General features: G+C 51.0%; 3 protein-coding genes across 4 annotated transcripts; all 3 read right to left on the bottom strand.

The window, feature by feature from the left end:
* Positions 1–9,801: 9,801 nt before the first annotated feature.
* Positions 9,802–29,029, bottom strand: CD300LB (CD300 molecule like family member b). Its single transcript, XM_069544113.1, has 5 exons — positions 29,001–29,029; positions 27,802–27,893; positions 12,722–13,051; positions 11,157–11,241; positions 9,802–10,511 (listed from the first exon to the last, which is right to left on the bottom strand). The coding sequence occupies exons 1-5, from the start codon at positions 29,027–29,029 to the stop codon at positions 10,346–10,348; spliced, it is 702 nt and encodes a 233-aa protein (XP_069400214.1). The 3' UTR covers positions 9,802–10,345.
* On the bottom strand, positions 27,569–31,173 carry LOC138415421 (CMRF35-like molecule 6). Its single transcript, XM_069544011.1, has 5 exons — positions 30,991–31,173; positions 30,195–30,518; positions 29,155–29,278; positions 29,001–29,070; positions 27,569–27,893 (listed from the first exon to the last, which is right to left on the bottom strand). Exons 2-4 carry the CDS (start codon positions 30,475–30,477, stop codon positions 29,046–29,048), a joined length of 432 nt encoding a protein of 143 aa, XP_069400112.1. The 5' UTR covers positions 30,478–30,518; positions 30,991–31,173; the 3' UTR covers positions 27,569–27,893; positions 29,001–29,045.
* A 2,249-nt stretch (positions 31,174–33,422) lies between these two features.
* LOC138415420 (CMRF35-like molecule 6) lies at positions 33,423–45,146 on the bottom strand. 2 transcript variants are annotated; one of them, XM_069544009.1, is made up of 10 exons: positions 44,680–45,146; positions 43,873–44,202; positions 43,004–43,127; positions 40,779–41,698; positions 39,819–39,919; positions 39,262–39,456; positions 38,205–38,713; positions 37,256–37,585; positions 36,232–36,355; positions 33,423–34,750 (listed from the first exon to the last, which is right to left on the bottom strand). In XM_069544009.1, exons 1-4 carry the CDS (start codon positions 44,738–44,740, stop codon positions 41,521–41,523), a joined length of 693 nt encoding a protein of 230 aa, XP_069400110.1. In that variant the 5' UTR covers positions 44,741–45,146; the 3' UTR covers positions 33,423–34,750; positions 36,232–36,355; positions 37,256–37,585; positions 38,205–38,713; positions 39,262–39,456; positions 39,819–39,919; positions 40,779–41,520. The 2 variants fall into 2 exon arrangements, with proteins under 2 accessions (XP_069400110.1, XP_069400111.1); XM_069544010.1 differs by lacking the exons at positions 43,873–44,202; positions 44,680–45,146 and adding an exon at positions 43,659–43,787 and having other exon boundaries at positions 39,819–41,698.
* Positions 45,147–57,816: the final 12,670 nt, after the last annotated feature.

Genomic DNA, 57,816 nt, shown 5'->3' with positions numbered 1-57,816 from the left:
GGGGTGGGTGTGAGAGAGAGACAGACAGACAGAGAGAGAGACACACACACACAGAGGTTCAAGATGGGAGAGATCAAAATTCCATCCATCCATCCTTGGCAGGCCATGTTTTTATACACGTGTATAAAATATATCTGTGATTGTAGCTGTTGAAAAAAATCCCATAAGTGAAACTTTCTTTCTTTCTTTTTTTTTTTAAGTCTTTATTGAATGTGCTACAATATTGCCTCTGTTTTATACTTTGGTTTTTTGGCCGTGAGGTATGTGAGATCCCAGCTCCCCGACCAGGGATCCAACCTGCACACCCGGCATTGGAAGACAAAGACTTAATTATTGGACCAGCACAGAAGTCCCTGGGAACTGTTTATTTCGACAGATATTGACAGGTTGCCCTTCAAAAGGCCTTGCCCTCTGACTTTCCCATTAAGAATACCCAGCAGAGCCCATTTCCCTTCACTCTTGCCCATCTTGGATATTTTCAAATCTCTAGTTTAATTTTCGTGTGATTGCAGATGGTTCTATCAATTTGCATTCCCTTACTTAGGAGTGACGTCAAACCCATTTTCCCGTGTAGTGACCTTGTCATTTTCTTTTCCTGTGGTCTTCGCACCCTGCTCTGGAGTGGCAGATCCATGCATGCAGGGAGCACAGCCCAAGTTCACGTGCCCGAGGAAACAGTCCACAGTCTCCGTCGGGAGCTCTGGATGGAACCTGGCCAGGAAAGAGCGCCGATCACAGGACTTCCTGCCTTCCTGGGGCTCCGGCTTAGGCACCAACGTCCGCCCTCACCCTTGTCACTGAAGCATCTTTCTTCCTGGGTACAGACCTCCAAGGGGTCGAGCTCAGAAGGAGCTACTCTCTACCCATAGGTGTTTGAGGTACTAAGTCCTCCAACTCCAAATTTTTGCCTGGCAGAGGCAGCACAGCCTGGTCGGTGATTAGAGAGGCCCAGACCAGGTGTCAGGAAACGGGCCTCCTCTCCTGGCTCGGCATCATATGGGAAGTTGGGGCTGGCCGGGGTGGGATAGATCATGCATCATCCATTTCACAGATGTTAAAACTGAGGCCCAAGGAGGTGAAGGGATGCACCCAAGCCTGCACTGTTTGGATTCTGGGCCAGGCTCTAAAGAGACCTGAGTCTATTCTTTTTTTTTTTTTTCTTTAATTGAAATACGGTTGATTTACAATGTTGTGTTCATTTCTGGTGGACAGCAAACTGAATTCCTTCACATATGTAGTGGGGTGGAGACTGGCCTTGCCCAGCAGCCAGAGTTATTGAGACAAATGGGGCGGTGGATATTGTAAAATGGGGTTTGCACTGTTTGCACACGCAGTGTGGGTGTGTGCGTGTGGGTGTGTGACAATACGCTATCACTGACCTGTGACACCCCTTCCCACCCCTGATCCACGGGGTGGATGCTCTCTGACCTCCCTCCATGAACTTTTCTCCTTGCTGCTGAATTTTAGGCTCGGCACAGCAATTTAGGCCCATCTAGTCAAAGGTCCATCTAGTCAAGGCTATGGTTTTTCCAGTGGTCATGTATGGATGTGAGAGTTGGGACTATAAAGAAATCTGAGTGCCAAAGAATTGATGCTTTTGAACTGTAGTGTTGAAGACTCTTGAGAGCCCCTTGACTGCAAGGAGATCCAACCAGTCCATCCTAAAGGAAATCAGTCCTGAATATTCATTGGACGAACTGATGCTGAAGCTGAAACTCCAATACTTTGGCCATCTGATGCGAAGAACAGACTCACTGGAAAATACCCTGATGCTGGGAAAGATTGAAGGCAGGAGGAGAAGGGGATGACAGAGGATGAGATGGTTGGATGGCATCACCGACGCGATGGACATGAGTTTGAGTAAGCTCCGGGAGTTGGTAATGGACAGGGAGGCCTGGTGTGCTGCAGTCCATGGGGTTGCAAAGAGTTGGACATGAGTGAGCGACTAAACTGACAGCAATTTAAGTGGGGAGTATGGGAGTGATGCTGAGATGAGATCAAGGAGAATGCATCTGAGCAGCTTGAGGATCCAGACCCAGCAGACAGAAGGACGCACCGGTCCCCTTGGGATAGCTCTGCCTCATGAAGTGGGCCACGGGGACCCTGGGGTTTCGTCTGGCTGGACCAATCTCCCCATGTGCGTCTGAAGAGGATGGATGTAGAAGACGGTGCAGAGGCCTCCTCGTGTTACATCCCTTGGGTGAATTTACCCAGGCCTGATCCTCATCCTTGGACTGTGAAGAAAGCTGAGCGCCGAAGAATTGATGCTTTTGAACTGTGGTGCTGGAGAAGACTCTTGAGAGTCCCTTGGACTGCAAGGAGTTCCAACCAGTCCATTCTGAAGGAGATCAGCCCTGGGATTTCTTTGGAGGGAATGATGCTGAAGCTGAAACTCCAATACTTTGGCCATATCATGCGAAGAGTTGACTCATTGGAAAAGACTCTGATGCTGGGAGGGATTGAGGGCAGGAGAAGGGGACGACAGAGGATGAGATGGCTGGATGGTATCACTGACTTGATGGACGGGAGTCTGAGTGAACTCCGGGAGTTGATGATGGACAGGGAGCCCTGGCATGCTTCGATTCATGGGGTCGCAAACAATCAGACATGACTGAGTGACTGAACTGAACTGAACTGAACCAATCCTCATCCTTGCAAATCTAGAACCCAGACTCCAGCCAGGCAAGCAGAGATGCTCAGACTCCACCACGGCTCAGCTCAAAGGATTCATTTGAGGGACAGTCCCTTCCGGAACCTGAATGTCTTGACCCCACGCCTCCAGGCAGGCTTCAGGGCCCCTCTCCAGTTATCTGGGGGGTCACCTAAATCATGAAATAGGCAGAAGGTAGTTCATAAGTCTGGGTTAGAGCTGGCGTCACTCCCCTGGGGCATCTCCTTCTGCGGCCAGGCTGGCCTCAAGTGGCCCTCATCGTCTCTATCTTTGTGTTCCAAATATTCTGCAGTTGGCATCATGTTCTTTGTTCAAATAGAGTTTCTCAACCTTGGCTCTGTTTATTTCCTTGGAGTGATTCACTTTTTATCTGTCTTCCAGGGTTAGCCTTTCTTAGCTAGATTTTTATTATTTTTCTTTTGCTTTTTTCCTACTTTTATTATCATGAATTCTTTCTTCTCCTTTACCTTCTTCTTCGTATTCGCCCATCTCTTCCCCCCGACCCTTTCTTTTCTTCCTTTTTTTTTTTTTTGGCCACACCATGCAGCATGTGGGATCTTAGTTCCATGACCAGGGATCGAATCCCCGCTCCTTGCATGGGAGGTGTGGATTCTTAACCACTGGACCTGTCGTGACAACCAAAAGCATCTCGGACATTGACAGATGTCCCCTGATTGTCTCCGGTTGAAAACTTCTGGTTTAAAGGCTTTGCTTGACTTGTTAAAGTTTGAAGTTGAGACTTACCTGGCAGTCCAATGGTTAAGACTTCGTGCGTCCACTGCAGGGGGCCTGGGTTCGATCCCTGGTCAGGGAACTAAGAGTCCCACAAGCCGTGAGGTTTGTTCAGAGATCATGACATTGGTCTTTTGAGCCTGGCAAACATTCCATGTGTCTTTCTAAACTCCCCCTCCCTACCGCCCAACACTGAGTTTTATTTTAAATGAACTCCTCCTCACAGGGGCAGGCCCCCACTCTCGTACTGACACCCCCCATGTTGTCATTTCCTCATTCCTGTATTTATTAACTATTTACTAGATACCAGGTGGTGTTCACACTGGGGATGGAGAAATAGACGAGATAAGCATGGTTCCTGCTTCATGGCTTCCCTCTTCCTCATTCTGCTCATCAGCACGGAGAAGAAGCACATGCGGGTGCCTGCCGTGCAGAGAGAGGGCTCAAGCTTTCTCGACGTTTAAGATGAAAAGCTGTCAGGAGACACTGTGTCTATATCTTCACTGCACAGGAGACATTAGGAGGAGAGGGGCAGGGAAACCAGAGGCAGAAGGTCACGCAGCGCAAGGACCACAGTCCACACATCCTGATCCCGTGCAACGCTCTCTGTTTTTAAAAATATTTATCCGTCTTTGACTGTGTCAAGACTTGCTTGCCACACGCGGGATCTTTGTTTCAGCGCTGGGGCTTCTCTCTAGCTGTGACTCGTGGACTCAGCAGTTGCGGCGAGTGGGCTTAGTTGCTCCGAGGCGTGTGGGATCTTAGATTCCTGACCAGGGATCAAACGCGGCTCCCCTGCATTGGCAGGCAGATTCTTAACCACTGGAGTGCCAGGGAAATCGCTACCGTGCTTTTTGGCACTCATTATTCAGGATTGGATGTGTTTGTCCCGATAAGATCAACCCCTAGGCTTTCTCAGGGCACCTTAGGAACCCAGGCTTAGCAAGTGATGTGCAAATCCAAGGTGCTTTTTTTTTAAAGTCTAAAATCTTTATTTTGTAATCTGAAAGGGCCAAAAAGAGTTACCCAGGAGAGGAGAGACTAGAAAATCCTTACAGGATCCATCCTGATTTGTCCTCAGAAATTCTTGGCGTCTTAGTATGATGTTTGATCATCTTAACTCTCTCACCCAACCCTGTCCCTAGTCTCGTGGCCCATCTTCCCGCCATCCTGAGAAGCCCACCCTTATCCATTTCCCCAAGCAGGGCTGGGGGCAGCCTCAGAATACTCCCTTTCCAGCTCTTGCGTGTCTTGATATAAAAACAGTAGCAAATCTCAATCTTATGTGGATTTTACCCCAGTGCCATTTAAATTTTTTCTGTTGGCCACCTTAAAAACACTTTTAAAAAGTTGAAATTAATTTTAGTAGTATTACCCGATACACTCGAGAAGACTCTTGAGAGTCCCTTGGACTGCAAGGAGATCCAACCAGTCCATCCTAAAGGAGATCAGTGCTGGGTGTTCATTGGAAGGACTGATGCTGAAGCTGAAACTCCAATACTTTGGCCACCTGGTGCAAAGAGCTGACTCATTTGAAAAGACCCTGATGCTGGGAAAGATTGAGGGCAGGAGGAGAAGGGGACGACAGAGGATGAGATGGTTGGACGGCATCACCGACTCGATGGACATGGGTTTGTGTGGACTCCAGGAGTTAGTGATGGACAGGGAGGCCTGGCATGCTGCAGTCCATGGGGTTGCAAAGAGTCAGACACGACTGAGTGACTGAACGGAACTGAACTGACTCGATAGACTCAGAATATAATCATTTCAGCGGCATTGGAGATATTTTCAATTCTTTTTTCCGCAGCGAGTCTTCAGCACCTAGTGTGCATTCGATACTTGCAGCGCACCTCGAGGCAGACCAGCTGCAACCTCACGAGCTTGGAAGCCGCATGCGTCCTGCGGCCGCCATATTGGTCTGGATGCTGGTTACCTGGCTCCCAAGCCTCCAGCCCTGATCTCCTTGGTGTTTCTCTTTCCTCTAGTTTCTTCTCCCACCTCCTCCAGCTGTGTCTTAATGTCAAGGATTAGAAGATGCAGCGGTGACAGAAAGCTCCACCTACAGGGTTGAGAGCCTGATGCAAACCAGACTATGAGCTTTTGTCTTGGAAATGGAATAAGCAGAATGCAGGCAGAGTTGTGTTTAAACTACAGACAGTGTCCGTCCTCCTGACGCCCCATCACAGCCCCCTCCTGCCTCTGGCAGGCTGCCCTTCCCCTCCAAGGTTCCCACTTTTTCTCTTTGTGGTCAGGGCAATGCCCTAATGTCTTCAAAGCGGAGATTCTACCCATCTTTCTGGTTTGAGGACTAGGGTATGATTAGTGTTGGATTTTTTTTTCTTTCCCACATTTGCTTTATTGAGATTAGTTTGGAACTTCCCTGGTGGTTCAGTGGTTAAGAATGGCCTTGCATTGCAAGGGTATGGGGGTTTGATCTCTGGTCTGGGAACTAAGAGCCCACATGTTGTGGAACAACAGATGACTGGCATAGGAGGAGCGGGGGGGAGGGTAGTGTGCAGCAGCAAGGGGGTGGGAGAGGGCTGCCCAGAGGGACCCAGGCTCCAGGTCCCCTCGCTGCTAGCTCTCCCAATGTGAGTGTGGGGGGAGCTCAGGAAAGCCCCCAGAGGCGCATCTGGGCTCCCCTTCTGGGAGGAACCTTGACTCCCAGCTTCACAGGAGGCAGGGTCCCCAGATAAGGACAGAAGCAAAGGCAGCCACGAGGATCTGGGAAGTTTGGGGCAGGTGGAGCAAAGCCAGGTGGACAAGCCAGCTGTGGAGAACGCAGCTGCAGAGAATAGGTGCGCGAAGTGCTGAAAACTTACTCCTTTCGCCTCATTTACTAAGAAAACAGGGCTTCCCTAGTGGCTCAGATGATAAAGAATCTGCCTGCAGTGCAGGATACCAGCGTTCCATCCCTGGGTCAGGAAGACCCCCTGGAGACGGGCATGGCTACCCGCTCCAGTATTCTTGCCTAGAGAATCCCATGGACAGAGGAGCCTGGTGGGCTACAGTCCATAGGGTCGCACAGAGTCGGACGCAACTGAAGCAACTTAGCACATGCTCACTAGGGAAATATCATTCAGGACGCGTCCGTCATCAAGAAGAAAGCTCCCCGAGTCCTGGCTGGGGCTCCTGTTGCTTCTCCCTCCCCTGACTCGCTTCTTTCTGCTCTGGGTGAGCTTCCTCTGTGGTTGCACAGATGCTCAGATGTAAAGGCCCATGAATAGGAGCTCACAGCAAAGGAGAACTTGTGCTTTCCTCTAAAGAGCAACCCGCATCCGCTCTCTCTACCTCGGCCAACACTTGGTTACAGAACCCGCTAAAACCACACACGAGGAACCATCTGAGTCTCCAGCTATTGGAGGGCATGAGGGCTTGGGTACCAGGCTCCTGCTAGAAACACACTGGCTGGAAAATACCATCCCAGCTGTAGTGCTGACCTCCTTCATTTCTGTCTCTCTCCCTGCCCTGGAGAGTGGGCATCTTAGTCAAGTGCTGCCTGACAGCTTTCATCGGCACCCAAGAGGCAATTCCTAGAAGCGTGAGTGTATGTGTGAGTGTGTGTGTGATTGCATGTGTGTGTGTGTGTGTGTGTGTGGCAGAGATGGGGTTCAGGACAGACAGGGGATGCCTACTCCAGCGGATTTTCTTTGATGACACTGTGTGAGTAACAACTCACCCACAGTTTCTCCATAGAGATCAGGGGCTAAGTGAATATCAGCTGCAAAGAACTGTGGGAAAATCACTGTCACCAAGTTGGCAACCGCCGATGGCCCCTCAGCCACCTGAGCCGATGAGGCAGCTGGACTCTGGCTTTGCCTCCTGCAGAGCAGAGCTGCTATGTCACCTGAATCTATCTGGTTGGATCTTCAGAAGGCTGGATCCAGGGCATATTCACAGGGGTGGCACTCGGGTGCTGGTAGACTGTGGGTTCCCGACAGGGTGACTTGGAGAGTCTTCCATCAGCTCAGTTCAGTCTCTCAGTCGTGTCCAACTCTTTGCGACCCCATGGACTGCAGCACGCCAGGCCTCCCTGTCCATCACCAACTCTGGCTCAAATTCTGTTCTTTCTGGGAACTTGCAGGCCCATCACTGACCAGAACCCTAAACCAAGTGCAAAGAGGGAGAAGGTTTCTCATTGGTCAAAGGACAAAGAGAAGGGATTACAGTACCCCTGGGGAGGTGGGATAGGGGAGGTCCCAGCCACCTTACTGGGGACGGGGAAGATTCCCTTCTCCTTTACCCTCAGGTGAGGCATCTTCCGGTGGCCTCTCGGGGCTGAGAACCAGGGCCCACCTATTAGGACAAAGGGCAGGATTGATGGGTCTTCACAGGCATTCAGAAAGAAATATTCCATGTAGAACCAGGGAATGGCATGCGGTTGGCGGTGGGGAGGGGCTGGAGGGGATGGGGAGGAATGGGAGAGGCTGACCAAAAGACACAGACTTCCAGGTCTGAGATGAGTAAATCTGGGCTCTAAGAGTGTGGGGACTTCAGCTCATCAGACTGTGCTGTATCCTGGGGATTTGTAAGAGGGTAGATCTCATGTTCTCATTGCACAAAAAATATTAAAAACTGGTTTTAAAAAATAAGTGTGTAAAGTGGTAACTGTGTTAACTTGATTGGGATACTCATTTCACAATGTATATGTATATTAAATTAGCACATTGTGCACCTTTTAAAAAATCACATTCACACCTTAAATGTACACAGTTTTTATATGTCGCTGTTGAGTCGCTTCAGTTCAGTTCAGTTCAGTCACTCAGTCGTGTCTGACTCTTTGCGACCCCATGAATCGCAGCACGCCAGGCCTCCTTGTCCATCACCAACTCCCGGAGTTCACTCAGACTCATGTTCATTGAGTCAGTGATGCCATCCAGCCATCTCACCCTCTGTCGTCCCCTTCTTCTCCTGCCCCCAATCCCTCCCAGCATCAGAGTCTTTTCCAATGAGTCAGCTCTTCGCATGAGGTGGCCAAAGTATTGGAGTTTCAGCTTTAGCATCATTCCTTCCCAAGAAATCCCAGGGCTGATCTCCTTCAGAATGGACTGGTTGGATCTCCTTGCAGTCCAAGGGACTCGCAAGAGTCTTCTCCAACACCACAGCTCAAAAGCATCAATTCTCCAGTGCTCAGCCTTCTTCACAGTCCAACTCTCACATCCATACATGACCACAGGAAAAACCATAGCCTTGACTAGACGGACCTTAGTCGGCAAAGTAATGTCTCTGCTTTTGAATACGCTTGGTCGTGTCCAACTCTTTGGGACCCCATGGACTGTAGCCCGCCAGGCTCCTCTGTCCATGGGATTCTCCAGGCAAGAATACTGGAGTGGGTTGCCATTTCCTTCTCCAGGGGATCTCCCCCACCCAGGGATCGAACCTGCGTCTCCTGCATTGGCAGGCGGGTTCTTTACCACTGAGCCCCCAGGGAAGCCCAGTAAAGTTGGGGGAACAGCCAAAGGGAAACATTCCAAACGTGTGTCTACCCTCATGCTTGCCTGTCTAGGTGTGGAGGGACACATCTCAGGTGGAGCTGCTTCTCCTCAGTGAAGTGAGGCTGCCGTTGGTGTGAGGACTGTGACCCGTGACACAGAGAGACCAAATCCCAGAGCGTCCTTGATGCACGTGAGGTGCTTCAAAGAGGTGACTTTCCCTCAGACATTTCAAATTATTATGATGACTTTAAAGAATATAACTTTTTTTTTGGTTTTTTAACTTTTGAGCCACACAGCATGTGGGATCCTAGTTTCCCAACCAGGGCTTGAACCCACGGCCCCTGCAGCGGGAGCTCAGAGTTCTGAGCCAGCAGGGAAGTCCCCAAAGGACATCACTTCAGAGAGGCAACAAGATCTCCCTCAGACAACCTGAAGCACACGCTGTCTAAAAGAGACTCCACCTCTTCCCTCAGACAGCTTTTATATCACCCTCCCTGACCTTGAGGTGGTTTCTGAGGCCCCGCGGCCCCATGGAGACCCTGCAGTCCTGCTGAGGGGAGGAAGTGAAGGCCGAGCTCAGCCCCCGGGGGAGCGCAGCCCCTGAGAGATGGTGGGGGGGGCAGGGGGCTTGGGGAGCCAGAGAAGAGTGGGGAGGGGGAGGATGAAGGGGGAGGATGAGGGGGAGGGGGAAAGAGAGAAAGGGGAGGAGGAGGGGGAGGAAGGAAAGGGAGGAGGAGGGGGAGGAAGGGGAGGGGAGGAGGAGGGGGAGGAAGGGGAGGGGAGGGGAGGATGAAGGGGAAGAGAAAGGCCAGCCCCAGGGCCCCTCAGAGCGGTGTCCTCCCTGGGCAGAGGGGACATCAACCTGTCAAGGACCAGGACTCTCCCCAGAATCACACACACACATCCTAAGGTGTGTGTGTGCGCCCGTGCGAGTGCATCAAGTCAAGTGACGGTCACGAGCCATCAAAACCCAGCTTGAGATTCATGTTGATGTTTGACAGAAAACAACAAAATTCTGTAAAGCAATTATCCTTCAATTAAAAAATAAATAAAAGAAACCCAGCTCAATTAGCTTTTAAAGACTATAAAATCCCATATGTCGGAAGCCCAGTCCCAGTCCGGGAGCGCGCTGAGCTGGTCTCAGGAAGGAGGGCCCCTCCCCTCTCCTGCACCCCTGTGGCTTCTCTCTGGACTTTGGTCCCCGGCCCTGCGCCCCAGTTCTTCCAGCAGTGGGGGCACAATGATCTGAACTTGGGCTCTAGCCCAGCAGCTCCCGACTGTGAACCCTAAACCCCAAGTGTGGGTCCAGGCAGGGCACTTGCGACCTGGAGAAGCAGGAACAAGATGCTGGCCCTCCAGGTGGGGACTGCACATCAGGAGCGGTGGCCCTGAGCCGGGCAGGGCAGGGCAGGGCGGGTGCCTCCTGGGACTCTGGGGTGTTTCTTCCACAGCCGAGTTTCCTCTGGAAATGGGGTGCGGCGTTGGCAGGCTCTGCTCATCCGTCCATCTAAACGGGGGCGTCCTTGGTCAGAAGCTCAGAGGACAAGTTCGCGTAGATGGGCTCTTCCCACTGCGCCGCGGGGTCCCTCTGACGTTCCTCCAACCAGAGCACGGCACCGACCAAGCCGAGCAAGAAGGGCACCTTCAGGAACACCAGGAGCACGTAGTGGGTCCTGGGAGGGGGCGCAGAGCAGTCAGAGCCCCGGGCCCCTCCATGCCCACCCCGCCCAGAACTCGGACACGGGGCAGCCTTGCGGGGAGCAAAGCCTGTGGCCCTGCGCTCGGCAGCCCCGTCTGAAGACTCCCAGGGACCGGCTCCACGGCTCAGTCCTGAGGGCCCCGTGGAATAGCTCAGCTTTGCACTTTGCTCTGTATTGTGCCCACTTCCCTCTCCAATTTCACCTTTGCCTGAAGCGCATCTCAGCGCAGGAGATGCACCTGCCAGTCACCCCCGGCAGGCTGGCTCTGTGTTCTCACCGCTGCCGCGACTGCCAGCTCCAGGCTGCTAAACCTGTAGGTTGGTGTCTCGTCTCCCTCAGCATTCAAAAGTCATCTGTGCTGTTTTGTTGAATGGGCAGAGGACCTGCGACCTCCCCTCCAGCAGAGAAGCTAACAGAGGAGGAGTCTGAAGAGCAGACGTCTGGCTGGGGCTCGAATGGGAAGACAGAGGAGGAGGAGGGGCCTGGGCGGAGGGCCACGGTGGGTGGGCTTGGGGCCTTGACTCTGACCGCGGTGGGCTCCAGGATAAGGTGACTGACTCCATGAGGGTTGACGGCCCCACAGGAGAGGCTGCGGAAGAAAGGACCACAGCTACCCACCTGCTGTGGGGGCGGGAGGACGCGGCTAGACGGCTGGTGGTCGTCCTGGAGACCTGGCTTCCCACTACGGTCAGAGCAGCTTCCCCTACACACAGGCAAAGTCGCCCCAGAGTCATCAGCACAGACCTGGGGTGCGTGCTCCCCTCCCCATGCCCCACCGCGCTCAGCCCTCTCGGGAGACCCCCTTCCCCTGGTCCAGGGGGCTTCCTCTCTCTGGCTGCAGTCCCTCTGGTTTCTCCCCTTTCTACCAAGTCATCTGAACCACAGTACACAGTCATCTCCCGCCTCGTTTCCAGGTGTGGCCAAAAGGAATAAATCAAATATGTCAATCACAGTCTCCCGGCTCGTCCCATCCTCCACGTGTGAAACAGATAGCTAGTGGGAAGCTGCTGTGTAACCCCGGGAGCTCAGCTGGGTGCTCTGTGATGACCTAGCAGGGTGGGAAGAGGGGGTGATGGGAAGGAGGTTCAGAAAGGACGGGAAATTGCATGCATATGGTTGATTTACTTAACTTTACAGACGCAACATTGTAAAGCAAGTATTCTCCAATTAGAAATTTAAAAGAAGAAAAAGGAGGTATATATTAATATATGACTAACTGAATCCCTTTGCTGTACAGTGGAAATTAACACAGCATTGTAAATCAACTATGGAGTTGGATCCCTGGGTTGGGAAGATCCCCTGGAGGAGGGCACGGCTACCCACTCCTATATTGTTGCCTAGAGAATCCCAAGGGCAGAGTCCATGGGGTTGCAGAGTTGGGCATGACTGAACAACTAACGCTTCCACAAATCAACTGTACTTCAAAAAAAAATAATTTTTAAGATGAAAAAAAATTACATTCTGATTAAAAAAGCATCCAAGAGAAAATGAAATAAAAGTAAGCACTGCGTTTTATTCTGGGGAGAGAGAAGAATCACACCTCAAGTGGAACTTTTTGGATGAAGGTGGTGGGAATCCCTGGTCCTTTCTGCTCAATAATGCCCAAGCAAACAGGGCTCAAGAACAGACAGTTCTGGAAACAGGGCATCTAGTTACTGGCATGGAAATGAGCAAGGGGGATTCTGGAAGGCTGGTGGATAAGAGGACCCCTTCCGGTGAAATAGTGAACAGTGACAGTGATGAAGGAGATTTCTCATTATGAGAAACTCTGGAGACGATTTATTGTGAGCAGCCTGGTCTCCAGAGAGCAGAGGCTCCAGAGCACCCTGGGTGGCCCTGGGACGTGCTGGGTCACCCCAGATGTCCCTCTGTGCCTCTCTGTGTAATGACAGGTCCCGGGTGTGATGACCAGAGGTTGGCCGCTCCCTAGAGTGATGCTCTGGGACATCACTTCAGGGGCCTGAGAGAGACCTCAGGGAGGCGGTGGGCAGCCGGGCTGGGAAGTGATGCTCTGCTTTGGTCTCTTCCCCTTCCTCCCCATCCGTCTGTCCCTTGGTCTCACTCATACTCGCTCTCAGACACGCCATCCTTTCTCTCCTGCCCTCAGGGAGGGGTGGGGAGGCGACTTCATTCTTCCAATCCTGAGCACCAGGGCCCCGGAGCATAGACAAGGAGGCTCTTACTTGGAGCAACAGTCACTTTAATTTGCGTCCTCAGGTTGGCTCCAGGGTTCTCAATCGCGCACCAGTAAGTGTCTGTGTCTTCCTGCCTGAGTTCCTGCATCGTCACTGTGAACGAGTGGTTTCTCTGATCGTCCGTGATGGACACGCGGGCTCCGCTCTCTTCTCGCTCTGATCCCTGGGTTTGCACGAGGATCTGGCATGAGGCCCACTGTGCTCCCCGGCACCACCACTTCTTATGGGTCTCCCATCCAGAGTCGTAGTGACACTGCACGCTCACCGACTCCCACTCCCGGCCGCAAACGGACACTGGGCCTCGGAGGGACAAACAGCCTAGAAAACAGAACCCAGAATCCAGCTCCTGCCAGAGCTGGGCCAGACTGATGTCCGAGCTTGCACCCGGGTGCCCGGCCCTCCCAGAACCCCCCAGCTGATGCCTCAAGTCCACCTTCTTCTCCCCACCAGCTGCCTCGGTCTCTTTGGTCCCCGTGTCCCTACACCCGCTCACCTCATCTGCTTTTCTGGCACTTTCTTCCCATGTACTCTCAACACTGTTCTCAACCAGCTTCTCCTCTTCTCCAACCACCCAGTCCCCAAGGCCTCTAAGGGTTCTCTTCCCTCCCTTCCTCTTTAAATCTTGGTGTCAACAGGGGTGCTGTGTTGGTAAATACCTAACAACCCGTCCTCAGGGGTAAAAATAAATCTCCGGTTTGGAGTGCTTTCCAATTTCCAGAGTGTAAATATTCCCATGGCTGACGTCAGGCTATCCACGTGACGTCACTGGGCACCGAGGTGGGAAGAGGCATCCCCAGTCTGAGCCAGCTCTCCTGAGGAGGAGCCAGGGTCCCCCCTCCAGCCTTTATCTTGTCTCACTGTATTATGCCCCCAGAGAGTGACTCTCCATTCTTTTGGTTTCAGTTCTTGCTTATACTGATGATTCCCAAACCCATGTTTGTAGCCCCAACTCTCCCCTTGGCCCCAGCCTGCCTGTGTGCATGCTAAGTCACTTCGGTCCTGTCCAACTCTTTGTGACCCCATGGACTGTAGCCTGCCAAGCTCCTCTGTCCGTAGGATTCTCCAGACAAGAATACTGGAGTGGGTTGCCATGCCCTCCTCCAGGGGGTCATCCCGACCCAGGGATGGAAGCTACATCTCTTATGTCTCCTGCATTGCAGGCAGATTCTTTACCACTAGTGCCACCTGGGAAGCCCTAGCCCCAGCCTACTGCTTACCGGATGTCTCTTTCCCAGAGTCAATAGTTACAGAGCTATGACGCTTTTGAGGGGAGCTGCGGTGCACAGCTTTGGGGATCTCAGTTCCCCAACCAGGGACTGAACCAGGGCCACAGTAGTGAAAGCGCAGAGTCCCAACGCCTGGACCACAAGGGACGTCCCGACAGTCACAGAACTGAATGCGTCGCTTCTTCCATCCGGACTCATTCTCCTTCAACACTTCCTGTCTCTCGTGCAGGGTTGGCATGGAGGAACCAGCAAGGGTCTGCCGGGAGTGGAACTAGGTATTCTGTTTTCTGTGAACTGAACGTTTAAACTCACTGTGTTCAGATACACACACACTCTGTGCCAGGACCATCTGTGCACTGACCACTGGGCGATATGCCAAGAGAAGCTCACAGGAAGCCCCTCTTGCCCATCCCATGGCCCCAGAGCCCCAGGGCCAGGGCGAGGGCTGGGGTCTGTGCAGGAAGGAAGCAGTCAGGTGCGTTGCACCAGGTGTCACCTCTCACACCTCAGACCTTCTCCCTGAAACTATTTTAGTTACTTGGGGTTTGCACTGATGGAAGCAGAATAACTCCCTCCCAAGACGCTCACGTCCTGGGCTTCGCCTATGGTTCTGCGGCAAAGAATCCGCCTGCAATGCAGGCGATATCAGAGACGTGAGTTTGATTCCTGGACCAGGAAGATCCCTGGAGTAGGAAATGGCAACCTACTTCAATAATCTTGCCTAGAAAATCCCATGGACAGAGGAACCCGTTGGGCTACAGTCCATGGGGTCACAAAGAGTCAGATTCAACTGAGCGACTAAGCACGCATCCTAATTGCCAGGAATTCACAAATGTGACTGAAACAAGGCTCTCAAGAGGGCAAGCTTATCCTGGGTTATCCAGCTGGGTCCGTTGTAATCACAAGGGTCCTTAAAAGTGAAAGCAGAAGGGACTTCCTGGGCGCTCAGTGGTCAGGACTCCACGCTTTCACTGCACCCCGGGTTCAATCCCTGGTCAGGGAACACAGATTCCCACCAGCCACGTGATCAAAAAAGGAAAAAAAAAAATGAAAGAGCTGAAGGAGAGTTTGTATCAGCATCAGAGATTTGAAGACAGAGAAGGGGCTCTCGAGCCAAGGAATGTGAGCGGCTTCTAGAAACTGGGAAAGGTGAGCAGACAGGTTCTTCTGTAGGGCATCTAGAAGAAATGAAACCTTGCTGACCTCCTGAGTGTAAGCCAGTAAGACCATTTTGGCCTTCTGACCTTCAGAACTGTAAGAAAATAAATGTGTGTCATTGCAAGCCCCGAGGCTTGTGGTAATTCGTTACAGCAGCCACAGTGAAGTGGAGCGGAACCCTGTGGCGCCTGCCCCTCGTGTCCTCTGCCTGCCTTTCATCTGTGGAAAAACTTTAGGCCGTGAATAAGTTTCATTAGAGAAGTGAGAATACGCAGAAGCCAAGAGAAACCGTCAGGAGAGACCAGATGATAGCGATGCCGTCCGTAAGCACAGAGACCTTTAGTTCCTTCCCGAGGGCTATAGATGCCATTCTGAGCTGTGCTCTGTGAGCTGTCTTATGATGAGCCCCTCGCCAGGTGGAAAAGTTAAGTACAGATGACCAGATTATAGCCATGATGTACGTCAAGGCTGTATATTGTCACCCTGCTTATTTAACTTCTATGCAGAGTACATCATGAGAAACGCTGGGCTGGAAGAAGCACAAGCTGGAATCAAGATTGCCGGGAGAAATATCAATAACCTCAGATATGCAGATGACACCACCCTTATGGCAGAAAGTAAAGAAGAACTAAAAAGCCTCTTGATGAAAGTGAAAGAGGAGAGTGAAAAAGTTGGCTTAAAGCTCAACATTCAGAAAACGAAGATCGTGGCATGTGGTCCCATCACTTCATGGAAAATAGATGCGGAAACAGTGGAAACAGTGTCAGACTTTATTTTGGGGGGCTCCAAAATCACTGCAGATGGTGACTGCAGCCATGAAATTAAAAGATGCTTACTCCTTGGGAGGGAAAGTTATGACCAACCTAGATAGCATATTAAAAAGCAGACATTACCTTGCAAACAAAGGTCTGTCTAGTCAAGGCTATGGTTTTTCCAGTGGTCATGTATGGATGTGAGAGTTGGACTGTGAAGAAAGCCGAGCGCCGAAGAATTGATGCTTTTGAACTGTGGTGTTGGAGAAGACTCTTGAGAGTCCCTTGGACTGCAAGGAGATCCAACCGGTCCATCCTAAAGGAGATCAGTCCTGGGATTTCTTTGGAAGGACTGATGCTGAAGCTGAAACTCCATTGGACTGCAAGGAGATCCAACCGGTCCATCCTAAAGGAGATCAGTCCTGGGATTTCTTTGGAAGGACTGATGCTGAAGCTGAAACTCCAGTACTTTGGCCACATCATGCAAAGAGTTGACTCATTGGAAAAGACTCTGATGCTGGGAGAGATTGGGGGCAGGAGGAGAAGGGGACGACAGAGGATGAGATGGCTGGATGGCATCACGGACTCGATGGACATGAACTCCGGGAGTTGGTGATGGACAGGGAAGCCTGGCGTGCTGCAGTCCATGGGGTTGCAAAGAGTCGGGCATGACTGAGCGACTGAACTGAACTGAACTGAAGCTACTACAGTTCCAAGAACAGGCCTCAGGGAAATGGGAACAAACCGACCCTGGAACTGAAGACTAACTGTACTTAAAATAATACAATGATGCTGGTCAGACCACTGATGACCAACTTCAAGTTGACTGTCAGAGCCGACTGTGCTGTTTCTGCATGGGGCCCCCTCCCGCAGTTTATAAAAGCTCTGGCCTCTTGACTGTCAGTGGGAGGGGGGTCAGCCTTTTGACAGGAAACCATGCCCAGCACCCACCCTCCCCGTTGCTGGCATCCAAACTAAAGCAAACTTTCCACCAGCCTGGTGTCTTTAATGGCTTTTGAGCAGCGAGCAGCCTGACCCTGCTTTCGGTTATGATAAGAAAGTAGTGTAGATTTCAAGCAGCAGAACTAATGCTACTCTCTGCTCAAACCAGCACCACCATGAGCACCTCTAACTGGAGACGCTGGCACCTTCATTGCCCTGTCCCCTCTCTCCCCCTCCACAACTAATGGGTAACCAATTAGTCAGCTACCCCTCAAAAAGGGGGGCTTCCCTGGTGGCTCAGTGGGAAAGAATCCACCTGTCAATGCAGGAGACTCGGGTTTGATCCCTGGGCCAGGAAGAGCTCTGGAGAAGAAATTGGCAACCCACTCCAGTACTCTTACCTGGGAAATCCCATGGACAGAGGAGCCTGGCGGGCTACAATCCATAGGGTTGCAAAGAGTCAGACAGGATTGAGCGACTTAGCACAGGACACCTCAAAAATGCTTATCCAAATGATTGTCTTGTTTCCTTTGCCGTCAAGGTCCACGGGGACAGCCTGACATGCTAGAAAGAGACTGAGCTTTGGACCCCGAAAGACCTGTTGGCCACAGACTAGTTGGGAAACTTTAGGTTCATCTCTGAGCCTTGCTTCTGTGTTTGCAAACTGGCTAGCTGCTTTCCACCTTGCAGGTTCTTCTTGGGGATGTGTGCAACCCTCAACACTCAGGAGTTGCCCCATCAGCGGTAGCCTGGCCGCAGCCCTGCTCTGCCGCCTGGGTCACACCAGCAGCACCCCAAGGGGTTCCCCCAGGCCCCACCGCACCCCTCCTCCTGTCTCCTCTGCACATCGCCACTGGAGTATTGTGCCAAAATGGTCCCCAGATCCTCCTCAATGACACTTGCCATGAGCACTTAAAGTCTTTCAGGACCTCTCCTGCAGCCACTTCCCACTGCCTTGGAATTTTAAATGCCTGAGCTCGCTATGCTTAGAATGGATAAGCAAAGACCTACCGTCCAGCACAAGGAACTCTGTTTCATGTTACCGGGCAGCCTGGATGGGAGGAGAGCATGGGAGAGAAGGGATACATTGTGTGTATGGAGGCTGAGTCCCTTCTCTGTTCACCTGAAACTGTCACAACAATGATAATCTGCTCTGTTCCGAAACAAGAAAAAGGTGGGTTTTTTTTTTTTTTAATGGCTCAGTGTGGTCGTTCGGTCTTTTACAGTCTTGACCCCCGTTCTCTGTCCAGCGCCACTTCCTGTGGCTCCCTGCCTCCCACTCTGCCCACCCCCACTTTCCTCTTTCCCTGGCTCTGACGCTGCCTCCTAAGAGGCTGTGTGACTGCCCTTCTCCTTCCTTCCAGGTAGAAACCCCCGCTCCCAGCCCTGCCTGTCTCCTGGTCATTCTCCAGGTCTCCTTCAAGGTTCAGCCTCCTCTGCAGCCTTCCTCCTCTTCCCCTCACTGCTCCACAGCCCTTTACAGGAAGCTGAATGCTGCACTGGGGTTTTAAATCCTTAGCAGTCTCTCTCTCTGCCTCCCTTGCTAGGACGCTCTGTTCCAAGGAGCACAGAACTTGTGTTTTTTTTTTTTTTTCCTCTCTTCCCAGCCCCAGCCCCTGTGACTCACACAGTGTCTGGATCCTGGTTGGTACAGTTGAAGTTTATGATTAATTTTGAAAAGAAGCTGGTCATTATGATCTCAGACAGACTCATCCAAGTCTAGGATCAACTATAGTTTCCACTCCAATGAGAAATGAAGTGTAAGCATGCTAGCTGCATTGCTAACCAAACAGTGGACACTGGAAACAAATCCAAACGCCACCAGTGGGAGGCTGGGCTAATAGACTGTGATCTATCCGACACACGGTTACAAGAAAGAGACGGGGACTTCGCTGGTGGTCCAGTGGCTGATTCCCCACTCCCAAAGCAGGTGGCCCAGGTTCAATCCCCAGTCAGGGAACTAGATCCCACACGCTGCAGCTAATACCCAGTGCGACCAAATAACTACATACACGTTAAAAGACAAGACAGATCATAATGATGGGAAAGACGTCCCAGATATATTGCTATTAGGTTAAAACAAGTTGCCGGACAGAGAGTGTGTGATTCCACTTCCTTAATATTTTGATAGCCCATGCGTAGGGGGAAAAATCCATCTTTAATAGGTGATTAGGGTTGAGTTTGAGGTTTTTGAGTGGGAATTTCACTTTCTAAGTCACACATTTCTATTTTGTCAAAATCTTCAAAAACATAATTAACTGATAATAATAATGAACATAATTAACAGCTTTTTTTCATTAAAAAGGAGTCAATTAAGAGAACTGCTAAAAAAGACAGGAATTGATGTTAATTAAAATCTAATGAAGAGTCAGCAGAAAGGGTCATTTTTTTCCCCCTTAAAAATAAATAACACAGCTATAGTAGGAACGGAGAAGGCAATGGCAGCCCACTCCAGCACTCTTGCCTGGAAAATCCCATGGAGGGAGGACCCTGGTAGACTGCAGTCCATGGGGTCGCTAAGAGTCGGGCAAGACTGAGTGACTTCACTTTCTATTTTCGCTTTCATGCATTGGAGAAGGAAATGGCAACCCACTCCAGTGTTCTCGCCTGGAGAATCCCAGGGACAGGGGAGCCTGGTGGGCTGCCGTCTATGGGGTCTCACAGAGTCAGACACGACTGAAGTGACTTAGCAGCAGCAGCAGCAGCATCATAGTAGGAAGCAAAAGCACAGTGAATACAGATTCTATCTGCTGGTGATCATAAACAACAGAAAACAGGTGTGGATACTTGGAAACAGAAACGCTACCCACCCCAGGGTAGGGAATTTAACAGAATGGTTAAGCACTCATAATGTGATGGGGCTTGTTTTTTAAAAATACATGGGGGGGTATAAACAGAGATTATGATGGATAATAAACTGTTCGTTAGACCTATGTGTATTTTCAAGAGCTTTTTGTTGTTGTTGATTTTTGGCCGATCCACTGCAGCTTGCGGGATCTTAGTTCCTGACCAGGGATTGAACCTCCGGGCCCAGCAGTGAAAGCGAGAAGTTCTAACTACCGAACCTCCAGGGAACTCCCCCAAGAATTGTTCTGAAGGAAGAGAGAAAAAATGATACGACAGTGCTGCTGACCTGGGAGCAGAACTCTGAGAAATGTAGCTGATGGGTTTTTAAAGCCTAAGCCTGTTTGGGGCTTCCCTGGTGGTTCAGACAGTAAATAATCTGCCTGCAATGCGGGAGACCCAGGTTTGATCCATGCGTCCATCGAGAAGATCCCCAGGAGAAGGGAATGGCTACCCAATCCGGTATTCTTGCCTGGAGAACTTCATGGGCAGAGGAGCCTGGCTGTTTGAATTTCAGTTTGTTTGTTTGTTTTTTTTTTGCTTTTATGAATTTGAAATATAAACTTTCTTTTCCATGTCAATCTTTCAGGAAAGTTTGCCCCCTTGGCAAAATTCTTGGGTGAACAGTCTTGTCTCAAAATTGAGATTGTGGTTAATCTCCACATCTAGGCTGATGGCGAGTGACAAATGACGCATAAAAACGAGTCAAATTCACCCCAGGGGGGCTCAGAGCAGAGGTGCCGGGGAATGTGTGTTGTGCAGTGAGGTTTGATCCTGTCTTAGTTTGCCCTTATGGGTCTGGGGGTCTGGGCTGGTGTTCCCCAGACATCATGCCAGCCCAAGCTAAGAGAAATAGTTTCTGGGGTGCAGATCTGGGCCCCTGGCTATTCTTGCAACACTTTGCTCTTTGGAGAACAGAAATCTCTTCTTCCATTCTTGGGGTTGTTGGGGGTCAGGATACCAAGCAGATGAATGTCCAACCGGAAGCTGGGTCATTGTGACTTCACCATGTCCACTTTCTCTCCTGCCTTTCACAGAGGAAACCCAGGGTGGCTGATGGTGTCTAGAGGTGAAAACTTGACTGGCTTGCTTTTTTTTCATCCTTGACTAACTTCATGCCCAAGTTCATTCAGAAGTGAAAGAGGAGGGACCCATCCCCTCTCTCAAGGCAAACCTTCTCCCCAACCCACCAATCAGCCTGTGTGTGTGTGTGTAGCTGTGCAAGTGTGTGTATTATTCTGTGTCCCTATGAGTGAATATACATGTGTGTCTGAACGAGTGTGTGTGTGTGTATTATGAGCGTGCGAGAATATAGGCGTGAACTGGCATGTGATTCCATAGGTATGTATGTATGTATGGGTGAGTGTCTTGTGTACATGCCTGTAAGAGCATGTGATCCCAACACAGTCCACCCACGCCCTTCTCCTTGGCCTCCCGGTGAGGTGGACATTGAGGTTAAGAGAGAGAGGAGATGGAGGGCTGGGCTTGGGACTCAGATGGAAAGCTGGAGCCTGGTAGGGGTTGGGGGTATGCAGACATTCTGAGTAGCCATCCTTTGGGAGTCTGAGCCATCTGTGGTCACTGTTAGTGAACGTGGCCATCACAGACAAGCCAGTCCACAAGTCGTCCACAGGTATCATCAGAAGGCTTCTTCAGCATCAGTACCATCAACAATAGCAGTGAGAATTCGGGGATGCCCACAGCCCTACCATCTGAATGGCAGAGTCCTACATCATTAGAGCTAGAAAAGGCTCAAGGACTCCCATCCCACCGGAAATCCAACAAGGGACCGGAACTCGGCTCTCTGGACTCCTTGGCCGTGCTCTTTCCTGCGGCCCCTCTACAGAGTGGTCTGTGAGCGTCACATGGTCAGTCCCCAGGCCTGGAGAGAGAGGACTTGTGAGCCACACCTACTGCCTACATTGTGCAAGCTTCCTCAGTGATTCCTGGATGCTAGGGCAGTGGTTTTCCATAGAAGAGAAGCCCCTCCAGTCACCCAGCAGCTTCCTCTTTGAAAGCCTCCATTCCTGGGCAGGGTATCCCGGGCCCTTCAGAGTCCTGTCTGTGGCACTTCCAGCCTCAGTTCCAACCAGTCACCCCAAGGCTCTCTGAGAATTCAGAGCTCCCTCTGCACAAACCCAGCATCCTTTCTCAAGCCTCCAACCCTTGGCATGCAGTTCCCTCTCTGAGGAACACTGGTCCCTCTTCTCCATGTGAAGAGCCGATCCTCACATTCTCCCAGGCTCATCAGATGGATGGTTGCCACGAGACTGTTCTGCTCAGCTCGAGGGAACTTAGTTCCCTGACCAGGGATTGAACTCGGGCCCTCAGCAGTGAAAGTGCAGGGTCATAACCGCTGGACCGCCAGCGGCTCCTCTTTTTAATGGTCGGTCCTATTTCTCTTTTCCCTTCCTTAGGGCCAGGCCTGCCTGGTACAAAGAGGAACCTAGTGAGCTTTTGCTGGATGAATTAACAAAGTCACCTCTCATTTCCCCAAGATATTCTTCCTTGTACCTGGGACAAGGGCATCTCAGGTGGCACAGCGTTAAAGAACCCACCTGCCAAGGCAGGAGATGCAAGAGATGTGGATTCGAATCCTGGGTCAGGAAGACCCTCTGGAGGAGGGCATGGCAACCTACCCCAGTATTCTTGCCTGGAGAACCCCATGGACAGAGGAGCCTGGTGGGATAGTCCATGGGGTAACAAAGAGTTGGTCACGACTTAGCGACGTAGCATGCACACATATCTGGGACAGACCCTCCACCCCGTCACCCCCTGCAGGACCGCAGCCCGCTCATCTGGGAGAATGAGAAGAAGCAGAGCTGAGGGCAGCCACATGGTCCCACCTCCGGGTGGGTTCTTCTCCCTGCTGACTCACAAACTGGGAAGCACACCCAGGTGCCAGCTGACTCTCAAAGCTCTGGGCCCAGGCAGGCTGGTGCCCTCTGCCCGTCCAGACAAGCTTTGAGTTTCTTACTCATTCGCTTCCTTTTATAGAGTGAGTGTTTCCTGCTTTTAATTATTCAGCATAAGCAGTGTTCTCTCTTGGCGGGGCTGGGTCACAGGGCATGAGAGTCTGCACTAGGTAAGAAAGAGGAAGCTAGGGAGCTGTGCAAGGGAGAAAGGGGGCCTGTGTCTGCAGAAGGGTCAGAGGAGCGGGTATCTGACCTACCAGGCCTTGGGTTTGATATCAACTCCAGAAATGATTCTCCATGACAGCAATGGGTCCCAGCAGCAGGAAACTCTCCAACGCGCATGTCAGGTGTCCGTGCTGGCACACCTGTTGGTGCCTCTGTCCAGGTGTTACAGCCAAGCGCATAAATGTGCCGGCTACGAAATGAGACAAACCTGGGCTCTAACCCCATGAGCACCACATATAAGCCATATAACTATGGACAACTTACTTACTCTTTCTGAGCCTCTGTGTTTATATCTGTAAAATGGACTAGTAAGAGTTGTTATGAGAATTTAAAGAGGAAATGTATGAGAGGTTCCAAAAACAGAGTTCTGGGATATGGTTAGCACAGTGTGCTTATTCGTACCCTGGGCAAGACTTCAGACACTAGGTGAAGAGTAGGATTGAAATAAGCGCAGGATAGGGGCTTCCCTGGTGGTCCAGGGGTTAAGACTCTGTGCTCCCACTGCAGGGGGCTTGGGTTCCGTCCCTGGTCCAGGAACTAAGATCCTGCATGCCACAGGGTGTAGCCAAAAAAGAAAAAAAGCCCAGGACAACAGGCTGAGAAGAAGCCAGTAGACTGGGTTTCCTCACTAATAATAGGACAAATTCTAATCTTAACCAGATATCATTTAATTCAGATCACAATATATATAACCCAGGTGTAAAACTCTTCAAGAGCAGTTCTGAGAGGCAGGTGAGGGTATTTCTTCCCAGGTGTCCAGACCCAAACTGGACGGGGAGCTGTCCCTGGAAGGCCTGTGCTTTGGTGGCTCAGCACACGTTCAGAAGGGCTGGGAGGAGTAAGAAGACCTTAGTCACGTACCAGGGCGCAATGGGCACCAAGAAAGTGATGGGACGTAGGAAAGGGTTTGGGATATGAGTCTCCCCATTTTCTCACAATCAGTCAGTTCACTGCCCCAGCGTCTTCACTTCTCTGGGAAGGAGGAGCAAGTCTGTTGCTGCTATAAAAAATTTAGGGAGTTCCCTTGGATACGCAGATGACACCACTCTTATGGAAGAAAGCGAGGAAGAACTAAAGAGCCTCTTGATGAAAGTGAAAGAGCAGAGTGAAAAAGTTGGCTTCAAACTCAACATTCAGAAAACTAAGATTATGGCATGTAGTCCCATCACTTCATGGCAAATAGATGGGGAAACAATGGAAACAGTGAGAGACTTTATTTTGGTGGGGGGGCTCCTAAATCACTGCAGATGGTGATTGCAGCCATGAAATTAAAAGACACTTGCTACTTGGAAGAAAAGTTATGACCAACCTAGATAGCATATTAAAAAGCAGAGACATTACTTTGCCAGCAAAGGTCCGTCTAGTCAAATCTTTGGTTTTTCCAGTGGTCATGTATGGATGTGAGAGTTGGACTGTGAAGAAAGCTGAGCCCTGAAGAATTGATGCTTTTGAACTGTGGTGTTGGAGAAGACTCTTCAGAGGCCCTTGGACTGCAAGGAGATCTAACCAGTCCATTCTGAAGGAGATCAGCCCTGGGTGTTCGTTGGTAGGACTGATATTGAAGCTGAAAGTCCAGTACTTTGGGCATCTGGTACAAAGAGCTGACTCATTTGAAAAGACCCTGATGCTGGGAAAGATTGAGGGCAAGAGGAGAAGGGGACGACAGAGGATGAGATGGTTGGATGGCATCACTGACTCAGTAGACATGGGTTTGGGTGGATTCTGGGAGTTGGTGATGGACAGGGAGGCCTGGTGTGCTGCGGTTCATGGGGTCGCAAAGAAGTTGGACACGACTAAGGGACTGAGCTGAACTGAACTGAATGTAATAAAGGAGAGAAACCACATTACCCTGAATACCCATTGGAAGGACTGATGCTGAAACTGAAGCTCCAATACTCTGGCCACCTGATGCAAAGAGCTGACTCACTGGAAAAGACCCTGATGCTGGGAAAGGTTGAGGACCGGAGAAGGGGGTGACAGAGGATGAGATGGTTGGATGGCATCACCAATTCAACGGACATGAACTTGGGTGAACTCCGGGAAGTGGTGAGGGACAAGGAGGCCTGGTGTGCTGCAGTCCACGGAGTCGTAAAGAGTTGGACACGACTGGATGACTGAACGACAACATGCGAAGCATTATATAAAAATCCAGTGCTTTTCATGAGAAGCTAGGAATGGAAAGATATCTATAAGGAAACATTTTGCAAACATTAAAACCAGTGGTAGGGACGTCCCTGGGGATCGAGTAGGTAGGACTCCACACTTTCAATGCCAAAAGTGAAAGTCGCTCAGTCACGTCCAACTCTTTGCAACCCTGTGGACTATACAGTCTGTGGAATTCTCCAGGCCAGAATACTGGAGTGGGTAGCCGTTTCCTCCTCCAGGGGATCTTCCCAACCCAGGGATCAAACCCAGGCCTCCCACCTTGCAGGCAGATTCTTTACCAGCTGAGCCACGAGGGAAGTCTCACAAGCCTGAGGGTACAGCCAAAGGAAAAAAAGGCAAATCGTGAAAAGGCTTCCCTTTAAAAGCAGGAGGAAGACCGGGGGTTCATAAGGATGACTTTGACACAAGGCTTTGATTGGCTCATGGAATAAACAGAACAAGAAACGAAATGAGAACAGGAAATGAAGAAACCAAATTCCAAATTATTATAGGTGATTTGATTGTCTACGCATAAAGCGAGAAGGAGCGAGTCAGGTTTTAGCAGGGTTGCTATATACTGCAGTTTCTCTTTTTATTTCTAGTTTCTTGAGTGTTTTTCATGATGAAAAGGTGTTAAATTTAATCAAATATTTTTTCTGCTTCAATTGAAATGATCTTGTGGGGTTTTTTTTCCTCAACATAGTTTATTCTTCCTTTTAAATTTGATTAACTGTAAAATTTATATGGAAGAGGGAATGGCCAATATTTGCAAAGACTCCTAATGTCAGACAACAATGTGCAGTAATGTCCTATCAGATAACAAGACTTTTAATAAAGCTGTAACAATGCTGTACCAGTTTTCAGAGTCACTTAGACAAATAAAACAGGATAAAGAGTCTAGGGAAAAAGTCCAAGAATACACAGAACTCAAACGTAGGGAAAAAGCTCTGTGACATTGGTCTTGGCAATGAATTTTTTAATATAACACCCAAAGCATAATCAATGAAAGCAAAAATTATTAAGTGGGACTGCATCAAATTTTAAAGCTTATGCACAGTAAAAGAAGCAATCAACAAAAATGAAAAGAAAACTTACAGAATGGGAGAAAAAATTTGCAAGCCATACTTCGGGATAAGGGGTTAATATCTCAAATACATAAAGAAATCATACAACTCAACACGAAAAAAAAATCCAATTTAAAAATTGCAGTGAGGAATTCCATCTCTGCAGCCCAGTGATGAGCATGCCACATTTTCACTGCCTAGGGCATGGGTTCAATTCCTGCTTGGGGGAACTAAGATCCCACAAGCCAAGAGGTGTGGCCAAAAAGAAAAACGGCAGAGAAATTGAGTAGACAGTTTTCCAAAGTGTCTATTCCATGGCCAACAGGTCCATGAGAAGATAGTCAGCGTCACTAACCACCAGGGAAACGCAAATCGCTTCACGCCTGTAGAACGGCAATCACCAAGAAGATGACAGTTAACAAGTGCTGGCAAGCGTGTGGAGAAAAGGGAATCGCTGTGCACCCTCAGCACTATGGAAAATAGTGTGCAGGCTCCTCAAAACCTGAAGAGGAGAACTGCCGTATCACCTGGTCATCGCACTTCTCGGTGTGTATCAGAAGGAAGTGAAAACAGGATCGCGAAGAATATCCGCACACCCGTGTTCACTGCGATAATAGCAGATGAAGAGATGAGAAGGCATGGTGTGCACACACAAGGAAATTGATGCTGTACATCAGTCATATCTGAAAATATCTGGAAAAATGAAAATAAAGTCATCTTGGGGACTGTTAAAAACATATGAATGCTCTGAGGGGAGGATAAACTAGGAGTTTCAGGTTAACATACACATATTACTATATATATTAAAAAAATAGTTAATCGACAAGGACCTACTGTGGAGCACAGAGACCTCTAGTCAATATTCTGGAACAACCTCCATGGGAGAAGAATCTAAAAAATGGATATATGTATATGCATGTATTGCATTGATTGCTGAGGAAGGTTTTCTTATCTCTCCTTGCTATTCTTTGGAACTCTGCATTGGAAGGACTGATGCTAAAGCTGAAACTCCAATACTTTGGCCACCTCATGCGAAGAGCTGACTCATTGGAAAAGACTCTGATGCTGGGAGGGATTGGGGGCAGGAGGAGAAGGGGACGACAGAGGATGAGATGGCTTGATGGCATCACCAACTCGATGGACGTGAGTTTGGGTGAACTCCGGGAGTTGGTGGTGGACAGGGAGGCCTGGCATGCTGCAATTCATGGGGTCACAAAGAGTTGGACACAACTGAGTGACTGAACTGAGAACTGAACTGATATGTATGTATAACAGAATCATTTTACTATACACCTAAAGCTAACACAACATTGTAAATCAACTCTATTCCATTATAAAACAAACATTAAATTAAATGGACAAAAAGGTGCTGGGTTGACAGACCTGTATGTGTGTATACGTACACACTCTGGAAAATCATGTGCGTATATATGGTAAAACCATGAGGAAAGGAGATGATGGATGTGAAATCCAGAGTTAAAGGAGGAACTTCGTTAGGGCTTCAAAAGTGTTAACGATGTCTATTACTTAAGCTGCAAGGTACACACTCAAGAGTTATAGAGTATTCCTGGTTTAAAGAGTAGGCATTTATTAGGCATATTCTTTTGTTTGCACGATACATTGCAAGAAAAAGTTTCCCAAAAGTTCCCCGAGTGTTCCGAGAGCGACACTGGTACTGAATTGATTGGTCAGGAGTCATTTCTATCCGCCAGAGGGGGCTGTGACCCTGGGCAGGCATGGCAACAGATGTCACCGGTTCTCAGCTTCTCGAGGGCCTGTGGACCCAGAGGGCCGCACCGAGCATGCCCAGGAGCACGGGCACCTTCAGGAAGACCAGCAGCAGGAAGTGGGCACGGCCCAGCAGGAAGCTGGCGCTGCCCAGCGGGGGCCTGTGCGGGACATGGGGACAGTGCACCGCATCCTTAGAGAGATGCCCTGGTCTCTCCACCCCCGCCCTCCAGAGCTGAGGCCACGACAATCCACACGAAGATCACCCCCGGGCAGGGCAGCCCCCCTCTAAGGCCCTCTGCTCCCCTTCTCTCTGCTTAACAATCCCTTTGAGAATTAGGCCTGTGAGCATGAGGGCGAGAATCACGTGAGGGGGACCAGGGATCCCAGCGGGATCTGGGCAGGAGGATTCCTTTCAAGGCCCTCCACGCTTGGGGCTACCCTATCCAGGGTACAGTAATCAGTCGTGTCTCCTCTCCTATAAACAGCATTTTCCATGAAGGAAGGAACTGTTCTATTCAGGGAGAAACTCGTACCAGCCTGATATCTCTGAAGATCAGCCTTTAAACATCTGCCGTGTACTCTAACATATATACGGCATATATGCGGGGCGGAGAGAGCTCAGGAGTCACTCACTCATCCATCAGCTACTACCATCACTTTTTTTTTCAGCGTTCACATTAAAAAAACGTTCATACTCTAACATGAAATAAAAATTAAATTTAAAAAAGTCATATGGTGAACGTTAAAAAAAAAGTGACGGTAGTAGCTGACGGATGGATGGATGATTGGCTCCTGAGCTCTCTCCGCCCCTGGCGGCTGGGGTTCTTCGACAGGATGACACGTCTAACCAGAGCTCGTGGGGGGCAGGGGCCGCAGTGCAGGGGCCAGTGATGCCCAGAGCTTCTGCCACCTGCTCTGCCCTGGACCGGGTCCCGAAGCCTCCTTTTATGGGACATTTGCACTCACTTTTCTCTCTACCTGGAGCCTTATTTCTGCAGAAACCTGAATGCCAGGCTCCCCAGATCCTGCAGGTCTCCCCTCAAAGGATTCAGCCAGGCATCCCTAATTATCATGTATCAGATAGCAAATCTAATCACCTTCCCCACACACACTCTCACCAAAACCCCAGCGACTGGCATCTCTCTGTAGTACCCATCACAAACTGCCATATTTACATAGGGGCTCTGTGTGGACTGGTCCAGGGCGTGACTTCCCCCTTACAGCACAACTCTCATCAGAGCTGGATCCTGCCTGGGTGGTCTTACCTGCATCCACAGCAGAGCACCAGGAACATAGTAGGGCCTTCACAGTCAGGTGTGGGAATAAACGAAGGGCCTGGAGATGGGAGACCCAAATCCCCCATCTGTCCCTTCACCCAGAGGAGAAACCACCCAGGTGCCAATGTCCTTCGCCCCTTACCGCGGAGGTTGGCCGGGGTCGGGGGTCTCCTGACCAGACGCGGTGCTCCAGGTGGGCACTGGCAGGGTCGTGGCAGAGCCTGGGGAGCCTGTGGACCTCTCGGGGCCGGTGGCTGCAGCAGGGGCTGCGGGAGAAGCACAAGGCAGGCCTCATTTCCTTCTCCGGGTCCCGCACTCCGTCCCCGTGTGGCTGTGTCTCCCACAGTCAAGGTCACTCAGGCCACCTGGTCAGATGTGCATGTCCACTGCTCCCCATGGCCTCACCCAGGCCTCCAGCACCCTGGGAACCCCTCTCCCAGATGCACCCTGGCCAGGTGGGCACTGTCAGATGCAGAGTGGAGAAAAAGATGGAGAAACAGGCTAAGCCGGGCAGGGCAGGAGGAAGTCCCCCAGAGCGACAGAGGGAGGCCCACTCAGGTTGAGGGCACCTTTTTGCGCTTTCCTTGGGGTTACAAGAGAAACCCCCAGAACCCCAGGAGGTCCTTGCAGAACACTGTAGGGTCACTGGTGGCCTCTGGGCCAGCACAAGGACAGGGTGGGTACTGGAAGTGGGGATCGTGGTGGAGAAGCCCAGTGCAGGTGCGGGCTCTGGAGCAGGTCCCACCCCTGGGCTCAGGGGCGGGCCCATCTCAGGTCCTCAGGGCCCCAGGGTCAAGGCCAGCCTGTATGCAGTGGGACCTTGTGAGAGTGCGCCCCCCATAGGCAGGACCCTGCACAGGCCAGAAAGAGACACAGACCCCTTGAGAATGGATGTGCCCTTGTGAGGAGAGCAGGCAGCCTGGACCCCAGAGCAGGATGCCCGCCAGCCCATGAAGCAGGAAGATGCCCACATTGATGGTGTCCATGTGTAGCTCTAGGGTGGCCCCAGCCAGAGACAGAGACGTGCCTGTGTGCCAACGAACATGGGCCCAAGACACCACCCACAGCCAGCTCCCCGTCCACCCCCCTCCCGGTCATCCTGGCCCAGCCTCTCTGTCCCACTGCCTTCCTGAGGGTCCGGGTGACCAGCCTGGTGCTGGAGTGAGGGCAGAGGATGCTCACCTGCGGTCACAGACACCTCCACCTGGAAGGCAGGGTCAGTTGAAAATGGCACATCGATCCCACACCGGTACCTTCCCGCATCTTCCTCTCTGAGGCTCTCCAAGGTCACCTTGAAGGTGAGGCTTACAGGACGGTCTCTGATGGACCCATGGCCCCTCCTCAATTCTCTCTCTGACTCTCTGGTCTCCACAGTCTTCCACAAACATGGGGGTGTGCACCAGAATTTGTTGTCGTCTCTGAATCCCTCCTGGTACCGACACACCACTCTCAGGGATCCCCCCATGATGCCCGTCACTCTGCTGGGGCCGCTCAGGGACAAACAGCCTGGAAAACACAGCCAGCTCCTCATCGGAGGGGGGCCAGTGCTGGGGACACCAAGGATGTGGGTCCCGCAAAGGGCCTGTGGGGTTGGAGGAGGTGGAGGCAGGAGACAAATGTTTCCTCAGACCCAGGGGAGGCTGAGGAGGGACGAGTACCCTCCTCACAGAGGAGAGGGTGTCTATGGAGAAGGGAAGGGCCCAGGCTGGAAAGAACTGTGTGTGTGTGTCTATGGGAGGAGCCAAGAGGTCATCTCTGACAGTGAACGTTGAGGTGAGACCATCACAGGCGCCCCCTCCCACCAGCACAGTGGACCAGCCTCACCTGCTTCCTGCCCTGAACCCTCCTGCTTGCTGCTGAGACAGGTGGCAGCCCCTTCTGGAACCTTCTCCCCGCCCCCCACTGCTGGCCCCCTGCTCACCCAGCTTCAGCACTGCCCCCCACCCCCCCCTCCCGCAGGAAGGGCTGAGCCGCTCACCTGGGAGCTGGAGCAGCAGCAGAGCTGAGGCAGCCACCCAGCCCTGCCCCTCGGGGTCATTTTCCAGCAGGGATGTCACCTGCACCAGCCAGGCCCTGGGCAGGGACAGGGTGGAGCCTCTTGAGAGGAGTCCCTCCCAGGCCTCACTTCTGCTTCTCTGGGCCTCTCTGCTTCCTGGTCCTGTCCCGGGTCAGCTCAGGTGGTCCAGGGGGCAGGGGGCAGGAAGCTTAGAGGGAAGGGCACACAGCTGGTCCAGGTGCTCGGACCCGCTGCCCTCAGCTCCGCTCAAACCAGCAACTGACACGTCCAGGGTCCTCTGATCTAGGATGCTGCCCCCTCCTCACCCTGCACAGCAGGTCCTCTCTCGGTCTCCCACACGCTCCGGCAGCAGCGCCAAGCTGTGTTCCTCTTCTGGGGGGCCTCCTTGGCTTCTGGGGGGCCTCCTTGGCTTCTGGGATACATCATTTCCCTGCTGTCAGGATGGACACTCCGATGAGGATGCTGTGCTCATCCATCCTCGCTGGCCTTGGTGGGGATGACGCAGGGTCAGTGTCCCCATGACCTGGGACCACAGGCACCCTGCGGGACCCCTAAGTCCACTTCCTGCCCCGCAAGTCTGCCCCGTGACCCCAGACAACTTCCTACGTCCCACCTTGGCTCAGGTTCTCCCCAGGGTACACATCCCTCGGGCCGTGGATTCCCCCGTCTTGGGCCCCTCGCTGCCTACATTAGACTCAGAATAGCAGTTCCCAACCTTTCCATGCTCCGCCTCTGGACAGAGTCTACTCCCCTTTGAGAACCAGAGAGAGACTGGGAACCGACAGGAGGCCAGAGGAGAAGACGCTGGGGGGTGGAGGGATGAGGAATTGGGGGCCCAGGGCTGAGAGGAGCCTCCTCCCCCTCCAGTGGCACAGAGGGGTGATTGTACACCAGGGGCCCGAGGGCACTGGCTGCTGGGGCCTCTCCTGGATCCATGTGATGAGCAGGGGCCTCTTCATGGTGCAGAGATGAGGGAGGGGACAGCCCGCAGAGAGGAGACAGACTGCCTTCACTGAAGGTGGCTTGTTCGTGTGCCGTGCTGGGCCTTTAAGCCCTATTTTCCCGGGCATGGGGGTGGGGTATGGGGGGCCTGCTTTCCTGCCCTCGGGTAGGTTATTCCAGGGTCTCAAGCTGGTCTGCACATCCCAGGGTCTTCCACTGCTCCCCTGCAGATCCTGACTCTCCTCAGTTCTGGTCACAGGGCGTAGACCTGAGTCCCAGTGCACAGCAGGGCTGGAGGCCTGCCCGTCGCAGGGCGAAGCCCCGTGTTCTGACTGGCTCCCTCCACACAGCTCTTGGCAGCACCCAAAGGCCCAGCATTCGGCCTCAACATCCCGTTGCAGGTCCACCCCGGGCTACTGCCCTGCTCACCTCCGGCCTGGTCCAGACCCTTGAGTCCCCGCTCCTCTGCCTGACCCACCAACACCCGTGACTGGGCACCCTCACCCACTCTCCCAGCTTATGCTGGGTCCCCATCTGTGGGCTCTTGGCGCCTATGACACCCCCTGGGCTTTCATCAGACCTGGGATTCTGGGTTCCCGGTGTGTCTCCTGCTGGGCTGTGACCCCAAGAGTGCAGGGTCCTCATCTTGCCTCATGGCCCGGGGTCTTTCCACAGTAAGTGCGGGTCGCAGTCCAACTCCTGGCTGTCGAGTGGGTCAATGATGGACGCCACTCTCAGGTCTCCCCTGCTTTCAGGAGACCAAGTTCTCCAACCCTGGTCTTTCTTTTCCTGCTCACGCTGGGAAACAGGACTGGACCATGATTCTTGGAGAGCATGGCACCACCGGACCCTGCAGGCATCTGCTCCATAGTCTTCTGTGGATCCCCATCGAAAGTGCTCCCATGGCAGGACATTTTCCTCAGGCCTTCCCTTTGCCCAAAGGCTCTTCCTCCAGAAGCCCACAGGGCTCACTCCATTTCTTTCTTCTGATCTCAGTTAAATACAGCCCTATGCACGGAGCCTGACAGAAGTCACCCCTCACAACTGCACCAATAACACCTTACCTGATTTGATGTTATTCCAAGATACTCTTGAACTTGGACTTTGACATTTCTGCGTGTCTGCATACCTGTGTCTTATGTTTGTTAATTTTCTGTGTCAACCAGCTGCTATGTGAGTGCCACAAAGCTGAGCTCTTGGGCTTCCCTGGCGGCTCAGTGGTGAAGAATCTGCCTGCTGATGTAGGAGACGTGGGATCCGTCCCTGATCCAGGAAGATCCCCCATACCACGGAGCAACTCAGCCTTTTGCCGCAACTGATCGGCCTGTGTTCTAGAGAAAGGAAACCCCAACTACCGAGGCTCCTGTGCCCGGAACCCATGCGCCGCAAAAAGGGACACCACCACCAAGAGAAGCCTGTGCGCCACAACTAGAGAGTACCCCGCACAGCAGTGAAGACCCAGAACAGGAAAAACATTTAATGTTCAAGCAAAAAAGTTTTCTAAAGCTGAGCTCTTTCTTCTGTTTGTTCATGGTTGGAACCATTGCCTGAATTAGTGCTTGCTACTTTGTTCATCTCTATACGTTTCCTGGATGAAAAGCTGGTGAAATTCCCTGGGCTCAGCTGCTTCAAATGGACGAGCCATGCCGATAACCTACCTTTCGGAGATGTTTGGTGCCCACAAGTTCATCATGGTACACCTTGAACTGAAATCGGTGGGCAGCCTACTCAAGCCTTTCTTTGTTGCTATAAGTAGGAGAGACTAGGCTATTGGACAGAAGAAACAGTCATGGCCCCTCAATCTATTTCCAAACTTGAACCAGGTCTAAAACCACAGGCCTTGGATGATGGGATGGGAAAGGGTTTCAGTTACTCTTGAACAGGAGGAAGGAAGGACTCTGTTATTTTGCATAAACTGTGTACTCTTATCGTTCTACCAGCCGTCCACAAAGGACCTGAACACACTAACCAGTCTGACTGGGCATGAGGAGGGAAGAACCAATTTTTCAGGCAACTCTGGATTCTGTTCTGTACTGACACCAATTGGAGAAGCCCAACATGGCCCTTTGGTCCGTTAGACAGAGCAGAGGCTTAGGAAGCTCTGTGAACAATGGAGTTTTGACTCAGAACTCAGTCTCAGTGGGCCCAAAGGACTCCTGAGTTTTCTGCATTGTTATTTCCTGAGCTTCAGCATGCAGAATTCATTAGACGGATTCAGCAACTGGAAGATTCCCCACGGTGGAGCCGAGCCCTGTGGAAGGTGAGTGATTGTGGTAGCACAGATGGTGGGGGAGACCATGGAACTGCCCAGATCCATCAACACAGATCCAAAGGAAGGCTTGCACACTCCTGGGGATGAAGACTGCAGGGAGAGTGCCCGAGAGGTCAGTACACGAGCGATGCTCTGGGAGTTAACCCGAAGGTACGTACTCAACATTGATCTGTGGTTAGAGTTCAGAAGAACCTATCGAGTAGGTTACACTTTGAATTTATGAGAACCATGTTCTAGGAAAAAAGTTACAAAGAAGTTCTGAGAGAGAGGCGGAGTGTGATGCAGGACAGCTGGACAGAAGGTCGTTTCCATCCTGCGCTCAGACTGCATCACTGAAGAGGACACGATGAACACGGGGGCTACTGGTTCTCATAAATGGACTGACTCTGCCTGTCCGCAGAGCTCCTCAGAGGCCTGTGGACCCAGAGGACAGCACCGAGCATGCCCAGGAGCAGCGGCACCTTCAGGAAGACCAGGAGCAGGAAGTGGGCGCTGCCCAGCAGGGGCCTGTGGGGGACACGGGGACAGACAGGGAGCAGCATCCTTAGTGGGGACCCTGGTCCCTCAGTCCCTCCCCACCCTCATCCCTGTGCCCTGAGTCCAGGACCATCCACGTAAGCATCACCCCTGGAAAGGGCAGCCCAATCTATGGCCCTCTGCTCGCTTGTCTCTGCTTAATAATAGCCCTAGAGAATTAGGACTGTGAGCATGAGGGTGGAGGTGGCTGTGAGAATCACGTGAGGGAGACCAGGGATCCTGGTGGGATCTGGACAGGAGAAGGACTTTTTCCAAGGCCCTCCACATGTGGGGTTATCCTTTCCAGAGTATAGTAATCAGTAGTCGGCTTTTTTGTGTGAAGTCTGCTCTCCTGTAAACAGATTTCCCAAAAAGAAAGGGACTGCTTTATTCACTGGTAGAAACTGGTACCTCCAAAGACCCAAGGTCTAAGAGATGCTTGTTCAATCCCTAGGTCAGGAAGAGCCTCTGAAGTAGGAAACTGCACCCACTCCAGTATTCTTGCCTGGAAAAGTCCATGGGCAGAGAAGCCTGCTAGTCTATAGTCCATGGTGTCACAAAGAATTTGACATGACTTAGCAACTGAGGATGTATCTCCAAAGGTCAACACTGAAAAGTCTCTGGTATAGAGACTGAAAAGTCTCTAATAATCATGGCTGATAAATGTTGGTGTTTGGCAGAAACCAATTCAATTCTGTAAAACAATTACCCATCAATTAAAAAAAATTAATTTTTAAAAGTCTGTGATATACTCTATACTTCATAATCTAATATAAAATAAAAATTGAATTTAGAACAGTTGTATGGGGGAAAGTCAAAGCAAAAAAAAGTGCATGGTAGTTGATGGATGAATAAATGACCGCCTTAGTTGTCTCTGCTCTTCAACCCTGGGGCCTTCAACAGGAGGGCACCAAACACCAGGGCTGGCGGAAGGCAGGGGACAGAGTGCAGCGGCCACCAATGCCCAGGGCACCTGCTTCCTCCCTGCGCTGGGCCGGGGTCCTGAAGGCTCCTTCTGTGGGGCATTTGCACTTTTCTCTCTGCCTGGAACCCTGAATGCCAGGGTCCTCAAATCCTGCAGGTGTCTCCTAAAAGGATTCAGCCAGGCGTCCCTGATTATCGTGTATTAAATAGCAAATCTAATCACCTTCCCCACACACTCTCACCAAACCCCAGTGACTGGTATCTGTCTGTAGTACTCATGACAAACCGCCATATTTACATAGGAGCTCTGTGTGGACTGGTCCAGGGGTGACTTCCGCCTTACAGCACAACTCTCATCAGAGCTGGATCCTGCCTGGGTGGTCTTACCTGCATCCACAGCAGAGCACCAGGCACGTAGTAGGACCTTCACAGTCAGGTGTGGGAATAAATGAGGAGCCCGGTGATGGAAGACCCAAATCCCCCACCTGTCCCCTCACCCAGAGGAGAAACTACCCAGGTGACAATGTCCTGGGACGTGGGCCCTTTACCGAGGAGGGTGGCTGGGATCGGGGGTCTCCTGACCAGACGTGGTGCTCCAGGTGGGCACGGGCAGGGTCGTGGGAGAGCCTGTGGAGCCTGTGGACCTCTCGGGGCCGGTGGCTGCAGCAGGGGCTGCGGGAGAATCACAAGGCAGGCCGCGTTTCCTTCCCTGGGTCCCGCACTCCATCCCCGTGTGGCTGTGACTCACACAGTCAAGGTCACTCAGGCCATCTGGTCAGATGTGCATGTCCACCACCCACCATGGCTTCACCGAGGCCTCTCGCACCCTGGGTCCCCCTCCCCCACCCTTCCAGATGCACCCTGGCCATGTGGGCACAGTCAATGCCAAGTGGAAAGCAAGAGGGGTAGACAGGGTCAGCCTTGCAGGGAAGGGCGAGTCCCGAGGGACAGAGTAGGGGCTCCTTTGTAAGCTTTCCTTGGGGTTACAAGAGAAACCCCCAGAATGCCAGGAGGTCCTTGCAGAACACTGTAGGGCCACTGGTGGCCTCTGGGCCAGCACAAAGACAGGGTATGTACTGAAGCGGGGATCGTAGTGAAGCCCGTCGCAGGTGCAGGCTCTGGAGCAGGTCCCACCCCTTGGCTCAGGGGCATGGCCCATCTCAGGTCCTCAGGGCCCTGGGGTCAAGGCCGGCCTGTATGCAGTGGGGCCTTGTGAGAGTGCGCCCCCCTAGGCAGAACCCTGCACAGGCCAGTAAAGAGACACGGGCCCCTTGAGAGGGGATGTGCCCTTGTGAGGAGAGCAGGCAGCCTGGACCCCAGAGCAGGATGCCCGCCAGCTCACGAAGCAGGAAGATGCCCACCTTGATGGTATCTACGTGTAACTCTAGGGTGACCCCAGCCAGAGACAGAGACGTGCCTGTGTGCAAACGAACATGGGCCCAAGACACCACCCTCAGCCAGCTCCCCGCCCACCCTCCTCCCAGTCATCCTGGCCCAGCCTCTCTGTCCCACTGCCTTCCTGAGGGTCTGGGTGACCAGTCTGGTGCTGGAGTGAGGGCAGAGGATGCTCACCTGCGGTCACAGACACCTCAACCTGGAAGGTGGGGTTACGTGAAAATGGCACATCGATCCCACACTGGTACGTTCCCGCATCCTCCTCTCTGAGGCTCTCCAAGGTCACTGTGAAGGTGAGGTTTGCAGGACGGTCTCTGATGGACACGCGGCCCCTCCTCACCTCTCTATCTGACTCTGTGGTCTCCACAATATTCGGTGATAACAAACATAAGAGTTTGCACCAGTATTTGTTGTTGCTCATGAATGTCTCCTGGTAGCGACACTCCACGCTCAGGGATCCCCCCACGATGCCCGTCACTCTGCTGGGGCCACTCAGGGAGAAACAGCCTGGAAAACACAACCGGGTCCAGCTCCATCAGGTGGGCCTGGGTCAGAAGAGCCCTGGATGTGGGTCCCTGAAGGGCCCATGGGGTCTGGAGGAGGCCAAGGCCAAAAGGGAGCCTTCCTCAGACCCAGGGGAGGAAGACAGGGAGGACCTCCCTCCTCACAGAGGAGAGGGTGTCCTCGGAGACAGAAGAGCCCAGAATGGGAAAACTTCCGTGTGTGTGTGTGTGTGTGCATGTCTGTGCGTGAGTGTGTGTGAGTGTGCGTGTTAGTGTTAGTGTGCATGAGTGTGTGTGTGAGTGTGTGTGTTAGTGTTAGTGTGCATGAGTGTGTGTGTGAGTGTATGCATGTGTGTGAGTGTGTGTGAGTTGTGCGTGTGGTGCCCCAAGAGGTCATCTCTGACTGTGAAAGTTGAGGTGTGACCCTCTCAGGCACCCCCTCCCACCAGCACAGTGGACCAGCTCACCTACTTCACGCCCTGAACCCTCCTGCTCTCTGCTGAGACAGGCGGCAGCCCCTCCTGGAACCTTCTCCCTGCCCTCCGCTGCTGGAAGCCACCCCCCAGTTCACCCAGCTCCAGCCCTGCCCCCTCCCCTCCCGCAGGAAGGGCTGAGCGGCTCACCTGGGAGCTGGAGCAGCAGCAGAGCTGAAGGCAGCCACCCGGCCCTGCCCCTCGGAGTCATTTCCCCAGCAGGGATGCCACTTGAAGCAGTGCCAGGCCCCGGGCAGGAACAAAATCAAATCTCCTCAGAGGAGTCCCTCCCAGTACCCACTTCTGCTCCTCTGGGCCTCTCTGCTTCCTGGTCCCGTCCCGGGTCAGGTCAGATGGTCCAGGGGTCAGGAGGCAGGAAGCTTAGGGGGAGGGGCACACGGCTGGTCCAGGGCAAGGACCCACTGCCCTCAGCTCCTCTCAGTTCAGCGACTAGATTCGTGCTGGGCCCCTCGATCTGGGAGGCTGCCACCTCCCCACCAAGTCCACAGTAGATTCTCTCAGTCTCACACGCCCATGCACAGAGCAGGGACAAGCTTCCTCTTTCGTGGCACATCCCCGCCCTCTGCGATGCGTGTTTTCGTTGTGGTCAGGATGGGAAGTCCGAGGGTGGAAGTCATGCTCATCCATCCTCCCCAGTCCTGGTGGCAACCAAGTGGTCACTGTCTCCCCATCTGCAGCTCTAGGTGACCCCAAGACTCTGCCCCCACAGGACCCAGAGTCCTCTTCCTGCCCCGCAAATCTGCCCCGTGACCCCAACTACTTCCTACATCCCACCTTGGCTCTGGGTCCCCCCAGGGTACACACCCCTCGGGCTGTGGCTTCCTCCCTCTTGGGCCCCTCGCTGCCCGCATGACACACAGAACAGCGGTTCCCAAGCTTCCAAGACCCCTTCTTCATGCTCCGCCTCTGGGCAGTCTACTCCCCTTTGAGAACCAGAGAGAGACAGAGAATGGAGGCCAGAGGAGAGGACGCTGGGTGGAGGGATGAGAAGCTGGGGACCTGGGGCTCAGAGGAGCCTCCTCCCGCATCAGTGGCACAGAGGGGGCGGTTGTACACCAGGGGCCCGAAGGCCCTGGCTGCTGGGGCCTCTCCTGGTTCCACGTGATGAGCAGGGGCCACTTCACGGTGCAGCGATGAGGGAGGGGACGGCCTGCAGAGAGGAGACAGACTGCCCATCCTCACTCACCGTGGCACACTCACGTGATGTGCAGGGCCAACAGGTCACATCTTCCTGGGCAGTGGGGCGGGGGTAACAGGGGACTGCAGCCCTTCCCTCGGGTAGGTTTTTCCAGCTTCTCCAGATTGTCTGCAGAAACCAGGGTCTCCCATCCCTCCCATGCGGGTCTTGACTCTCCCCACTTCCAGGGCACAGGCGGTAGACCTGGGTCCCAGTGCGCAGCGGGAGGGATGCAGGAGAGCCGAGTCACTCTGCTTGATCCATCCCCGATCACCCCAGCGACTCCTGCCATCTCCAGATGAAGCCCCGTGTTCTGACCAGGTCTCTCCCACAGCTCGTGGCAGCACGCCAAGGCCCAGAACTCAGCCACCTCATCCTGCCTCCAGCTCCACCCACAGGCTGCCGCTCTGCCCACATTGGGCCTCATCCAGACCCTTGGGCCCATATTCCTCCTCCTGACCCACGGCTAACACCCTTGACTGTACAACTTCCGTGGCCCTCCCAGCTTAGGTTGGTTTTCTCGTTATGTGTCCTGTTGGACCATTTGACACCCGCTTTGGATTTACCTCCTGGGATTTGGGGCTCCCTGTGTGCCTCCGTCTGGGCTGTGGCCCCGAGAGTTGATGGTCCCCATCTTGCCTGAAGCCCAGTGTCTTTCCAGCATAGCCTGTGGCAATTCAGTGAAGGGATCAATCACTGAATTCCTCTCTCAGGATGCCCTTGCTTTCAGGAAACTAAGTTCTCCAATCCTGGTTTTCCTTTTTCTACTCAGGCTGGTGAACACGACTCGATCAGGATTCTTGGAGAGCATGGCTCCAGGGGACCCTGCAAGCATCTGCCCTCTGCTCTCCCCTGGATCCGCACCTAAAACGCTCCCAAGGCAGGACGTTTGCACCTGCAGTTCCCTTTGCCTGAGGGCTCTTCTTCCAGGTGCCCACAGGGCTCACTGCCTTACGTTCTTCTGGACTTGGTTACATATCACCCTCTTCACGAGGCTGGTAGGACTCATCCCTTACTGTCTCACCAATAGCACCTCCTCTTATCTTACGTGACTACGAGATACTCCTCACTGTGGACTTGGACATTTCTGCATGTCTGCACGCCTGTACTATTGTGTCTGTTTTATCTCTGTCCACCAACTGGAATGTGAGCGCCAAAAGCTGAGCTCTTTCTTCTGTTTAATCGTGGGTGGAAGCAACGCCTAGGTTAGTGGTTACTACTTTGGTCCTCTCCCCATATATTTGCTGCATGAAAAGTGGCTGCAATTCCCCAGGTCCTGGCTGCTTCAAATAGATGAGTCAAGATGATAACCTGCCTCTCAGAGATCTTCGGTGCCGGCAAGTTCATCACGTTGCAGTTTGCACTGAAACTGTGGGCAGCCTACGCAGGTCTTTGCCTCTACAAGTCGTGGAGACTAAGCTATTGAATAGAAGACTCACTCTTGGCCCCTCAATCGATTTAAACCCTTGACCCAGGTCTGTAACCAGGGGCCTTGAATGATGGGGTGAGGGTGGGGCTTGAGTTACCTTTGAACAGGAGGAAGGAACGATTCTCTGACAGTTGCATCAATTTTGTACTGTTATTCTTCTACCAGCCATCTGCAAAGGACCTAAACACACTCACCAGTTTGACTGGGCGTGGGGAAGGGAATAATCTGATTTTCCATGGAATGCTGGATTCTGTTCTGAATTGACACCAATTGGAGAAACCCAACATGGCCCTTCGGTCCCTTAGACAGAAGAGTGGGGTGTGGAGGTTTGTGCAGAAAGGAGTTTTGATTTAGGTCCCATGCATGATGGCGCTGTGGACCATCAAATCTCTGCATTGCTATTTCCTGAGCTTCAGAATGCATAAATAGACACACTCAGCAACCGGAAGATTCCCCACATTGGATCTGAGACCTGTGGAGGGTGGGTGATTATGGTAGCACAGATCATGTGGGAAACCATGGAACTGCCTGGATCCATCAAAACAGACCCCAAAGCAAGATTCCCACACTGCTGGGGTTTGAAGACTGCAGAGAGAGCGCCTGAGAGTTCAGCGCATGAGTGATGCTCCGCGGATGAGCTGGAAGCTCTGTACTCAATACTGATCTGTGGTTACAGTTCAGAAGCACCCATTGAGGGGGTATGCTTTTGGTTGTAGAGACTCATGGGCAAGGAAAGAAAGCTACAAGGAAATCCACAAACACAGTATTCGGAGAGAGAGGGAGAGGCTGATACAGGACAGATGGACAGAAGGTCGTTTCCATCCAGTAGTCAGACTGCATCATCGAAGAGGACACGATGAGCACGGGGGCTCCCAGTTCTCGTAAATGGACTGACTCTGCTGGTCCGCAGAGCTCCTCAGAGGCCTGTGGACCCAGAGGACAGCACCGAGCATGCCCAGGAGCAGGGGCACCTTCAGGAAGACCAGCAGCAGGAAGTGGGCGCTGCCCAGCAGGGGCCTATGGGGGACAAGGGGACGGACAGTGAGCACCATCCTCAGGGAGGCCCTGCTGTCTCCACCTTGCCTGCCCCGCGTTCAGGTTCTATGGCTACAAGAATCTTTACAAAGATCAACCTGACACAGAGAAGCCTCACCTGAAGGACTTCTGGACCCTGATCTTCACGAATTGCCCCTGAGACTTAGGACTGTGGACGTAAGGGTGGATGTGGCCGTGAGAATCATGTGAGGGAGACCAGGGACCCAAGGGGGACCTGGGCATTAGGAGGATTTCTACCTGAGTCCTCCTCTTGGGGGCTTCTCCAGCAGCTCAGAGGGTAAGGAATCTGCCTGTGACGCAGGAGAGACCCGTGTTGGATCCCTGGGTCAGGAAGACCCCCTGGAGAAGAGAATGGCTACCCACTCCAGTATTTCTGCCTGGAGAATCCCATGGACAGAGGAGCCTGGTGGGCTGCAGTCCATGGGGGTCGCAAAGAGTCAGCCATGGATGAAACAACTAACACACTCCTCATGTGGGGGTTTGCGGTCTAGGGTATAGAACCCAATACTGGGGAGGCTTGGCTGATGTCTGCTAGACAAGAGAGCACAGCCACCTCGAGTGCAGGGACTGTTCGGTCTTATTCAGTGAGCAGCCGGCACCTCCCCAGGGTCTCCAAAGCTCCGGTCCTTCAAAGTCCTTGGCTGATGAAAGAGTGACCCCCCTCAGCTCTGCACCCTCAGAGGCCAGGGCTCTTCAGCAAGGTGATACAGATGACCAGGGCTCAGGGGACAGAGGGGTCACCAACACGCAGAGCGCTTGCTTCCTGCCCTGCCCTGGGCTGGGGGTCTTTTGTTCAGCCTGCCCCCCTCGTGCCTGGTGCCTCATTTCTGAGGATCCCGGCATGCCTGGTTCCCCAGACCCTGCAGGCCTCCATTCAAGTGTCTGTAATCAATTAGCTGCCCTCTCATCATTGTGTTTTAACTAGCGAACTCCACCACCCTCCCACACATGCTGGCCCCTCACCCAGGTGACATTTCCCTCCAAGCGATCATCAGTAGGTGGTGTATTTATACAGCTGATGTGTCCATCTGTTCATTATGTGAATCCCCTCTTAGAACACCACTCTGTCAGGGCAGGACTGTGTCCGTGGGCATTGCTACTGGATCCCAAGTCAACAAGAGCTCCGGGCACTTAGTAGGACCTTTACTGCTTGTTACAGAATTTGTTGAATAAGTTAGGGTCCTTGGTGAAGGGAGCTTGCCTATTCCTGCCTGGTCTCACCTAGAAACCACCCAGGTGAGATGTCCTGGGATGAGGGTCCCTTACCGATGAGCTTGGCCGGGATCAGGGGCCTCCTGCCCGGACACGGTGCTCCAGGTGGGCACTGGCAGGCTCGTGGGAGACTCCGGGGTGCTTGTGGACCTCTTGGAGCTGGTGGGTGTCATAGAGCCTGAGGGAGAAGCACAAGTTAGGCCGTGTTTCGTCCCCTGGGTCCCCCCTCTCCATCCCATTGTGGCTCTGACTCACAGTCAAGGTCGCTCACACCCTCTGGATGGACGTGCTGTGTCCACCACCCCCGTGGCCGCGCCCAGGCCTGGACAACACCCGGGGCCCCCTCCCTGCCCCTCTCCAGAAGCCCCCTGGCCAGGCGGGCACTGTCAGAAGCATATGGCCCTGCTCCCCTGGGGATCTGAGAGTGCAGAGAGGGCCCTTGGCTCCAAGTCACCCCCAGGCACAGCCACACCTCTCTCCTCCTGGCCCACCCCGCCAGGCGACAAACGGGGACACCTATTCTTTCGGGATTAACAGAGAGACGGGGCAGACAGTGACAGGCAAGGGGCGTGGCTGGAGCGAAGCTCAGATGGAAAGTCCTGCAGCTGAGTCTGAGCTGAATCAGGAGACCCCGTGTCATCTGTCAGCCAGCCCCAGGCAGTCCTCTCCGTGGGAGGGCATGACCAGAAAGATCTAGAGAGATATCGACCTGGTGGACCCCGTGAAATGTGGCCTCTCCTGAGGTAAGCCGACAGAGCCCTTCCAAGACACACCCTGCGGAGCCAGTAAACTTTCGGTTCCTTTCTTGCAAACAGAAACGCAAAAAGGAAACCTTCCTCCTGAGAGAGAAGCAGCGACCAACAGGAAGGACTCAGGGGTCCCAGGTACGGTCCACAACCCTAGAACTGGCATCTCAGGCTCACCTGGGATCACAGACACCTCCACCTGGAAGGTGGGGTCACGTGAAAGTGGCACATAGATCCCACATCCGTACGTTCCCGCATCCTCCTCTCTGAGGCTCTCCAAGGTCACTGTGAAGGTGAGGCTTGCAGGACGGTCTCTGATGGACACGCGGCCCCTCCTCACTTCTCTCTCTGACTCTCTGGTCTCTACAATCTTCCACGGTGACACACACGGGTGTTTGCACCAGTATTTGATCTCGTCCACGAATGCCTCCTGGTACCGACACTCCACCCTCAGGGATCCCCCCACAATGCCTGTCACGCTTCGGGGGCCACTCACGGACAAACAGCCTGGAAAACACAATGGAGTCCAACTTCATCGAGTGAGTGTGGGTCTGGGGAGCGTTGGATGGGATCCCTTGAGGGCCTGTGGGGTCTGGAGGAGGCCAAGGCAGGAGGCAGGCCCTTCCTCAGACCCAGAGGTGGATGATGGGGGAAGGAGGTCCCTCCTCAGAGAGAGAGGGTTCCGTGGAGACAGAAAAACTCAGGGTGCGTGCGTGTGTGAGTGTGTGAGTGTGTGTGTGTGTGTGTGGTGCCCCAAGAGGTCATCTCTGACGGTGACCTTTGTGGTGTGACCATCACAGGCGCCCCCTCCCACCAGCACAGTGGACCAGCCTCACCTGCTTCGCGCCCTGAACCCTCCTGCTCGCTCCTGAGACAGGTGGCAGCCCCTCCTGGAACCTTCTCCCCGCCCCCCACTGCTGGCCCCCTGCTCACCCAGCTCCAGCCCTGCCCGTTCCCTCCCGCAGGAAGGGCTGAGCGGCTCACCTGGGAGCTGGAGCAGCAGCAGAGCTGAAGGCAGCCACCCAGCCCTGCCCCTCGGGGTCATTTCCCCAGCAGGGATGTCACCTGCAGCAGCAGCAGGCCCCAGGCAGGGACAGGGTCAGGCCTCCTCAGGGGATTCCCTCCCGGTGCCCACTTCTGCTTCTCTGGGCCTCTCTGCTCCTTGTCCAGCCCTATCCCTGGTCTCCACAGTCCTCCTGGCAGCTGGCACTGAGCCGCGTGTAGAAACCTCGGGGTGAGGAGCAGAAGGGCCGTGCGATGCTGGCTGGTGACCCCTGGCTCCTCCCAGTCTCGTGACTGGACGTCCACGGTCACCTTCCAAGGATGAGTGACCCACTCCGCTCAGCCCACAGCTGCCCTCTGTGTGTCTCACACGCGGCCCCCAACACCTGAGCCACACTGGGCTCTTTCTCCGTGGCGCGTCCCCACCCTTGGTGATGTATCATTTCCTCTGTGGTCAGGGTGGACGGCCCCAGAGGCAGGTGCCAGCTTCCTCCATCCTCCCTGGCCTGGGTGGTGACCACAGCGGGTCTGTATCCTGCCAATCTGCAGACCCAGGCACCGTGAGAGCGCCACCCCTGTGGAGCCTCGGGCTCCTCTTCAGTCAACCTCAGATGCTTCCAGAAGGTCCTGTCTTGGGTCCGAATACAAATCTCACAGCCCATGGCTTCCCTCCCGGTGTGTCTCCCGGATCCCCAACACGGACGGGGAGCCGCTGACCCCGACCCTGCACGTTCCTCACTTTTTACTCTTCTTTTGAGAGTGGACTGCATCGTGAGCCTCAGGACAGAGAACTGAGTGTGAGCGAGGGCAGTTCAGTGGTGAAAGATGCTAAGGGGGAAGCTGGGACCCGGGGAGTCTCTCTCCAGCCCTTTACCCTCCACCCAAGGGCGTGGAGGGGGCGGCTGTATAATACGTGGACGGTCTGCCCGAATACACCGGAGCTGACCTCTCTTTGAGTTCGCTGTGACAAGCAGAGAGGCAGAGAGAGGGGTGGTCCTTCCCAGGAGGTGGGCAGGCAGGTATGGCCTCACTCAGAGTGACTCCTCGTGATGTGATGGTTTAGGGTCGGTTTCCCCTGGGATTGACAGGGAGGTCAGTCCAGGTGCAGGGTCATCTCACCCACTTTGTGCATTTCTCCACCTTGTCCTGCACAACCCAGGTCTACTGATTTCCTCCTACACACTCTCTTCCCAGATCTGTCCCTCTTCTAGACTGCCTTATCAAGATCAGAGGCCACAATATTCCTGGAACCCAAATCCTATAGTCTTGGATTCCTCTAATTCTCCCTCTTGCTCCCTCCCCTCCCCCTGGCATTACAATAGCCCTCTCTCCCAACAACACTGTGATCACAGCTGTCTCCATCCCAGTCCTCCTGTGCCCTTTCTGTTTGCATGCTCCACCTCGATAAAAGAATTTAAGCACCAATTTAGAAAGAACAGAATAGTGCCTTGGGCAGCAATGTGAATGGGCCTAGAGGATGTCACACTGAGTGAAGTCAGTCAGTCAGGGAAAGGCAAATATCATGATATTATACATGGAGTCCAGTTTTTTTTTAAATGATATAAATAAACTATTTACGAAAGAGAATCAGACTCACAGATTTCAGAAACAAACTTGCGGTTTACCAAAGGAGAAATGTGGGTGGCGACAGGGATATGTTGGAGTTTGGTCTTAACAAACACATCATACTCTACATAAAATAGATAGCCAACAAGGATTTACTGTGTAAAACAGGGAACTCTACTCAGTTCTCTATAATAACCTGTATGGGAAAAGGATCTGAAAAACAGTGAATGCATGTGTGTGTGTAACTGAATCACTTTGCTGTACGCCTGAAACTAACGCCACATTGTAAATCAAATAAACTCTAATAAACCTTTTTTGAAAGAATTTTAAAACCAAAACATGGAGATTAAAAACTTAGTAATGAACACACATGCAAACTCAAAATGTGAAATTATGCTTCGGAAAGTTTGCTTGATTTTTTGGGGGGGATTGATCATTTACTGGGCTTTTCCATGCAGTAAAGAGTATATCGATAGCCTCACCTCTTCCCAACTACATTCCCCACGAATCAAAAGGCAAACAAACCGCATGTGTGTATGTTCAGCTGCTCAATCGTGTCTGACTCTTCAACCCCCTGAACTGCAGCCCACCAGGCTCCCCTTTCCATGGGATTCCCCAGGCAAGAATACTGGAGTGGGTTTCCATGTTCTTCTCCAGGGGATCTTCCTGACCCAGGGATCGAGCCCGCCTCTCCTGCATTGGCAGGCAGATAGATTCTTTACTACTGCGGTACCTGGGAAGCCCAAACAAACTGACCAGAAGCATACCATACATGATGGTGTCAAGACCCGAACCCAGATGTCCCTGGCACATCGGACCAAGTATCTCCTCACCATATGGGGACTCGGAAGGGGAAAGAGCCAGAGGCCAGCAAGAGGGAGAAGCACAGTCATCAGAGCCAGGAAGCAGAATGGGGTGGGGTGGGGTGTGGATCACTATGGTAACCTCAATTGAGAAGTCTGATCTGCACTGTTCCCTACACCTTCTCCCCTCACCAAGATCTCTCCCTTCTCACTAACTTCCCCAGGGTATCTTCCTTTCCAGAAGAAGGTTTCTTGAGCTAAAAGCAGTTTCTGCCGGCTCCTGGCTGTGCCGATTGGTGGAAGAGTCAACGTGGGCAATGACAGCAGTAATTCAGGAAATGCATCTGGTTTTCTGTAGGGGTTCCTGTTGTGATGGTTAATTTTATGCACCAACCCGCCTGGCTGCAGAGTGCCCAGGTTAAACAATTCTGGAGGTGTGTGCCAGGACGTTTCCCGGTGAGATCAGCATGGGAAGGGGTGGACTCAGTGAAGTAGGTTGCCCCTGCCCAAAGTAGGTAGTTGTTGTTCAGTCCCTAAGTTTTGTCCAGCTCTTTGCAACACCATGGACTGCAGCACGCCGGGCTCCTCTGTCCTTCGCTGTCTCCCGGAGTTTGCTCAGATTTGTGTCCACTGAGTTCATAAGGCCATCCAACCATCTCATCCTCTGCCGCCTCCTTCTTCTTTTGCCTCCAGTCTTTCCCAGCATCAGGATCTTTTCCAATGAGTAGGCTCTTCGCTTCAGATGACCAAAGTATTGGAGTTTCAGGTTCAGCATCAGTTCTTCCAATGAATATTTAGGGTTGGCCTCCTTTCGGATTGACTGGTTGGATCTCATTTGATCTCCCAGTGTAGGCAGGCTTCCTTTAGTCAGTCTAATGAAGCTGGAGGAACAGGTGGAGGACCAGGTGGAGGAACAAGGTATTCAGCCCTTCCTGCCTGGTTGCTTCCTATCCTTGGCACTTCGGCTTCTCAAACTTTGGAACTTGGCGTGAATTATACAGACAGCGGATGGTGGTGTTCCCAGGTGAGCCAATTCCTTACAATACATCTCTTCACATGCAAACATCTCCTATTGTTCTGTTTCTCTAGAGTGTTGACCAACACAGGTGTGTGTCTGGCTTGTGGGAATTTCCTTCTTCAACTCTCAAGTCTGCACATGAAGATCTAACTCAGGAAGTTTTCCTTCGAGGACTTGACACAGGGATCCCACACCGCTGTGAGGGAAATAAAGCTGATACTCCTGATCCACTCCCCTTCAAAGAGCAATTACTTGGCTTTAAGCTCAGGCGGTAAAGAATCCGCCTGCAATGTGGGAGACCTGGGTTCGATCCCTGGGTTGGGAAGATCCCCTGGAGGAGGATATGGCAACCCTCCTACGGAGTGACATCCCCACCCCCTCCACAGACACTCCCCGGAGCTGATGAACTGTTTGTGTTTCAGTGGGCTCCTATGGAGACATGTAGACCAATAAGCCTAAAATGTCAAGTGGAGCATTAAACAGCATAGGAACCAACCACAGAGTCAATTTGATAGGGACAGAGTAAAGTAGGTGATTAAATAGTTACCCCACTAGGGATTGTAAATAGAAAATAAATGGGTGGTGGGTGTGTGAAAGTGAAAGTCGCTCAGTCCTGTCCGACTCTTTGCGACCCCACGGACTGTACAGTCCATGGAATTCTCCAGGTCAGAATACTGCAGTGAGTAGCCTTTCCCTTCTCCAGGGGATCTTCCCAACCCCAGGGTTCGAACCTAGGTCTCCCACGTTGCAGGGCGGATTCTTTACCAGCTGAGCTACCAGTCTTGTAATTTGATGATTACTCATGAAAACAGGTTTGCTTAACCACAAAACCAAGCAAGCTTGCTTAGCAACAAAACCATGCAACAGAAGCTCCCAAAAATAAAACGATGGTGGCATGAGCCCCACATCCTGTCCAGTGAGCTCAGTAATTAACGATCTCTGCACACAGAAAAAAACAATAATTTGTGCACCTAGTTTGACCACGTAGGGACAAGAAAACGCCACTACTCCACCTGGAGGAGGAGCTGATGGTGGAAGCACTACGTCTATGTGAGGAAAACAAAGTTCTCCTCCCCCTCCCTTTCCTTTGATGATAAAACTGTAGCCCAGTAAGTTCTTGGGCGTGATATCTCTCAGCCACCCTTTTGCAAACCTCACAAGCATCCTATTCTACTGAATGATTTCTTATCTACCACTTTGCCCTCACTGAATTCTTTGCACTGAGACATAAAGGACTGTGGTACCAGAGCTCTTTGGAGCCCCCTGGACGACACCCAACAGTCTCAAATCGGGTCTCCCTTTCACCAGGGAAAACTATAATTAATAAAAAGTTGTGTGCTTAGTCGCTCAGTTATGTCCGACTCTTTGAGAGCCCATGGACTGCAGCCCGCCAGGCTCCTCTGTCCATGGCGATTCTCCAGGCAAGAATACTGGAGCGGGTTGCTATGCCCTCCTCCAGGGGATCTTCCCAACCCAGGGATCAAACCCAGATCTCCCGCATTGCAGGCAGATTCTTTACAGACTGAGCTCAAAGCCAAGTAATTCCCTTTCTTTGAAGGGGAGTGGGTCAGGAGTATGAGCCTTATTACCCTCTGGGTTTCAGGGTCTCTCTAAGTTCCACAGAAACCTGGAGAATAATGTAGATACTTTATAAAATCAGTTGAGTTCAGTCGCTCAGTCGTGTCTGACTCTTTGCAACCCCATGAATCACAGCATGCCAGGCCTCCCTGTCCATCACCAACTCCCGGGGTTCACTCAAACTCATGTCCATCAAGTCGGTGATGCCATCCAGCCATCTCATCCTCTGTCATCCCCCTCTCCTCCTGCCCCCAATCCCTCCCAACATCAGGGTCTTTTCCAATGAGTCAAGTCTTCGCATGAGGTGGCCAAAGTATTGGAGGTCCAGCTTCAGCGTCAATCCTTCCAGTGAACACCCAGGACTGATCTCCTTTAGGATGGACTGGTTGAATCTCCTTGCGGTCCAAGGGACTCTCAAGAGTCTTCTCCAACACCACAGTTCAAAAACATCAGTTCTTCAGTGCTCAGCTTTCTTCACAGTCCAACTCTCACATCCATACATGACCACTGGAAAAACCATAGCTTTGACTAGGCAGACCTTTGTTGGGCAAAGTAATGTCTGCTTTTTAATATGCTATCTAGGTTGGTCATAACTTTCCTTCCAAGGAGTAAGCGTCTTTTAATTTCATGGCTGCAGTCACCATCTACAGTGATTTTGGAGCCCAAAAGAATAAAGTCTGACACTGTTTCCACTGTTTCCCTATCTACTTGACATGAAGTGATGGGACCAGATGCCATGATCTTCGTTTTCTGAATGTTGAGCTTTAAGCCAACTTTTTCACTCACTTCTTTCACTTTCATCAAGAAGCTTTTTAGTTCCGCTTCACTTTCTGCCACAAAGGTGGTGTCATCTGCATATCTGAGGTTATTGATATTTCTCCTGGCAGTCTTGATTCCAGCTCGTGCTTCCTCTAGCCCAGCGTTTCTCATGATGTACTCTGCATAGAAGTTAAATAAGCAGGGTGACAATATACAGCCTTGACGTCCTCCTTTTCCTATTTGGAACCAGTCTGTTGTTCCATGTCCAGTTCTAACTGTTGCTTCCTGACCTGCATATAGCTTTCTCAAGAGGCAGGTCAGGTGGTCTGGTATTCCCATCTCTCTCAGAATTTTCCACAGTTCATTGTGATCCACACAGTCAAAGGCTTTTATTCAAAGCCTTTTATTTTTTGAAGCCCTTAGTGTCTCAAAAAAAGGGGCGATGCCAAAAGAAGATTATAAAAATTGCAATATATTTTAAATGCACCAAGTTCACAAATTGACTTTTTGTTACACAAACAGCCATAAAGTAGAATTAATTGGGCTATAAAATGACTACTGGATGAAAACTTAATTTGCTGATTCAAGTTCATGTGCCCGATGCACAGTGAGGCCAAACAAACTGGAACGTCGGAGTCCAGAGGAAAGGAAGTCTCATTTGCAAGAAGAGGAGGCCTAGAAAGCCCTGAGCTCCCTGAAAGACTTCAGCAAAGCATTTTTAAAAGCCAGGTTGGGGGGTGGGGTGGTCGCCGGGTCCCCCACGATCCTCTGGTTGGCTGGTGAGGGAGCAGGGGGTGTCACAGGGTTCCGTCCACCAGTCCTGAGGCTCCAGGAGGCCTGGGGCCCGGTGCTCATGGTCCTCAAGTAGTCAACATCTTCCCTTTGGGGGGAGGTTTCCACCTCTGCAAAACAGCACAGGAAATGTGCATCAAATGCTATTACCTAGGTACTTCAGAGAGGAGCTAAAGCAGGGGATAAGGGGGAAGGCCTGACCACCCCCCACACACCCCCACCCCGGGAAGGCCCCAAAGGGTCCTGCTCACTTACACATCTAATGGTGGTTTGATGGGAATAGCAGCTTCCCTCACTCACGGGCAATACAAGGAAACTGACAGTCGTCACCACTTCGAGTTCCAAGCAAGCAGACACGTCGAGGAGGGGCCACTGCGTCTCTTCACTCCTCCCAGAGAGAAAGAAATCCAGAAGAGCAGTTAGGGAGCTGCTGCTCAGGGAAGCTGAAGTCCCGGACTGGAATCGGACGTGTCCTTATCTTTCTTACCTGGGTCTAGCCCCTCCCTGGGGAACGGGTCTTTAGGACCTTGATCAACTCCAGTCCGAACTACCCACTGGGCCCCAGACCCCTGGTTGCACCTTGAGCCCTGGCCCTGGAACCCCTGGATGTCTGGTCCGTGTCTGGTCGGTCCCAGGGTGGGAAGGTAACCCTTACTCAGACAGCTCAGGCTGATGAGAGGGAAGGGGCTGTAGGACTCAGCCTGGAGAGGTATGGCTGTCAGGATGCAATGGGTCTTGTTCCGATACTCACGGTGACCAGGATCAGATTCAGGAGTGAAGCTAGGCAAGAGGCCGCTAGCACCATCTGGTGGTGGGCTGAAGAACTGCCACAAGTGTGCCCTGGTGTGTGCTGACTTGCCTCAGTCGTGTCCGACTCTTTGCGACCCCATGGACTATAGCCCACCAGGCTCCTCTGTCCATGGGATTCTCCAGACAACAATACTGGACTGGATTGCCGTGTCCTCCTCCAGGAGATCCTCCCGACCCAGGGATCGAACCTGTATCTCGTATGTCTCCTGCATTGTCGGCGGGTTCTTTAGCACTAGCAGCACCTGGGAAGCCTGAGTGGTTACCTTCTTTTTTGCCCTTGAGGTCAGGAAATAGAGGTGCCACATCCACCCAGCAAGGCTTCCGACTGACCTGGGGCTCGGACACGGGGGATGGGTCCCGACGAGGTAAACTGCTCCTCTACCCGAGCTCCCACCTCCCAGAGAGCAAGAGGCTCTATTGTTTGGAGACTGTTTTTGATGCTGGCTGAGTTAGAGGAGATCACCCGGCTGGAGAGAGAGGGTTGTCACAGCCCCTGCTCCTTCTTGACCCAGGCCTTTGCCTTTGTCCAGCCCGTCCCCCTGCTCCCGCCACCCCCTCGCAGCCAGCCGGAAGTCCTTATCCCAGAGGTTGTCTCTGCCCTCCTGTCACCCCACCCTCTGAATTCTGGTCTCTTTTTTTCTCTATAAGGCTCATTTTCTTCTATGTGAACCATTTTTAACATGCTGATTGAATTTGTTACAACATTGCTTCTGCTGTTTATGTTTTGGTTTTTTGGCCATGAGGCATGTGGAATCTTATTTCCCTGGGATCAAACCCTCACCCCCTGTATTGGAAGGCACAGTCTTAACCACCGGACCACCAGAGAAGTCCCCACAATGCTTATTATAAACCAGTGTTATATCTTTATTTATTTATTTATTTTTTTTTAGTTTTTTATTTTTTAAATTTTAAAATCTTTAATTCTTACATGCATTCCCAAACATGAACCCCCCTCCCACCTCCCTCCCCATAACATCTTTCTGGGTCATCCCCATGCACCAGCCCCAAGCATGCTGCATCCTGCGTCAGACATAGACTGGCGATTCAATTCACATGATAGTATACATGTTAGAATGTCATTCTCCCAAATCATCCCACCCTCTCCCTCTCCCTCTGAGTCCAAAATTCCGTTATACACATCTGTGTCTCTTTCCCTGTCTTGCATACAGGGTCGTCATTGCCATCTTCCTAAATTCCATATATATGTGTTAGTATACTGTATTGGTGTTTTTCTTTCTGGCTTACTTCACTCTGTATAATCGGCTCCAGTTTCATCCATCTCATCAGAACTGATTCAAATGAATTCTTTTTAACGGCTGAGTAATACTCCATTGTGTATATGTACCACAGCTTTCTTATCCATTCATCTGCTGATGGACATCTAGGTTGTTTCCATGTCCTGGCTATTATAAACAGTGCTACGATGAACATTGGGGTACATATGTCTCTTTCAATTCTGGTTTCCTCGGTGTGTATGCCCAGAAGTGGGATTGCTGGGTCATAAGGTAGTTCTATTTGCAATTTTTTAAGGAATCTCCACACTGTTCTCCATAGTGGCTGTACTAGTTTGCATTCCCACCAACAGTGTAGGAGGGTTCCCTTTTCTCCACACCCTCTCCAGCATTTATTGCTTGCAGATTTTTGGATCGCAGCCATTCTGACTGGTGTGAAGTGGTACCTCATTGTGGTTTTGATTTGCATTTCTCTAATAATGAGTAATGTTGAGCATCTTTTCATGTGTTTGTTAGCCATCCGTATGTCTTCTTTGGAGAAATGTCTATTTAGTTCTTTGGCCCATTTTTTGATTGGGTCGTTTATTTTTCTGGAGTTGAGCTGCATAAGTTGCTTGTATATTTTTGAGATTAGTTGTTTGTCAGTTGCTTCATTTGCTATTATTTTCTCCCATTCAGAAGGCTGTCTTTTCACCTTGCTTATAGTTTCCTTTGTTGTGCAGAAGCTTTTAATTTTAATTAGATCCCATTTGTTTATTTTTGCTTTTATTTCCAGAATTCTGGGAGGTGGATCATAGAGGATCCTGCTGTGATTTATGTCTGAGAGTGTTTTGCCTATGTTCTCCTCTAGGAGTTTTATAGTTTCTGATCTTACATTTACATCTTTAATCCATTTTGAGTTTATTTTTGTGTGCGGTGTTAGAAAGTGATCTAGTTTCATTCTTTTACAAGTGGTTGACCAGTTTTCCCAGCACCACTTGTTAAAGAGATTGTCTTTACTCCATTGTATATTCTTGCCTCCTTTGTCAAAGATAAGGTGTCCATATGTGTGTGGATTTATCTCTGGGCTTTCTATTTTGTTCCATTGATCTATATGTCTGTCTTTGTGCCAGTACCATACTGTCTTGATGACTGTGGCTTTGGCTTTGTAGTAGAGCCTGAAGTCAGGCAAGTTGATTCCTCCAGTTCCATTCTTCTTTCTCAAGATTGCTTTGGCTATTCGAGGTTTTTTGTATTTCCATACAAATCTTGAAATTATTTGTTCTAGTTCTGTGAAAAATGTGGCTGGTAGCTTGATAGGGATTGCATTGAATTTGTAAATTGCTTTGGGTAGTATACTCATTTTCACTATATTGATTCTTCCAATCCATGAACATGGTATATTTCTCCATCTATTAGTGTCCTCTTTGATTTCTTTCATCAGTGTTTTATAGTTTTCTATATATAGGTCTTTAGTTTCTTTAGGTAGATATATTCCTAAGTATTTTATTCTTTTCGTTGCAATGGTGAATGGAATTGTTTCCTTAATTTCTTTTTCTACTTTCTCATTATTCGTGTATAAGAATGCAAGGGATTTCTGTGTGTTGATTTTATATCCTGCAACTTTACTATATTCATTGATTAGCTCTAGTAATTTTCTGGTGGAGTCTTTAGGGTTTTCCATGTAGAGGATCATGTCATCTGCAAACAGTGAGAGTTTTACTTCTTCTTTTCCAATTTGGATTCCTTTTATTTCTTTTTCTGCTCTGATTGCTGTGGCAAAAACTTCCAGAACTATGTTGAATAGTAGCGGTGAAAATGGACACCCTTGTCTTGTTCCTGACTTTAGGGGAAATGCTTTCAATTTTTCACCATTGAGGATAATGTTTGCTGTGGGTTTGTCATAGATAGCTTTTATTATGTTGAGGTATGTTCCTTCTATTCCTGCTTTCTGGAGAGTTTTTATCATAAATGGATGTTGAATTTTGTCAAAGGCCTTCTCTGCATCTATTGAGATAATCATATGGTTTTTATTTTTCAATTTGTTAATGTGGTGAATTACATTGATTGATTTGCGAATATTGAAGAATCCTTGCATCCCTGGGATAAAGCCCACTTGGTCATGGTGTATGATCTTTTTAATGTGTTGTTGGATTCTGATTGCTAGAATTTTGTTGAGGATGTTTGCATCTATGTTCATCAGAGATATTGGCCTGTAGTTTTCTTTTTTTGTGACATCTTTGTCAGGTTTTGGTATTAGGGTGATGGTGGCCTCATAGAATGAGTTTGGAAGTTTACCTTCCTCTGCAATTTTCTGGAAGAGTTTGAGGAGGATAGGTGTTAGCTCTTCTCGAAATTTTTGGTAGAATTCAGCTGTGAAGCCATCTGGACCTGGGCTTTTGTTTGCTGGAAGATTTCTGATTACAGTATCAATTTCCGTGCTTGTGATGGGTCTGTTAAGATTTTCGATTTCTTCCTGGTTCAGTTTTGGAAAATTGTACTTTTCTAAGAATTTGTCCATTTCTTCCACGTTGTCCATTTTATTGGCATACAACTGCTGATAGTAGTCTCTTATGATCCTTTGTATTTCTGTGTTGTCTGTTGTGATCTCTCCATTTTCATTTCTAATTTTATTGATTTGATTTTTCTCTCTTTGCTTCTTGATGAGTCTGGCTAATGGTTTGTCAATTGTATTTATCCTTTCAAAGAACCAGCTTTTGGCTTTGTTGATTTTTGCTATGGCCTCTTTTGTTTCTTTTGCATTTATTTCTGCCCTAATTTTTAAGATTTCTTTCCTTCTACTAACTCTGGGGTTCTCCAACTCTTCCTTTTCTAGTTGCTTTAGTTGTAGAGTTAGGTTATTTATTTGACTTTTTTCTTGTTTCTTGAGGTATGCCTGTATTGCTATGAACTTTCCTCTTAGCACTGCTTTTATAGTGTCCCACAGGTTTTGGGTTGTTGTGTTTTCATTTTCATTAGTTTCTATGCATATTTTGATTTCTTTTTTGATTTCTTCTGTGATTTGTTGGTTATTCAGAAGTGTGTTGTTCAACCTCCATATGTTGGAATTTTTAATAGTTTTTCTCCTGTAATTGAGATCTAATCTTAATGCATTATGGTCAGAAAAGATGCTTGGAATGATTTCGATTTTTTTGAATTTATCAAGTTTAGATTTATGGCCCAGGATGTGATCTATCCTGGAGAAGGTTCCATGAGCACTTGAAAAAAAGGTGAAATTCGTTGTTTTGGGGTGAAATGTCCTATAGATATCAATTAGGTCTAACTGATCTAATGTATCATTTAAAGTTTGCGTTTCTTTGTTAATTTTCTGTTTAGTTGATCTGTCCATAGGTGTGAGTGGGGTATTAAAGTCTCCCACTATTATTGTGTTATTGTTGATTTCCCCTTTCATACTTGTTAGCATTTGTCTTACATATTGTGGTGCTCCTATATTGGGTGCATATATATTTATAATTGTTATATCTTCTTCTTGGATTGTTCCTTTGATCATTATGTAGTGGCCTTCTTTGTCTCTTTTCACAGCCTTTGTTTTAAAGTCTATTTTATCGGATATGAGTATTGCCACTCCTGCTTTCTTTTGGTCTCTATTCGCGTGGTATATCTTTTTCCAGCCCTTCACTTTCAGTCTGTATGTGTCCCTTGTTTTGAGGTGGGTCTCTTGTAAGCAGCATATAGAGGGGTCTTGTTTTTGTATCCATTCGGCCAGTCTTTGTCTTTTGGTTGGGGCGTTCAACCCATTTACGTTTAAGGTAATTATTGATAAGTATGATCCCGTTGCCATTTACTTTATTGTTTTGGGTTCGGGTTTATACACCCTTTTCGTGTTTCCTGTCTAGAGGATATCCTTTAGAATTTGTTGGAGAGCTGGTTTGGTGGTGCTGAATTCTCTCAGCTTTTGCTTGTCTGTAAAGCTTTTGATTTCTCCTTCGTATTTGAATGAGATCCTTGCTGGGTACAGTAATCTGGGCTGTAGGTTATTGTCTTTCATCACTTTAAGTATGTCTTGCCATTCCCTCCTGGCCTGAAGAGTTTCTATTGACAGATCAGCTGTTATCCTTATGGGAATCCCCTTGTGTGTTATTTGTTGTTTTTCCCTTGCTGCTTTTAATATTTGTTCTTTGTGTTTGATCTTTGTTAATTTGATTAATATGTGTCTTGGGGCGTTTCGCCTTGGGTTTATCCTATTTGGGACTCTCTGTGTTTCTTGGACTTGGGTGATTATTTCCTTCCCCATTTTAGGGAAGTTTTCAACTATTATCTCCTCAAGGATTTTCTCATGATCTTTCTTTCTGTCTTCTTCTTCTGGGACTCCTATAATTCGAATGTTGGAGCGTTTCATATTGTCCTGGAGGTCTCTGAGATTGTCCTCGTTTCTTTTAATTCGTTTTTCTTGTTTCCTCTCTGATTCATTTATTTCTACCATTCTATCTTCTATTTCACTAATCCTATCTTCTGCCTCCGTTATTCTACTATTTGTTGCCTCCAGAGTGTTTCTGATCTCATTTATTGTGTTATTCATTATATTTTGACTCTTTTTTATTTCTTCTAGGTCCTTGTTAAA

Source organism: Ovis canadensis, chromosome 11, assembly GCF_042477335.2.
Source record: "Ovis canadensis isolate MfBH-ARS-UI-01 breed Bighorn chromosome 11, ARS-UI_OviCan_v2, whole genome shotgun sequence".
Lineage (NCBI taxonomy): Eukaryota > Metazoa > Chordata > Mammalia > Artiodactyla > Bovidae > Ovis > Ovis canadensis.
Note: the sequence above shows the minus strand (reverse complement) of the source record. Positions and strands in the feature narration are given on the sequence as shown.

What these genes read in the sequence shown, in the direction of transcription:
- LOC138415420 (XM_069544009.1), bottom strand. Translation starts at nt 44,740, where the DNA reads ATGACCCCGAGGGGCAGGGCTGGGTGGCTGCCTTCAGCTCTGCTGCTG. An exon ending in GCTGCTGCTCCAGCTCCCAG is followed by an intron (nt 44,203 to 44,679) that starts GTGAGCCGCTCA and finishes TGTGTTTTCCAG; the next exon opens with GCTGTTTGTCCGTGAGTGGC. An exon ending in GGAGGTGTCTGTGATCCCAG is followed by an intron (nt 43,128 to 43,872) that starts GTGAGCCTGAGA and finishes CTTCTCCCTCAG; the next exon opens with GCTCTATGACACCCACCAGC.
- CD300LB (XM_069544113.1), bottom strand. Translation starts at nt 29,029, where the DNA reads ATGTTCCTGGTGCTCTGCTGTGGATGCAG. An exon ending in CGTGCTCCTGGGCATGCTCG is followed by an intron (nt 13,052 to 27,801) that starts GTGCGGCCCTCT and finishes TCTGTTTTCTAG; the next exon opens with GCTGTTTGTCCCTCCGAGGC. An exon ending in TAAAGTGACTGTTGCTCCAA is followed by an intron (nt 11,242 to 12,721) that starts GTAAGAGCCTCC and finishes GCCTGTGTGTAG; the next exon opens with GGGAAGCTGCTCTGACCGTA.
- LOC138415421 (XM_069544011.1), bottom strand. Translation starts at nt 30,477, where the DNA reads ATGGGGGGATCCCTGAGAGTGGTGTGTCGGTACCAGGAGGGATTCAGA. An exon ending in GGAGGTGTCTGTGACCGCAG is followed by an intron (nt 29,279 to 30,194) that starts GTGAGCATCCTC and finishes CTTCTCCCGCAG; the next exon opens with CCCCTGCTGCAGCCACCGGC. An exon ending in GACCCCGGCCAACCTCCGCG is followed by an intron (nt 29,071 to 29,154) that starts GTAAGGGGCGAA and finishes TCCCATCTCCAG; the next exon opens with GCCCTTCGTTTATTCCCACA.